General features: G+C 36.5%; 1 protein-coding gene across 1 annotated transcript; it reads left to right on the top strand.

Moving 5' to 3' along the window:
* The first annotated feature begins 43,364 nt into the window (after positions 1 to 43,364).
* Positions 43,365 to 70,767, top strand: eIF1 (eukaryotic translation initiation factor eIF1). Its single transcript, XM_090409708.1, has 3 exons — positions 43,365 to 43,586; positions 67,411 to 67,568; positions 70,381 to 70,767. The coding sequence occupies exons 1-3, from the start codon at positions 43,553 to 43,555 to the stop codon at positions 70,525 to 70,527; spliced, it is 339 nt and encodes a 112-aa protein (XP_090265834.1). The 5' UTR covers positions 43,365 to 43,552; the 3' UTR covers positions 70,528 to 70,767.
* The last annotated feature ends 1,322 nt before the right edge of the window (positions 70,768 to 72,089 follow it).

The following is a 72,089-nucleotide window of genomic DNA, read 5'->3' as shown; positions in this document are numbered from 1 at the left end:
GAACTCACATTATTTTAAACAATAACATAGTGCATTGTTCTTAGAGCCAACAAGTTGACGGTACATGACAGCCATCGCTTAATCTGAATCCACTTATAATTAATGATACTCATGGCCCAGTTATTACTAATTGTCAAAACGTGGAGATTGAACTGCGATTATTTGATTGTCTCCGAAAAATCAGACGCAACTGTGAATTTGAAATTTATAAAGATTTCACAATATCTCATATATAAAAATTTAAATAGTTGCAGTAGACAGAACATGTTTTTCATACAGAAAATGACTATCCTTAAGAAGAAAATAAATATTAAAATTCTTGGTAGAAGCCCAAAAGGAAATCCTTTTGGACTTCTACCAGTATGTGGATAGACTCCAGAGTTATGCCTCTTAGAGACAAGCAAACTAAGCTATTTTACCACTGATTAAATACTTGGCATATCTCACCTATTCTGAAACCAGTCAGCTATACTATTTCCAAAATTGTGGCTCCAGTCAGACTGGCACTTACAGAAAGTCCTTTATCGAACTCTGGCGATCCTTTGTTTTTTCCCTATCATGATCGATACTGTTGATGGTTACTGACCATCAGCTTCCTTAAATAGTTAACTAGATCATTTGGTGATGCACATCACCAAATATTTTGCATATATGTTGCGTAACTGACATTGCACACATTTATATGAGGATTACTAATTCAGTCAGTGGTATGTGAGCTTTACGTTTTGCAACAATAACAACTCCATTCTTCCCAAAGCAACAACATCCGATTCAAATCATCTTATAACAAAAACATGTCAGAATTTCCTGACATTGCCCTTCCTATTACCATCAGCAAACAACTGAATATCTCATTTTGCATCGCGAACTTTATCACTGATATAGAATCTAAACAATAGTGTCAACAAAACAGAATCTTCTGGTACTTCACTCGTCATCTTCTTTTTCGGAACACTTCATCTCTATATGTTAATGATATAAAGAATGATAGGGAAAGTGGTCTGGCGAATGCTGAAGTTCTAAATGATACTGCTACTACGAATCGGAGCTTGAAAGTATTGGCTGATGAAGTGACTGTGGAATGATAGCACAAAAGAAGTGGCGGATGAAATTATAATGAGGAGTGAAATCGCGCGTATACGTTGCGTCTTTCATAGGATAAAACGAGGAATAGAACTAGAGCAGCTGGAGAAACGATTTTCATATATTACAGCAGGAAGTATAATGAAAAAAATGTTAATTCTGAAAGTGTGTAAGCGCAAGAAACTTCAAATTATAATTCTACATTGTATGGAGATTCCCTAATATGAGGTATATTTAATGAATACGTGACAAAAGTATGTTTCTCAGGTGAAATAGATGAGATGATGATTATGATAAAAACAAAGGATTGTAAAGGGTATAAATATACAGTGAGATAAGATATGGAAGAGCTATTGCAAGATGCAAAAATGAAGACTAAGATAGTAAAAATTATGAGTTTGCTGCTTCGGTATCACAGGGTACAGTTGAGAAGGGCGACCTTTGTTCATGAGTCAGTGAGCAGATTTTGAAGGAGGAAAAGTGGTTTGAAGTTTATTGATCGAGTGAATTTGATGGACGAAAGAACTTATATATGCCAGACGAATTGCATTTAAATGGTTTTTGAGTTAGATATTTGGAGAAAGTGCTGTTGAGCGTTTGGAAGTGCAAAATCAGTTAGACTAGAGATATTAGGGAGGGTGCACCTAATCATGTGTCTAGTCACTCCTGTGATAAACGGGTGTGTACAGAAATTGTTCAATTCTGAATGTGATTTCCCCGGTTTCCAATTCGAATGGGTTGATAATGACATTAGACAAAAGAAAAGTGAGTTCAAGTGGATGTTGAAATGGATGTTCGCGCATGACAGAAGTATATCAGGAATAAGAGTGAGGAGTTTTTGGCATTGCTAAGCTTGAAATATAAGCTTGTAATGTAATGGCAAGCTTGGCCAAAAAATTATAGGTATTAGTGAGACCTGGTATAATTACGGGGACAGAATATTAAGGGTATTGCATTTTCAGAGAGGATAGAGGGAATAAGACTGGAGATGATATTGCTGATGATAGCTAAAGAATTGAATGAGAATGTTGAGAAAATGAGGGATACGCCCATAAGGCGGCGTATGGTTGTGGGCCAGTGTTTGGAGAGCTCTGAAAGCTATATTGTTAATATAGTCTTTCTGCAAGGTAAGTTGCGTAGAAGAGCGCATGGTACTGATGCGAAGCATAACAATGGCGTCCAAGGCATCACTGTTTAAAAAATTCAACCAAAGTGTCTTTGTACAGTGCAATATCTGCGATATGTACGCATTACCAGAGGCAAATGGAATTTAATTTCAAAGTGATAGTGTTGAGAAAGTGTGCCGAAAATGCTATGAAAGCAGGGGCGAAAAGTGCGGTGTTATGTCGTGAGATTGAAGCGATGGACGGAACAAAGAATACTCGTGCAAATGTCTGTGAAGATGTATTGAAAACAGGAGTTAAAAGTTATACAGCAGTTGAGAGAGAGAGAGAGAGAGAGAGAGAGAGAGAGAGAGAGAGAGAGAGAGAGAGAGAGAGAGAGAGAGAGTGGTGATCGAAAAACAGTAGTATGATGGATGTAAAGAATAAAGTTTTCGCTGTATTGAGGAGGATAGCTCGGTTATGCAGAAAGATACACTGGGCGAAGCGGGAGCGGCAACGAATGAAAAAACGTCTGGCTCGTGATTCCGTTGACATCAGAACGAAAGAAGTGCGAAATAAGATAAATGAATATTTCACTAGCAGGGAAAGAAATGTCAAGCAGCGAATCTGATATGGCGAGTCAATCATAACAGGTGTGGTTAGCGAGAGATTGACAAAACTGTGTTTCCCGGTTGGAACAATTAACGATGTTCGTAAGGCTATTCGAGCACAAATGAATAAAGTGAAAGAGTTTGTTGTTTTCACTGGAACGAATGATTTGAAAGGAGAAAATTATAGCATAAGGGAGGACATGAAAATATTACTGAAAGTAGTCAAATAAAAGAGTGAGAGTGTTAAGCTAGTGAGTCTGCCACAGTATAACAGAGTAGAGCTGAGAATGAGGGCCATAATTGCGAATGAGTTCGATGTGTAGGTCATGGAGGAGGGATGATGTGGAAATTATGGATGAGTGGGGTGAGTTTGACGGACAAAACACTTGTACAGGAAGAATGGTTTTGCATCCGAATGGATTTAAATTCACGCTAAGTTCACTCTACTTGATAGCAGTGAGGAAAATCAATGTTTAAGATATAGGTTATGGAAGATCATAAATATTGAATCATTTGAATATTACAGTTTATTTCTCCAATGATGAAGTGAACTAGAGTATAGTGTCATCAAAATTAGAGGCTTCTGGATTAGAGTATGAAACTTGGGCTACACCAGCATTGACAAAGAAATACGTATATTCAAAAAGGTTGGTAGAGATTGACTGTAGGGAGATCGATTTGTACAAAATCAGGCATGGTTAATATCACGTTTGGAGCTGCCAGTAGGTAAGAGTTTATATTTAGGTCTCTTCAAGAAAAAGATCACGTGTTGGAAAAATGATGAAGATTATCTAGTATTGTGGCTAGTATGTAATCTATATGAATTAGGTTATGTCTGATAACAAATAATTTGGCTTCCTGCCTGCTAATAAATAAAGTTAGCGACAGTTTATTCTTTAATTGAAATATATGAAATCTCCTATCAAGATAATCTCACAAGTGGGTAAATAAACATTATGATTTTAACGTTTAGAGATATGTAACCCAAGAACGGACCATGGGTGTTTGAATTTGAAGAACAAAAGCAGCAAATGAAAAGATTAGAATGTGAGATTTAAAAAAAAAAAAAAACTTTAACCAGAGCACATCAAAGTATGCGAATTCTAGATAAATGACCTTTTGCAAGGAATGCTGGATGTGACAAAGCGCGCATTCCCCTCCTTTTCACAGAAAGGTATACGTTATTCATGGAATACGTTATTCGGATATAGGTAGAATGCTCTGAAGGAGGCGAGTGATTGGGTTTTGAAGACTAAGTATAGCATTAATATTTCTGTTGACCACCCGGATGCTTAAGAAATGGGTATGGAAGCATATTTATTGGGTTAAAAGTTTAACATTTTTTGCTTTTTTTTTTTTTTCTGGAATACATTTATTTATTTTTTTCCCAATTTTTGTTGATTTTTTCATATTTTTGGATTATTTCTTTTGTGATTGTTTTACGCCCGCGTGGCGACTGGTACATAAGCAGTGCGACGCTGCAGAACCCCCAAGGAAAAAAAAAAAAAAAAAATTTTGTTTGTGTTTATAAATAATAACAATGCTTACAACATTATATAAATGCAGTACATCTTAAAGGTTACAGCTTATGTTTCGACATTGATTGAATAGTTAATACTTAGAATTATTCGATTAACGCTTTAGATTACGAAACAAATGCTCTGTGATCTAACGTAGTGTCGGAATTATCACGTTCGGTCAGTTGCGGCTAGACTCGCTGATATTCGTTTGCACTTGTCACTGTACGTAACAAGTGAATCCGACACTGGTCATGAAAATAATATTAAAATATTATTTTCAAATAATAATTTTAATAAAGCAAATTTTTTAATGTGTAAATTAACTTATTAATAAATTAGTTACCGATTAGGAAAAAAATATTTATTTTTCTTATTTTGTACATGCAGAACCCCCCACTTAAAATTTTCACTGGCCTTCACTGATCCACACTGACACTAGAATGTGTTTGGTTATTTTTCATAGCATTGCACACTCAGGATTCAATATTCGGGTGTGTGTGGGCGGGGGGGAGTTGAGTAGACGATTTGAAAATGCACACTACGCTTCCCATACGACCTATCACTGAGCATCTGCAATGATCGCTAATTCATAAGTAGTATAGAAATAGAAGATACGACACAACATAAATTTAAATATGTATATATATATATTAATTAGGAAAAGATTATTGGAAAATTTTCTAGTTTTTATTTTTTCCTTTTTATTTGCGGGACCATGGTCCCAAGGGCCTCTCTGGGCGCGCCACTGCTTCATGTTAGAGTTCGCGTAGGAACCTAAAAGATGGAAAGTGTGCAACAGAGATGAACGATTTGTGTATATAACTCTTACACAGGGGAGTGCACAAATTCCAGTCACAGAGACTGTCGAAGTAGTATGCTTTTATCCTGTCACTCAATCAAGAACGATCAATGTATACGAAGTGCAGTATTATTTGCCAGCTGAAAATTTGATTGTTTATTTGATTGAAAAGGTTCAATATTAGTCAGATGGCAAAGCTACTTCCATCAGACTCAGTCCCATGTGTTATCTAATTTGCCAGCCTGAGGAATCAATCACTAGAATCCTTAAAAATTATAATAGTACCTACATTCATTCATTTCAAAAAATTATTATCGTGGTTCCCATCTTTTGAAAATAAACGATCCCCTGTTGCCATTCGTGCGTCTTCCAAGTTTCGTATGATTGTTAATTGCTTTCTTCGAACTGGATTTCAATAGGAGGAAAGAATGCAAGAACACCTTACTTACTTTAATAGAAAATCTGAGAAATTTGGGCTTGCACAACATGATTGATATTTATATTGATATCAGAATACCCTAGGTTCTAAAATACGCTTACCCAATCATTGCACACGTTCGATCGTTTAGTAAAAGAAAGCGACGAAGCCTTACTCCACCGTTCGAACCTGAATTGGAATGATTGAGTTTCAGTATTTTAGACATAGACGACTCTTATTCTAATCACAGTTTATTAACATTAAAATTAATAATAACAATGTATCCTCTGTTATTTATTTCGGTTCTGTGTGACTGAGGATGAACTGTAATTTTCAGGTTGAAATATATTGCTGTTAAACATATTATTCTCTAATTTCCTTATGTTACAGTGTTAATTTGAGGAAAGTAATTACTTCTGTACCATCATCTGGAGGAACTCCCTGCATAATTCATTAATAAGAGTGTGTTTAGCAAGGTCATCACAGCACTGGATCGGATAAGAAATGGAAGGACTAACTAGAGATGCTCCTCTAGAGAGGACACATGGCAGTAACTACTTCCTGTCTCTATAAATAGGGAGGTGGTATTTTATTCATTTATTTACCCACACTCATTAAGCTCACCCCACAACATTTTTAGCACCATTGGTACCATGGGCAAATCAATGGGGAATGTCAGTGCTGTCCCGGTGATACTTTGGTTCATCTGCCGACAACGACGTTTATCTTTATTCCCCATTCATCTACCTATAGCAATTTTTATATTTTATGCGTAATCCCCATTCATCTGCCCATACTCATGAATCTAGCCCCACAACAATTTTTATCTTCACGCACTCTCTTATTAGACCTGCCACATGTAAACTGTTCCTTTTGCTAAGTGCTTTGTGAGACGAGAAAAAAATGTTGTTCTTCTCTTACTCCATTCATCATAATACTGAATATGAACTTCACATCAATGGATTCCATCATGGATGACATCCCTTGTCCTGTCCAAACCATCCCCTGCATATACCCAAAAACTTTACTCATAACATTCCAAAGCCATTAATTCCCCCCATCTACACACACTTCCTGCAGATATGAATCGCCTAATTTCCCTGTGGAGTTTTTTCCATGACCAACAAAAAAAATTTGACATCCTGTTACGTGACTCCCTTCCCGATATCTATAAACGGAAATCCCCATTCATCTGCCCACAGCAACTTTTATATTTTATATGTGATCCTCATTCATCTACCAACACTCATTAAGCTCAACCCATGATGTCAATCGCAAAGTACCATACTCGTGGTCGGGCGCATTTTCCCGCCAGTGACCGTATGCCATGTATACAGTATGAATTTGATTTGTACTAATCGCGTTATGATGGTGGTTTTAATTATATCCGTCCTGTTTTATTCAGAGGCACAACAGTGCTCATCTTAAATCTGGCAGTTTCATTAATCATGTGGTGGTTTTATTTATATCCGTCTTGTGTGCTGCTTGTATTCGTTAATTTGTGATGTGTGTTTCTGTACAATCCATAACCATACGGACGTTGTTGTCTGCATGCGACGGATTCGGTGTGCTCGACCGCATATTCTCGCAAGCGACCGTACGAGATACGGAACTTTGCTAAACGGGACGCGGACAGCTATCCTCCTTGCTAGCAGAGCTGAGCCTCACCGTGATGTCACTTTGTGTAACTGCTGTTTCATCCCCGATTTTGTCCGATTTTGGAAATGGATTAATTCCAAAACCAGTAACGAGAATAATCGGAAACTGTAGTCCAAATAAATAATATATAATTATGTTACTACTCACTTTTAATGAGATGGTTCAGATTCTTGGCCTTTGCAGAGTTGCTGGATATCTGGCTCAATATTGGTAAACTTCAGTCGACGATCGGCACACACACGCACGTACACACACACACACACACACACACACACACACACACACACACACACACACACACACACACACACACACACACACACACACACACACACACACACACACACACACACACACACACACACACACACACACACACACACACACACACACACTAAGACGATTTCTGTATTTTGTTTTATTTGAAAGAATGCTGAAAATCCTTTCTCACAAAGATAGGTTGAAGAAAACTGCATGATGATTTTCGATGCTTCTTCAGATAATTCGGGAAATTCACTTCTTCTCACTGAAACTGAGATCCAGAATCGAGACAAATCAAGATCACAGAATTGCATTTCAAGCCCACTGTCACTTGAAAACTCAATTAAATGCTCTTTTTTTCGATAACGAAAGGTGGTTCTCGTGACTATAAGCCAGAAATAGATCTCGAACCGACATAAACTTCTTATACAAGTTATTTGGAAAATATGTTTCAAAATTCTGTTTCAGAGTTTTGAGGTAGTCACAAACCCTTTCCAGAAACTCAAAATCAACAAAAAGATCATTTTCCACTAAAAATGATTCCAATGTCGGAAAAGAAGCAACTTATCTGTCTTTTACGTAACTGATGCACAACACCAGTTTTTTTTTTTTTTTCCTGAATGTTTATTTTGTCGTAGGCATCAAGAAAAGTTAATTTCCCTGAAGGAAGAGAATTAGTTCATTTAATTTCGAAAAAAAATGTCTGAAAGATAGGATAGTGTTGATAACCATGCTTCGTCAACAAGGAGTGATGCAAAATTAGAATTACGTTCATTTACAAACAATAAAACTTCATGTCTTAATTGAAATAAGCTTGTTTATTTTGTACTTCGCCCTGGAAATCCAGCGAATTTCAGAATGACGCAAAAGTTGTATGCTCGTATAAAAAAGTTATATATTCACTGTCCATTTCATCGCAGAATACTGAAAATAACTTGTTATTTAGCGGTAGAGCCTGAATAAAATTAACTAGCTTTACAACGTTGTGTAGCACAGTTTTAAATTCTGGTGGCATTCCTTTGGAGGCCAACCTTTCCCTATGTATGAAACAATATACCCAATTCATATCTGGAGCCACTTCCTTGACCATAGAAATACCCCCCATCTATGCCCGCCTGTAAGAGCTGCGAGCTCCATCCGAACAAAAGCCCATGCATTTTTCTTTTTGGATCCCTTTGTGTATTATGTAATTATTGAGAGTGTAAAATATTTCTTCTCCAATTATTCGGGATGACAAAGTTCTTCAAAACAGAATATCGTCATGAATGTTATTCTCATGCGCATATCTTACGTAGCATATTAACTGCGCATTATCTGTAACATCAGTAGTCTCGTTTATTTGTAACGCATAATAAGGGCTCTTCTTAACTCTTTCGATTAACTGAGATTCTACGTCACCTGCCATATCATTAATTTGAGACCTACAGTGTCATTCAAAGAGGAGTCAAATCAACATCTTTTAGTAACTTGTTGCCAAACATAGTTTTTACCACATCTTTTATTGTTGGAAGTAATAAATTTTCCCTGATAGAACGCGGTTTCCCTGTTTTCACTATGTGCAAACTTAAGAGATAGATGCTTCCAGTGCCTTGCTATTAATCGAAACTATGGCCGAAACTACATCTTTCCCATGATTTAATGTCATTAAGAGTGGCTGAAATTGGTTATTTTTTTTCAATTTGCTTATTTTTTACATCACAATGTTCAGTTTCTAAATGTCGGAGTTTCACTGGTTTCATGCACTCGTTCGACAACACTTCATAACACAAAACACATTGAGGTTTCTGTTCACTTTCATCTCCAAGCCAAGTAAACCCGAATTCCAAAAATAAGAACTGTTATATTTCCTATTAAAAAACGTTTCCGAGAAATATATAAATATATAAATACTGGGGTTAACTCATGACACACTTTGCCCAAGTATCATTTAAGACTTCTGAATGTATACTGAGCCTTGATCGAAGGAGAAAAACCTTCAGTAATAAAAATCAATAAACAACAAGCAATTGGTTGAAATGTGGATAAAACATGTGCACTTCAAATCTGACAAAACAGCAAGGGAAGGCGGAAGCAATAAAACTATTATTCGTCATTGTGCTGCTACATATTATTGTGGTGCCAGAATGACGAGTAATGAAAGAGGGGTGAAGTGAACAACAATATAGTTTTATTGCTTCTGTCTTTAAACATTCTGACGCTATTTGTTGTATTTTTAGTCTCCATTTGATTTCAATAATGTTTACTTGTTTATTCAATTTTAATTTGTTTGGTTAAATATATATATATATATATATAATTAATTAATTTAAGTCTGCCTGCGGACCACCTGTCCCATCGTCGCGGACCACCTCTGGTCCCAGGGACCACAGGTTGAGAAACACTGCTCTAGCGTATACCAAAGGGGGACAGTGGAACAGTAACATTTAGGATAGGTTATAAATAAGGGTTGTGTTAAAATGGCCTGGAATGAGTACAGCTTCTGTTCATTCCACAATTCTTCTATCCAGTGCATCTTAGTATCTAAAAAATGTTTTCTGATTTGTTCTAGATCACTGAATAAATGACAGAATCCTCCTTGTTAAAGCAGCCAGAATTACCAACGTGAATAGATAGTGCGCTAGGTCTTCATCTAAACAGCGCACATTGAATTTGCACCAAAGACGATAAATTTCTGGATACTTTAGGAGTCGTTTTTCAGTTTAGGTGTACCGAGTAATTCATAATTTATAAAGTATAATTTATAAAGAGTAATATAATTTATAAAAAGAGGAAAAGAAGTGCCAGTTTAAAATTCCTTGAGAATTTTAATATGGTAGAGATACCAAGCCTGTTACATCAGTACGGAGAGCAGGTGGATTAAAAAGTAGCTGACGAACTGTCTGTGAAGGATAGCCGTTTTAATGAAATGTTGTAACAAGAAGCTGTAGTTTTTTGATGATCTCTTCTTCTTCAAAGAGGAGGGAGCCAGCATTTTTATGAAAACAAAAATAATGCCAAACTTCTGGGTGCGCATAATGATGAGATTGGCCATGAAGGTATCTGAGAGTATGTGAGGGTTTCTATAAATAGGGATCTTCAGTTATTCTGACACACGAGTGTGTTTTACATTCAAGAAGGCGAGGAGAGAATCGTGAACTGCCAATTCTGATGAAAATTGTATTCTTGGATGCTAACTGTTCAGACAATTATTATTATTATTATTATTATTATTATTATTATTATTATTATTATTATTATTATTACGGGCAACTCCAAGGATTCCTTAGACTCATCAAGGGAGGCCTTAAACATCATATCAAGAACAACTATTCAGCATTCGCACAGTATCTATCATACTTTGCTTTGAGTTCAAAGCAAAGCATGATAGATACTGTCATGCCACCCACATCAAACTCTGGCAGCTTATTCCACTCATTCACCACTCTCCAAGTAAAAAACCTAGTTCTAACACCCTTGCTAACTACACTCTTGCTCAGTTTCCATGGATGACCCCTAATTCTCCCATCAGCAGACCAGTTCTGAAAAAATGTCCTCTGAAAATTAATCTTATAGAAACCCTTCAGTAACTTGAATGTCTCAATAATATCACCCCTTTTCCATCTATCAACCAATTTCTGTAACCCACAAATCTTCAACCTGTTCTTATAAGGTTCATTCCATATACCAGCTATCATCTTGGTCACTCGCCTCTGGATCCTCTCTAACTCCTCCCCACCTGGGGGGGGGGCACAGATCGACACAGTAGTCAAGATGGGTCTTATTAATTCTCGATAAAGAGGAACAATAACTTGCTTATCTCTGCTTGTCAAAGTATTCTTAAGTAACCAAGTGATTTGATGAGCTGATTTTGCCACTTTTTCTATGTGTCCCGCCCCCAAACTTCAACTCCCTATCTACCAACACACCCAAATCTCTGGCTTCGTCAACCTCCTGGAGTACAGTTCCACCAATGTGATATACTGCTGCTAATTTTTTCCCCAAAATGTATAACCTTACATTTTGCCACATTAAATCGACATCCATTCTCATTAGCCCAGATTGCCAATCTATCCAAATCATCCTACAAAAATTTGACATCATGTGCATTCAGTATTAGTCTACCCAACTTTGCATCATCTGCAAATAAATGAACAGTTCCTCTCAGATTCTTTCCTATTTCATTAATGAACAAATTAAACAGCACTGGTCCAAGAATAGAACCCTGCGACACACCACTAGCAACAGTTGGGCTCCACTTCTTTTGGACTCCACTCCTGAATAAAGTACTCTCTGATATCTCTCCATTAACCACCCAACTATATATCTCACCAACCTGATATCCATCCCTATGTGCTGCAGTTTACTGATAAGAATTCCATGTGGTATCCTGTCAAAAGCCTTAGCAAAGTCCAGCAGTATCACTGTAAATCCATTACCCTTATCCAGTTCAGCCGTTACCATATTATAAAACGTGAGCAAGTTAGTGAGGCATGATTTATCCTTTATATAACCATGCTGTCCCATACAGTATCTTATTTTCATCTATCCATTCCTCTTGACTATTTTCTCCAAGACCTTGACAACGATTCCTGATATGCTGATCGGTCGGTAATTTGCAACAACAGTCTTTTAACCTCATTTATGCAATGGAACTATTCCTCCCCCCCTTTCCACCTCATAGGGACTAACTCAGAGCTTAGACTTAAATTAAACAATATGGTCAAGAGAACTGACAATTCCTTTGCCGCTTCACGTAAGACTCGGGCTGGTATACCATCCAATCCCACAGATGTATTTACATTAAGGTTCTGTAATATACTATTCACCTCCATTTCATTCACTTCAATTCCTGTATCAGCCATTCGTTCTCTCATTCTTTCAATATCACAGCCTGAATGATAGACTCTTGCAAAGTGTTAGCTTAGTAATTCTACTATTTCAGCTGATTCATTTACCTCCCTGCCATCGGCATTCTTTAAAATCATTTTGCAGTATACATTTTTTCTTTACTTTAAACATATCGAAAGAACTGTTTCGGATTTACTTTAGCTTGCATTGCTAATTTCCTTTCATAATCTGCTTTTGCTTTTCTTACAACACTAGTTACCCTTCAGCCTGTGCTTTGTGCTGTTCTTGTGCCTGCAGTTCACCTTTCACTTTAAATTTCATCCACAATTGTTTCTTTTTTTTGGAGCTCAAGCTTAATGGTCTTATTCATTCATTTAACTCCCACTTGATTTACTCTCTGGACTCTAGATAGGAAGATAGCCATTACCTCCCTCAAACACTCCTTTATCCTTCCCATGCATTACCAAAATTCAGCCCTTGCAGTTTAACATGCCATGTCACTGATCCAAGCAATCTCCTAAGCTTGTCATACTTACCAGTCCATTAATTCCACATGTACCCGTCTTAATTGAAAATTCCACACATTTAGCCACTTCCCAGGTCAAGACCTTGTGGTCACTCTCACCAACTGGTGGAAATATGGTCATATTCATAATAGTCAATTTCCCATATGCAATTACTAAGTGAAGCACTCTCGAACTCCTAATATATTCCATTATATGCTGTCTCAGATAGTTATCCCTTAGTGACTGCATAAAATTCATTTCCTTCCTCCCATGTGTCCTGTCCTCCCTCCAATGAATGTTACCATAGGTGAAATCCCCCATAATAATTACCTTTCTGCCACTAATCGAGTCTATTTGCCTATGCATACTACTCCATCATCTATTCCATTGCCTGGTCTATAGCAGCGCACAACTGTAAATTTTGTTCTATTGACCTCAATCTCACTCCAGATAGCCTCAAATGTTCTATTTTCACTATCCTGCAGTTGAACTTCTATTCTCTTTGGTTGCAGTTTATCAGCTATCATCAATAACACTCCTTCTCCCATTATTTTCTCCCTCTTTCCTGAACACACTATACTCCTCACATTCTATCCCACTAACTATATCGTTTTAATTAGAATTTTCTTTAGTGAGACATGGCTAACAGAATGCCAATAACCTGTAGCCAGGAAGAACTAATCAAGGCCAAAAATTCCTCCTTCCTATTCTGAATACTCCTGGCATTAGTGTAAATAAAGTGCACAAGTCCCCTATCCCACCCCTATTTTAACGCCTTATACTCCTTCTGGTTCCCATCTACCATACGGCCGCGGGAGGGTAGCTATATGCTACCATTCTAGGGAGAGAGATGATTATGAGCAAGGTGGTTTCCCGTTGCCTTCCTTGTCGTAAGTATTTATGACTGTAACCTGTATGTTACAGTCATAAATACTGTAACGTGAACACACGGGGCCGGTTTGCCTGCTTGCGGGATGAAAAACCCCAGATAAACTGGCGGAAAAAACCCTGCTGCCCACGCCCAAGACCGGCTAACTTGGCTATGGCTGAGGAAGATCCTTAAGCTCCTCACGTCGTGGACGGGAATCGAACCTAGGACACTCCTTCCCCAGGCATATGGTTGCGAAGCTCAAAGCCACTACTAACTTTCCCATTTTGTTTAGTTATCTTTCGTCCTGACTCAGGCATATTATACCCACCCTTACACTCAACCGCCTCACTGATGTCTACATGTCCACTCTACAGAATCACCACCCCTCCCTAAAAGCTCTGTTTTCCCTGATTCTGCACATCTACTTTCACTTTATTCAGCAACAATTTTTCCAGTCTCCAAACACTAAATCCATTCAGATGCAAACCGTCTTCTTGTATAAGTCCTTTCGCCCATCAAACACACCCCACACATCCACAAACTCCACACCACCACTACTCCTGCATAACCTAAGCATAGAGTCATTCGCAGTTATGGCCCTCCTTCTCAACTCTACTCTGTCATGCCGCTGCAAACAGACTAACTATCTTAACTCTCTCACTCTTTCCTTTTGATAGCTCTAGTAATTCTTTCAAGTCCTCTCTCATAGCAAATTTTCTACCTCTTAAATCATTCGTTCCGGCCACTACTATCATTTCTTTCATCCTATGCTTCTGTGCTCTAATAGCCTCACTTATATTATTTATTTTTGCACCCGGAAAGCACGATTTTGTCAAACTCTCATCTATTACACCTTTTACTATTTATATAACACTCGCTCCTTAATTTTTCTTTCACTCCCGATCAATTTCTGATTTATCTTATCACGCACTTGTTAGATTTTTTTTTTCTTTTTGTTAGCTGATCCACACGGTAGACATTTTTGTAATCGCTCCAGCTGCAGCTTGGCCCTATGTATCACTCCGCGCAATCGATCTATCTCCCTCATTGCAGCTAACTCTTCATTTTAACTACTATCGCTCTCAAACCAAAGTCCAGCCGTTCTCGGCAAAGCATACATTCCACAGATCTTACACTGGACGAATTAATTCCCTTTGGTTAAATTCTTCAAACAAATCCGGCGATTTGGACGCCATTGCCTATCTTCGTTTTGGTCCCATGTACTGCGCTGCATATCTACCGTGTCTTATCAAAATACTAAATTAACTCTATTTAAAACAAACTTTTTAAGCTAAACTAATTATCTCCGCAATGCATTCTAATTCTAGTACAATTTTTAAACTAATAACGCTAGTTTTGTAAAAAAAAAAAAAAAACTAAATAACTTAGTGCCTCAGTAGCGCAATTAAAAGAACGACGGTGCGTTGCGCCCTTCAATTGGAAAAGGCCTAAGTTCGAGTCTCGTCATGACAGGAGGAATCTTTATATGTACTTTTTAAATTGAAGGTGAGTTAGCCGATCTCATACGACGGTAGAAGGATTTTTTCTCCCGGAAACTCGGATTTTTCATCCCGCATACAGACAAATCGGCCTTTAGAACAAACGCAATTAAAAAAAAATCTATCTGTGGTGGGCGGTAGATGGCGCTGATGTAGATGATTGCTAGTAGAAGTTCGGTGGAGACGAAGAGCTGTACAATGGGCGTCCTCCCGCGATGAGTCTTCGGACTCCTTGGAGGTGTCGTGATTAATAATAATAATAATAATAATAACTTATCTTTCAGAGCTCTTCAAACGCAGTACTACTATCAATGCACCCTCCCATGTGATCAAATAAGGGGGTATTGAGAGAACACTTCCCCTAGCACTTGAAATATATTTATCAGCTCTTACATGTTGGAACCATGCCATGTCATTTTTCTTTCCTTCCTTAGGAAAGAAACTCCTTTAAAGAATTTCGTCCATGACTCCGAAAGTAAGAAATTAAAAAAACATATATTTTTCATAATTTTGGTTTTAATAGGAAGGAACTCATTGCTTTTTTTTTTTTTTTTTAATTTTACTAAATATAAATTTGCTAAGATAGGAGATAATCGGTTGCTCATAGTTAAACCGAAGGTATGTTTGTAAAAAGTATTTTAAAAATGAAAATGACCAGAATTTACACAGTGGGGCAGGAATGACATAACTTTCTTCTGATAATTGATCTTTTAAAATAAATAAAACTACTTCTTTGGGCATATTAGTAAAGAGGGAAGTAACACCGAAACTTGTCGTAAATTAATTTTTCTTTATGAGCCGCATGTATTTAACAACCGAAGCAAAGTATACTGAATTCTTGTGGAAGGATGTGGTCGAGAATCTTAATCTTTTAAAACTTTGGTGAAATGTTTTGAAAACTTGTGTGTGGGGAAGAATCAATACCTTCTACGATGGGTCTTAGTCTGTGCGAGTATATTATTATTATTATTACATAAACTTCTAGGGAGTCCAAAGACTCATCGAAGGAGGGTGCCTACTTTCTCTCTCTCTCTCTCTCTCTCTCTCTCTCTCTCTCTCTCTCTCTCTCTCTCTCACACACACACACACACACACACACACACACACACACACACACACACACACACACACACACACACACACACACACACACACACACACACACACACACACACACACACACACACACACACACACACACACACACACACACACACACACACACACACACACACACACACACACACACACACACACACACACACACACACACGAGTGAAAGTACACACAAAGGTTTCGATGAAGTCATCAGACGGGTTTAACATCTTTATGAATTTCCATCATTTTTCTCATCCCAGTGGGAGAGAAAGGGAAGAACACTGGCCACAGAAACGGTTTCTGGGTGTCTCTTCAGTGACCCACATATGCCTAATCGGCGGTGTTTAGTCATTTTAACGTTTATTTTGGCCAAAAAGTTTGAGTCAAATCATGACTAATTTCTGGCTTACGTGTGAATGGAAAATGAGAACAAGCTGGCATGCCTTTAGTGACGTTCACTCATCTTCCGCACGAAGGCATGTCTAAAATACGCAAACTCGCTATCTTCACAACTAGAAAGATTTCCCTCATCAACATCAGTAAATTAAGAAGGTATTTGCAAGGTGAGGCTCCAATTTTCTGCATCTCCAGAACTTTTATCTTTTACACCACACTTAGCTTTCTTTTGGGGAACAGACTGCTTACATTTCAATCTGCTTTTTGAATGCGATTTTGGATAGATTAGAAATGCCTCCCTGATCGTCGGAATTTGAATCATCATCGCTAAACAGGCGAGTATCAGGACTTCAAACTGACACTACCACTGCTCTCAGAAATGAATTAAGCCTTCTAGAATTAATACTTCCTTTCTCCTCGACTAACAGGCTGTAAGCTAACGAAAATTATTGAGACAGTGAGGAAAGAACACGTTAACATCTATAAACTACAGTTTAATTTCTGATTAAGAGCCATTCTTGATCCACACTACAATATAGATTTATAATTTAGTGAAGTTAAACAGTAAAATTAGCTATTGATTGAAAAAAAAGTGAAAGAAGTTTTTCGGGGCAACAAATTTTGTTTCTGCATCTTCCAATTCTGTTACAATCTCCAGAAATTCATCGAGAGTTCCAATTGATGGAATGGTGGCGAATCTTGAATTATGGGTTGTCAATGAATCATTGCTGATTGAATAACCTTGAGGTGGGCGGTTCGTTAACAAAGGAAGATCTACCAAACTATTCGTTATTTGGGTCATTTCCTGTACTAATCTCTCAGTACTCTGGCGAACTGCCTCTTCGTGGGTAATTAACATTTGGAGCTCTTTCAAATCCTAAAATAAACAACCAAATTAGAGTAGGTGATCGCAATCAATGTTGCCTTTAATGATTTTACTACGAGTAGACATTATTTTACCGACCAAAGCAACCCTATAACTATTGCACTCATACTGAAAATAAATGAAATAAATATGAACACCCCTTAAGAATTCAAAGAAAATGTGTTTAAATTGCAACCACGAAAAATTCGAAAATTTTTAAGGAAACAAAAGTTATATTTACTTGGACGAGCTTCTTCTGGATGACTAGTAAAGTTCCCAAGGAACCACATACGGCTGTATGCTAAAAAAAAAAAAAAGCTAAGTCGTCGTAATACATTTCATGATAATAAGCAGAAAACGCAAAACGCGTTATCATCAGTTAAGTACTTACGAAATCATTTGTTTGTCGCGCAAATTTCTCTTCCACACATTTCAGTTTGTTTGATAACTGTTGATTCAATACTGCAATAAAAAATTTGGCATCATTAAGAAATTGGCATCACACACACACACACACGCGCACACACACGCACGCACGCACACACACACACACACACACACACACACACACACACACACACACACACACACACACACACACACACACACACACACACACACACACACACACACACACACACACACACACACACACACACACACACACACACACACACACACACACACACACACACACACGCGAGCTTCTCATTATATCTCCATGTAATAATAGATTATTATAAATATGGTGTCAAACGGTCCTCCTGAAATTTCAGACTTCATTAAAGTTTACAATAAAATTTGGCAGACACTCACCTTCTGCCTGTTCTCTTCTTTCTCTTTCAACTTGAAGTTCATATCTCAGGTTGTCTTTCTTTTCTGAAATAAATCATACACGTTGCATGAGAAATTGGAAGAATCCATTAAAAGCGAATTAAATATCACAATTTAATTTAAATGAACCAAGTTTCTTCAAGAATACTAACTTTCGCAATTGACAATATATTCAAGTAGTTTGGCGCCTCTGCTTTTGTTAACTAAAAAAACTGAGTAGTGGCTTCTTTCTACAATGTCTTTGGCGATTTGTTCTGCTTGAACTACATAAGGATCCATTGCACGACCGACCTCCGACCCTGAAGAAAGAGTATATCAATTGTTATACTGTGCGAAATAAAGTATTACACGCAACTCTGTTGAAGCAGGAGGTGTAATTAGACACTGTTAATAATATCTTATTGTGACGTAAACCGCTACTCAATGTTTCGAATTAACAATGGCATTTTCAGTCGATTTTTTTTTTTTTAATACAGCAGTGTTTTAAACTAATTCAGTGTTCTAGCTTGATCTTTAGTAAACCAATACGGCTCTGATTTATTTTTATGTAAATGAAAAAAATAATAAACGATTCAAATTGTTGAATTGAGCGACAAAAAAAAAAACTGCATTTTTGTAATCACATTGTTATAAAATGTTATAAAACGACGAATTGAATATTGTGTGTAAATAAAATTGACATTTATTTTCTTGTATTAATTTGCGTCGATGTTTTCTAATTTTTCTGCCGAAATGACCCGATTTTAAAATCTCTAACTTCTACTACTACACCAACGCCATCTACCTCTCACCACCACTAGTATTTTCACAGAAAATCACAAACATCCATGCCCACGGCGAGATTCGGATCCGCAGCCTTTCGGCTGGAGGCAGATACACTAACCACTCGCGAACCTGGCCGGCATAACTATGTATCTAATATCTCTCTGCTAGGTGGCCAAGGTGTTGTACATGCGTTCATACTGCCCCTGCCTTCTCCCACCTTTCATAAGTTTATCCGCAAGGAATGACTTAGTTTTTTATATAGATATATTCTCCAATCTGAGAGCTGTCCACTCATACTAGTTGTGTACGCGTAAGTGTAGTGATAAGTGATTTATGACAGTTTTCTTCTCCTGGTGCATGAGTTGCTATATATCTTCAACTTCGACGCCATAATTCCTTCTTTGCCACCTGCGCTAGCTGCTTTCCTCACCTGCGGCAATCGCCAGCGAAAGATCACCTGCCATGGCAACCACACATTCCTGTACTACCACTGACTGAGCAAAGCAAGGACTCCCCACGACCTCGGACCCGGAAGAAAGAGCAAAGTTCACGGGAGCTATGGACACAGAAAACAGGTCAGTCAATTCCAAATCTTACGCTAATGTTCTATCAAACGGAAATATCCTATCGTCCCCCAAAACACTGATTTCACACACAAATTCCACATGAGTCAGCAGTAAACCGATTAACACAAAAATAACTACCACTGTTAGCAACATTACTTCTCGAGAAAATTGAATTGTTATCTTTGCAACCAAAGAAAACATCCCACTAGAAGAGTATCTAACAACGATCGCCAAAATTGTACCAGCAAAAAATATTACTGACGCTTTCTGTGTAGCTTGTACTGTGCAGGTATATTTCAGCCACATCTGATGGGCACAAACCGTACTGCAAAAAGGCGTCGATATCGGCGATTATCACTTCGAAGCAGCCTCAATAGCATTGGCTCCGACAAAAGAAACCGTATAAAATGTTCCCCCTGAAATTCCACATCAACTCATCAGATCCATGTTATCAAGATAGGGTTCTGTTAAAGGAAAAATACGCACATTGTCGGCAGCTCTACGAAAAAACCCGAATTCTCCCATGTTAAAAGCTTTCGAAGACAAGCATTAATGCATTTTCCAAACAACGACGCACTACACGACCTACCAAAATTAATCAACACGGACATAAATGGAATAACCGACACTTTCTACTTATCTGTCTTATCACAGTGCTTCTTCTGCATTGAAGAGGGTGACATTAGGAAACAATGGCCCTATATTACCATCAACAAATATCCCAGCCAGAATAGCAAACCAGTCGAACAGAACAACGTCTTACGCGAAGAAAATCCAAGCATAGGAAAAAGTAAACCAAAAATTCTCTCCCCATCAAATTTCAGAGCCAAGAAAATCCCTAACTGGAAATGACAAGGTTCTGTCGAGTAATGAGATCCAAAGCTCTGATAACGAAATCTCACTGCACAAACAGCATGAAAACACAGATCCTACCAACAGAGATGACTCGGATGAAATAATTAAAAGCAATCCCAAGACACAAAACCAGAATCACCAACCCAGCCTTCCACTAATTCAAAACCTCATCTGATAGAAGAAACTCTCAAAGTGGCATTTCATTACCTGCAGCCAGCCAAGGAGAAACAGAGTTCCCAGATGATGAGGAAACTGTACTCCCACATCGCGACTTAGAAGAGGAAGAAGCTGAGGGGTAACTTCCCCACATTGAGGGTCCCCTAACCATGGGAACCTCAGTGTGATGAAGAAGCTGTCATCCTTCATACAGAAAGTGCGAGGCTCCTCTCAAATTAAATATAGCCCTTAAATACACCATAAGAATCGCGGAACTATTATCTCAACTTCAGGATCAACACTCAAAATTAAAATGTAAAAAGGGCAGAGCAGAGGTTAACAGTAGTAAGCGATTAATGGGCTACAAACACAATACCAGGATCAATATTAGATTCAAGTTACAATTAAAGTTTCGTAAAAATAATGTCGTTGAGCCTTTATTCTCTCAATGCAAGAGGATGTGCCTCTGCTTTATGCAATAGAATAGTCCTTGACCAGGTACAAAAACATCATGTAGACCTATTACTTCTGCAAGAAACAAATATCAACTCTTCATCAATTTATCTAGAAGATGGGTAGAGTCGCCTTATGACCTACATCACTCTGCAGCCCAACAACATCATGGAGCAGGAGTTAGCTTAGATGTACATCATAAATTTCCTTAAAAACTAAAAGTTATCTGATATACCATGACACGCCTTGTATGCTCACATAAAAGCACCTAACCAACCCTGCATATGTAAATTACCTACATACCACAGCAGGATGCTATGGCATCACAAATCTTGGATTTCATTCAAAACCATCTTTCCAGTATTGACCAAAAACATATCATAATAGCTGGAGAATTTAATTGCACTCTTGACCAAGAAAAAGACAGACTTCAATGTACTGAACATCATAGCTCATTAATAAACCAACTTCAAATACTGGTATACAATAATGAACTCACTGACATCTTTCGACATCAACATCCAGATAAGAAGTCCTACACATGAAGGTCAGCAATCACAGCAACTAATAGGCCACTCTACCAAGCATGACTGGACATATACTACATTTCCAAACACATTGTTCCTCTAGTTAGAAACATCTCACACATTCCTTCCTACATCTCAGATCATTTCTTCATCAACCTGCAACTTTCATTATCGTTGGAAGCATCCAAATCAGGAAGTGCCTATTGGATCTTCAACAATACCCTCCTGAAAGATCCAGAATACATAACAAACACTCAGGATTTAATAACTAACCTCACTCAATTGAAGGGGAATACAGAACCAATGAAAACAAGGTGGCCCCACCTAAAATCACAAATAAAATCCTTTACGCAAATCTAGAGTCACCAGAAGAATCAATAGAGAAACATTTGCATCAGAAAACTTGAAGAACAGCTCAAGTATCTCCCAGAAGAAAGTCCTGAATATCATTCAGCCCTCGAAGCCATGCAAAGACACTCAGAATTACCTGCAAAACGTGCCCTACTTTGATCGCGGCACATACAAATAAATCTTTCAGATGTCCCCACAAAATATTTTTTCAGTGTGAAAAAAAATACCAGGCAGCAAACTGCATCTTCTCTATTAGACTTCAAGATGGCAGCATCACAGAAAATCCAAGCAAAATCACTTCTGAAATCCTACAACACGACAAGAATGTATATAGCTCTACAGGAACATCCCTTCATGCCATTCACCTCATTGAAAGGAACAAATAAAAATCTCTGCAATAGATCGGAACCACTTAGAAAACCCAATCAGTCTAAATGAACTGAAAACTGCATGTACAACCTTGCCAAAGAACAAATCTCCCGGACTTGACGGTCTCACCACAGAGTTTTTCCAAGTCTTCTGGAATCAACTCGGACTACTTAAAACACTGCAAGAAGCCTACCTCATTGGTCTCCCACAATCCGTCATGACCTCAGTAGCACAATTGATACCAAAGAAGGGAAACCACACAGACATTCGAAACTGGCGTCCTATATCAATAATCAATGCCGACTGCAAAATCATTTCCAAAGTTATAGCAAACCGAATAAAGCCAACACTGCGTGACATTATTGGCTAACCTCAAACCTATTCTGTTTCAGGAAGATCGATACATGATAACCTCCATTTAATAAGGGATCTCATCTACATTGCAAACAGCCACAATTAAAACCTGGCACGCGAAAGCCTTGATCAGAAGTCTTTCGCCAGAGTAGAGCACGAGTACGTTTATGAAGTCCTAAAGGCATTCGGCTATGGTCCTCTCATTATCGAAACAGTGCAATTGCTTTACAGGGATGCATGCTTCTGTTTAAAAATCAACAACAGGCTCACCAGCACTTTGTCATACTCTCGAGGGATCAAGCAATGATGTCCTCTCTCTGGCCAATTATACACACTGGACCATTGAACCCTTCTTAAAAAGAGTGCACGACACCATCATCTCCAAACGAACCAGCATAATTGAATCACATAAAAAAATAACCCTGTCAGCAATTGCCGATGACGTCACTGTAATAGTTCGAAATGAAGAAGAAATGACAGTAACCGAGGAAGCACACGGACTATATGCACAAGCCTCAGGGGCCAAATTAAACTCTGCAAAAACCACTGGCTTGCGTTCAGGCAGATGAAAGTCTAGAGCTGATTCTCCGATCGAATGTACCTGGTCAAATGAAGGACAAACATACTTAGGTGTGTACCTTGGCAATACCAAAATATATAATAACCTGAACTGATCACAGCTGCATAACCGTTTTGAACAAGTGTTAGGAAAATGGAACAGGATTCGTTCAATGTCTTCACTTAGAGGAAGAGTACTAATAGTCAACCAGATGGTTGCGAGTGTACTATGGCATACCCTCAATGTTCTCACCCTCCCTCTGATGACTTTCTCCATCATATTCAAAAGGAAATCACACGTTTCCTTGGGAACAATAATAACTGGACAACATACTCTGAACTCCGCAAGAAACTCAGTAAGGGAGGTCAATGCCTGATTTCCTTTGAAAACAAGATTAAATACTTCAAGATAATCTTTGTCCTAAAGACACTTCAGTCCCATCGCACTTATGTAACCACTTTCGATTACATCATCACATCATCCACCAGAGGACTCACACTTTCCACAATCCTCCAAATGGCCAGATCTGCACCATCACCTCCTAAACTATTTCATTTTTACAGAGAGGCTCGACAGCGGTGGAAAAATACAGAACTTCATCACACACAGACAGGATCAACAGTCAGCTGTCCTTAAAGACCCTCTATTTTCGAACAGAAACATAACAAGTCTCGCAACTGACCAACCCTTGCTTTTCCCTACATGGAACTGGGCAGGAATAAGAGTCATAGGGAACCTCCTGACCCAGACCATAAAGTGGTCTGGGTCAGGAGGTTCCCTATGACTCTTCCGTATAAAGCGACGTGTGCTAAATCAGATTCCGACATACAGTGGAGGATATGGCATAACATCATGCAACCCCTTCTAAGCTCTACAAATTCCAACTTAGAGAAACGGATCTGTGTCTCTTCTGCGAAGTTTCAGGTACCTTGGATCACACATATCTAACCTGTCCTGCTAACAAAGCGATGATCACCTTTGCTTTTAATGCTGACTCTAGCACTTGTAACTATGCACACAGTCAAGAAGGCTACTGGAATTTAGTCCATACAGAAGAAAACAGACACAGAATATGCAATTTCCTCTTCATCTGCGCTAAGGCCATCATCTACAGCTTCTACCTAAAACACATAAGAAATAACCAGCACCCTTCCATCACCGAATTGTCCCAAAACCCTCATATATAGCTAACGTTGGAAACTACAAAGCAGGCTTTCACTTTTTCTTGATTACTAACAAACAAACAAGAACTGTCGCGAAATTCATAGAGGAATGGAATCCAACTATTACCCTGTTCTGGATTGCCGACGACAATATACTTCATCGGAACAATGAATAAAAGTGAAACTGTACTGTAATGTTGATTCATTTATATTCCATTCTCTATTGTATATTCGAAAGGAAAATCTTTCTTTCCACTAAAAAAAAATATATATATATATAAAATAAGTTTAATGACTATTACCGAGAGAAAAGATGGCAAGATATATTTAACAAGATACTACTAGTTTACTAGTTTCGTTACAAGAACATCATCAGGTATCATACTCAAAGAAGTATATAAAAAACTACAGAGACTTAACATTGTACTAACAGAACAAGTGAAATACAGTAGCATGTTTGAAAAAATGCAAGTATGAGTTCCATACAAACGAATACTACGCGCTGTCGCGAGTGCGCCAGTACTGAACAGAAGCAACGTGTGCGTCCGAGAGATTGTAACTTAGGCTGTTGTTGATATGAGAGGAATCTAGAGAAATTTCTCTTGATTCAACAATCTTTCTTTCCAGTTCATCGTAGCACACATGGATATTAGCAGTTTGAGTCCAGTTTACAAGGTGCTGGCGGCCTTCGTCTGAGTTAGCAGAAAAGAGAACGTGGCTAGAGAGAGCGCTAGCTCTAGTCCTGTTATAGGAGATATCTCTACGGTGTTCATCCAAACGTAGAAGGATGGATTTAGCAGTCTGTCCATAATATGGCTTTCCGCAATCACATAAAATCTTGTAGACTCCTGGAAACTGAGTAGGAAGATGTTTCTGTTTATATTTGCAAAGTAATGAACGAAGTTTTGGAAGCGTAGTGTAGCACGTTTTGAAGATAAATTTCTTGAGAATCTTTGCTAGTTTTGGTGAAAGAGAGCTGATGTAAGGCAAGGAGATGAAGGCTCTTGGGGGAGGGGGATCTTCAGCAGTAGTTGAGTGCCTGGGGGAAAGAAATTTGTCAATCTTCTTTGGAGAGAAGCCATTGTTGATAAACGTTTTTTTAAGAAAACTGAGTTCATTTATAATTTCTGTTTCTTCTGTAAGTAATGATTTGGCTCGGTGGGCTAAAGTGGAAATAATACCACATTTTTGTGGGGGATAATGATGGGAGGAAGCATGAAGGTATCTGTCAGTATGAGTAGGCTTTCTAAAAATTGAGATTTTAATGTTCTCAGCACATCTGGTAAGTTTGAGGTCTAAAAAGGGAAGACAGTCATCCGATTCCAGTTCGAGGGTGAAAGAGATTTTTTCGTGGCATTTGTTTAGGTGGTCTAAAAATAAATAGAGGTTATTGACGCCGTCTTCCCAGATGAGGAAAATATCATCAATATATCGGAACCAGACTTTTGGTTTAAAGTGAAAGGAGTTAATAGCTTTTCCTTCAAATTCGTTGAGAAATATATCCGCAAGAATCGGAGAGCGTGGGCTGCCCATAGCCAGATCTGAGTTTGTAAGTAGATCTTGTTGTCATATTTGAAGTATCCTGACTTTATGCAATGGGAGAGAAGAGCAAAGAGTTTTTTTGATAATTTATTCTTGAGAAGATCGAGGACTTCTTGAGCAGGAACATTTGTAAAGAGAGAAACAATATCAAAACTGGCCATTAAATCTGTTTTTTTAAGTTTGATGTCCTTGATTTTAGAAACAAAATCTTCAGAGTTTTTAATATGTGAAGAAGAAATTCCAGAAAGATTTCTTAGAAAACTCGCTAGAAATTTGGAGAGATTATAAGTGGGAGAGTGTATGCCCTCAACTATAGGTCTCAGTGGGCAGTTATTTTTGTGAATCTTGGCGAGACCATACTCTCTCCGATTCTTGCGGATACATTTCTCAACGAATTTGAAGGAAAAGCTATTAACTCCTTTCACTTTAAACCAAAAGTCTGGTTCCGATATATTGATGATATTTTCCTCATCTGGGAAGACGGCGTCAATAACCTCTATTTATTTTTAGACCACCTAAACAAATGCCACGAAAAAATCTCTTTCACCCTCGAACTGGAATCGGATGATTGTCTTCCCTTTTTAGACCTCAAACTTACCAGATGTGCTGAGAACATTAAAATCTCAATTTTTAGAAAGCCTACTCATACTGACAGATACCTTCATGCTTCCTCCCATCATTATCCCCCACAAAAATGTGGTATTATTTCCACTTTAGCCCACCGAGCCAAATCATTACTTACAGAAGAAACAGAAATTATAAATGAACTCAGTTTTCTTAAAAAAACGTTTATCAACAATGGCTTCTCTCCAAAGAAGATTGACAAATTTCTTTCCCCCAGGCACTCAACTACTGCTGAAGATCCCTCTCCCCCAAGAGCCTTCATCTCCTTGCCTTACATCAGCTCTCTTTCACCAAAACTGGCAAAGATTCTCAAGAAATTTAACTTCAAAACGTGCTACACTACGCTTCCAAAACTTCGTTCATTACTTTGCAAATATAAACAGAAACATCTTCCTACTCAGTTTCCAGGAGTCTACAAGATTTTATGTGATTGCGGAAAGCCATATTATGGGCAGACTGCTAAATCCATCCTTCTACGTTTGGATGAACACCGTAGAGATATCTCCTATAACAGGACTAGAGCTAGCGCTCTCTCTAGCCACGTTCTCTTTTCTGCTAACTCAGACGAAGGCCGCCAGCACCTTGTAAACTGGACTCAAACTGCTAATATCCATGTGTGCTACGATGAACTGGAAAGAAAGATTGTTGAATCAAGAGAAATTTCTCTAGATTCCTCTCATATCAACAACAGCCTAAGTTACAATCTCTCGGACGCACACGTTGCTTCTGTTCAGTACTGGCGCACTCGCGACAGCGCGTAGTATTCGTTTGTATGGAACTCATACTTGCATTTTTTCAAACATGCTACTGTTTTTCACTTGTTCTGTTAGTACAATGTTAAGTCTCTGTAGTTTTTTATATACTTCTTTGAGTATGATACCTGATGATGTTCTTGTAACGAAACTAGTAAACTAGTAGTATCTTGTTAAATATATCTTGCCATCTTTTCTCTCGGTAATAGTCATTAAACTTATTTTATAATACCCTGTGTAGCTCAGTCGAAGTGGCATCTCACTCTCCAGCGCTTGACTGCACGAAGAAAGGATTTCGTGATTCAAATCTAGTCACCGACTAGAGGAACTTTTTCTAAGCCGTTTTTCGGCTGGTTCCCGAGTTAGTCGATCTCTGGCATGGGAAAGCTCGGTTTTTTCTCCCGAAAACTCGGCTTTTTCGTCCCCTAAACTCAAGAAAATTGACCGCAGAACCCACACTATTTTCAGACATTAAAAATATTGTGTTAATGTTAGAGACCACGAGATGGCGGCACTAGCTTGCCGCCTTCTTCTCTGCGTACCGATGAGTCAGTGATAGCCTTGGGCCAGCTATCTCTTTGATTGGCTACCAGTGGAGATTGAACTGCCCACTCAGTCTCGAGTATTTAGATAGGGTAAGCGGCCCCGTCTACTCCCTATACGGGAATAACATAGGCGTTAGCTGATTTTTTTTATATAAATTTGATTATATAAATAGATGATGTTGATGGAGATAATTGGTAGTAGAGCTTAGGTGGAGATAGTTGTATAGTAGGTGTTCTCCCACGATAATTCTTCGGACTCCTTGGAGGTGTCACGAATAATAATAATGAGAAGAAGAAGAATATATATCTTCTTCTCTTCTGCTAATGGCAGCTCGTTCCTCAAAGATGAATTTTTGCAATTTCTTTTTGTATGCTGTCTTTTTATGAAGTTCTATTATGGAGTTTAAGTGGGTGCTTTCCTTAATGTTGTCAATCCATTTCTTTCTTGGTCTTCTTCTGCTGGGCTGTCCTTCAGTTCTACCATTTAATAATATGTTTGGTAGTTTTACTGGGTTCATTCTTGAAACATGTCCAAACCAGATTATTTGGCTCTTTTTTAGTGCTGTAATTATTATTTCTTTAAAGTTAAGTCCTTCTCTGACTTTTTCATTTGTTTGTTTTCTGTGCAGTTTGTTCTGTTAATTTTTCTTAGGCATTTCATTTTAAAAGCAATGAGTTTATCTGTTTCTTATTTTCTTAAGATCCAGCATTCGAAGCCATACTCTGTATTACTGTGTGATTATCGTGTGTTTTACACAGTAATGTGAGTACTGTGTGAATTGTCATTGATTTATACATCTTTAATTTGAGTTCTTTGCATAATCTTTTATTATTCCATATTTTTTGTAGTCTGCCCATTCTTATCCATCCATTACTTATTCTGTGTTTGATGGTTTCGAAATAGTCTAGATCTTCAGTGATCATTGATCCTAGGTAATTGAACGGCTTTACTTATTCTATATTATTGTTTCCTATTTTCATTTGGATTGCTTCCATATTTCTTCCAATTACCATTAGTTTTGTTTTACTAAAATTGATTTTCATATCATATTTGTTACTTATTTCATGCAGCTTGCCAGGATATTCTCTAATTTTTCTTGGCTGTCTGCAGTGATAACTATGTCATCAGCTTACTTTAAATGTGTTACATTTCTGCCATTTACAGCAATGCCTTCTCACATCTGTAGTCCTTCGTCTACTATTTCTTTTAGGTACAGGCTCAGTAAATATGGTTACAATGGACAGCCTTGCATAACTCCTTTTTTAATTGCTAGTTTATCTGTTTCTAACTTTTTTGTAATTCACTATTACTTTTGTTTTTGAATAGTAATACTTGATACAGTTTAATAGGTATTTGTCTCAAACCATCTGTTTTCTAGAATTTTAATGAGTTTGCTTCTGTTTATTGCGTCAAAAACTTGTTCGAAGTCGATAAAACAGCACTAGAGTTTTTATTTCATTTTTGTCTCTCATCAGATCAGCTAATCTGTTTAATGGGAAAATTTCATCTAAACATTTCATCAAATTCATATTTCTAAATCCTATTTACTCTTCTTCCATCTGTTCTTCATAAGCATGTTTAACTCTGTTTTGAAGAATCCTGATGAATATTTTATAGCAATGGCTTAGAAGGGTGATAGTATCCAGAGAGAATTCTAAACAGGTCAGAGGTGATGGCAGAATTATAAGGATCCTTTGTTGTACTGGTAAATTGATGGACTCTATTCGGTTATTGCTTATTACAAATAGATTATCACATCTGCTATATAATCATTGGAATTGGGGAATGAAAGCAAATTCAGGTTTCGATGCCGAGAAAAATGATTCACTATACTGGTATTTTGAACTGCTTAGAAGAGAACTTTAGGGATAGATAGATAATGAAAGAAGTAAGTGTCTTTATCGGATCTTGAGGAGCGATAGAGACAAGAAAATTAATGTCACATGATTTGGTAACGAAAGTTTGTTCCACATCATATCAAAGCATTCACAAATGTGCATTTTCGATTTCGGTAGATGCGGTGTGTTTCTTTTGAGATAACCAGATTAGATTATGATATAAATAATAAGTCTGCATTGGATGCGTGCAGTTGGACCTAGATATCTTTTATATTCTAGGATACTTTTTTATGATCTGGGATTAAACAGTGTATTTTTGAGTTGTACTCCATTATATGTAGAGAGAGAGAGAGATTGCAATAATAGTTAAAGAAATTTGCAAACATACTGCAGACAGAGCACGAACCTAATCTCCTGTGTATACGGATTTTCCATAGTTTTCACTCCCACAAAAGCGTAGTTGGACTTCTCCAGCACAAATTGACAGACGAAATGGCAGAAAGATTTATCACTAAGTAATCGGACAGTCACCGGATTAGTTACTGTAAGATTAGTTCCCCTATACTACCTGGCGACAGGACTATGGAAACATTTTGCTGATGTATACTCAAAAAAAAAAAAAAAAAACAGAAGGATATCCTTCTGTTTTGCAGGCATTCCCAAAGTGGTAGGTAACGACCCCCGGGAGTATTTGCCAAGTTTGGGGTATCTAATTTCTAATAACGTTTGTAGGGATTGAAAAGTTTATTTTAAGGGTCTTTAAGAAAAATATTTCCTCACAAAGATAATTCTAGTAATCTAGAATTAGTATACGACAGCAAAGTAGCTTCCCCTTATGCATCTGGCAGCACATCACCTGTCTACTGTCCGTGTGGTTAGCCTAGTGGCTATGCGCTTCACAACCATATGCCTGGGAAAGGAGCGTTCTAGTTCGATTCCCGTCGACGACGTGAGGAGCTTAATGATCTTCCTCAGCCATAGCCAAGTTAACCGGTCTTTGGCATACACAGCAGGGTTTTCCCCCAGTTTATCTCGGGATTTTCATCCCACAAGTAGGCAAACCGGCCCCGTGAACACACACGGATACAGTCAGGAATACTTAAGACAATTCCTCCAGCCATAGGTCTGAATTGTCAGCTATGCCGGTCCCGAGCCCAGATAAAAATAGGGGAGGGGGGGAGTGCGGTGGTGCTGTACATTCCCGTAAAAAGGGGGCCAAGGCCGTTTAATCACCATGCAAAAAATGAATGAACCAGTCTATTCTTGAAAACATAAATAAATTGTTTTTATTAATGACCCAGCCAATTTTCTTTCCAGTGCTCGTGCTCCTCAGTTTTCTTTTACTGCCGTTGCTCGGCAAAGTTCAGTGCTACTTCTATTATCACTAGCTATTATTGTTCTTTAGCGTATAACAGTTTATTAAAATAAATATTTTAGAATAATTGGATATATTTTCTAAAAGAAATTTTAATAAAATATATTAACTTGAAGCTTATTGCTGTTGAGTCTATGTAATTACTGAATTTGTATTTAAACGGTCTCTAACCAAAAGGTTTAGGAAACTACACCCTCCAGTGTCAATTAAGAAGGGAAGATACTTAATATGTCAGAGGTGATGGCAGAATTATGAGGATTCTTTGGTGTTCTGGTATTCTGGTAATTAGATAAATTTACAATAGGTTTGAAATTGTGTTTATTTTTTAAAATAATTTCTTGCATGTGTGTAGGCTGTTCAACATAATAGATAACATAGTATTAATCAAATAATGCCTTTTATTCCCTTATAGGGAGTAGGCAAGGCCTTTTAACCTTATCTAGCTTTTGGAGATTAAATGGGCATTTCAGTCTCCACCGGGCGATTCAGAGAGAGGGGCATGAATATCACTCATTATATGCGGCAACCTATGGAGAGACGGGCAAACAAGTTCTGGCTTTTAATGATACCTAACAGAAAGTGTTACTGTCTGAAATAATATGGATTCCACGGTCGTTATTTATGAGTTTACCAGAAGAACAAAACCTAGTTTCCGAGAAATAAAAATCCACTTGTCTGTGCGAGAGTCTGACTAACTCGAAAGGCGGTCGAAGAATGGCTTAGAAACAGTTCCTTCAGTTGGCGATTGGACTTGAACTTAAGTCTATCTTCCTGTGGTCAAGCGCAACCAGTGCAAGTGTCTCTTTCACTGAGCTACACAGGCAATTGGTTGAAATCTGTTAAATAATGACCTGCTTTAGAGGTGTCTGGTCTGTTTGGGAGAAGTCCAATAATTCCTTTCCCCTGGGACTGTGGTGAAATTTTTGGAACAGATTAAACAACTTAAGAAATAAATATATTGAAACGTATCAGAAATTTCTTGAATAGTGTGACCTTCAATGTCCTCACAGTACAGTGCCACACGTTACAACATATACTGATCACTTTAGTTTGATTGGGATGAATGTTCAGAAGCTTGGTTAGAACTTAAGTAATAAGAGGAATTTTACTACAGTTTCATCGAAATCTCTTGAGTGATGTAACCAATAGAGTTCTTGGCAAAGGAATGTACACTCACACCCAATGGTATTCTCATTTTTCAGTGATGCACAATATACAAATCATGGAATTGTTAAAATCGGAAAAATAATATATTGCATTTACTCTCAATATCGAGGAGGATTCCAGAACTCAATGCCAAGAAGCCCCTAATCCCCATTCAATTATGTTATTCCAGCTGAAATCCTAAAGTACATTTATATCATTGTATGGAATTTGTATAATTTTATTATTTATTCTTCAGAGGTAAATTCCTTTTGAATTGAGACAAAACTGCAGTAGAAATGAATCTACAATGTAGTGAGGAAATTTTAGAGAAATGGCAGAGATAATGAGAATAGAATATACCTGCAGAGTTCTCTTTTGGGTAGGCAATTACAAACACTGTATTTCAATATTACAACGCATATACATTCAAAAGAAGAAAAATAAAATAACTCAACTCTGTGAAATAAAAGCCATTAGTAGATATAATCAATGCTGTAATGTGTTTATTCCCCAAAGTGAGTAGGTGAGGTGAAGTATACTCAAATGAAATTACATGTCTTTAAACATGGAAAAAAGGCGCCTGTCTAGCCGACGGAAGTGACATGAACCTTCCACAGCGGTTGATCGTCCAATGAAAGAGTGTCATTAGTTCATTCCTAGTCGAAGACTATAAGCCTTTTTTCGACCGTTTTTCGAGGTTATTGATCTCTAGCACGAGCAAACCGTCCCAGAAACTAGTTTTTTTTTTTGTCCCGAAACTTAACGGATTGCAGAACCCACACTATTTTCAGACCTCAAAACATAGTGTTCTGATTAGGTATAACGAGATGGCGGCACTTATCAGTCGCATCTCTTTACCAGTGCCTTGTATAGTTAGTGATAGTCTTTAGCCAGCTATCTCTGATTTGCTATTGGTGGAGACTGAACCCAAACGTTAGACAAGACTAAAACAGCCTAAAAGTGTTAGCTGATTTTTTTAATATATGGTAGCAGGTATCTAACATATATGTGAATTCATCATCATCAGCAGCCGTTTCCTCTCCACTTGGAGTAAGGCCCAAAGTTCTACATTCAGTTCCATTTTGAGTAACTTTATGCTATTGAAGGGGAGTTTCAGCCAGCTCCTTAATCTCATCATTACACCCTTCACTTTGGTCTTCCTGTTGCTTTCTTTCCATCTCTGGTATATCATTCAGACATCAACGTTTTCCATTTTTTAGTGTTACTTCTTGAAATATGACCTACGTTTGCCATTTGGATTTTTTAATGGCTGTTAGAAGGTTTCCTACTTTGGTCAGAGATCTGACTGAAGTATTTCCTTTTGTATCTTGAATGTAATATCAACTGCATTTGGTCAATCCATCCCCATTTTCATCTAACAATGTCATTGATGGATACATAGATTTGCGACTAGTAAAATCATTAATAAGGAGAAATGCATTGGGTTTATTTAGCTGTATCAATATAGTGATACAGCCAAATATAGATATAAGGGAGGGTTTACAGGATTGATATGGACGAAGTATTTCAGTACATGAATAATGTGAGAAAAATTACAGGTGATCCATGTAATTTAAGTAGGAGGGTGGTCAGCAATCTTTACATTTTCGGCTGGTTAGTTTTCATCATGTTGTTTAATGTCTTTATGGAACGTCCACGTTTCACTTCTATATGTCATGGGTGAAAGGAAAAATACAACTGTCAAATATTTTTCTTTTAAGATAGATTGGAATGTGTCATTTGAGTGCTTAACGGTATTTACAAAGTCTACATACCCAAGTTGTATTCCTTCTATAATTTCTTCTTCAAAGCCTCCGTCTATGTTTAATAACAAATTTTAAATATTTGTATTAAAAAAATACAAGAACAAGATACAAAAATATGATACAAAAGTTTTCATCAAATTTGCAGATGGAACATTATCAGAACCTATAACTATAAATAAATTAGTAAGACAAGGCTCTGATTTATCCCAAATCTTATTCAACATTTATATAAACAGAATCCTAAAAGAATGGAAAACAACCGTCAAAGATGAAATTAGACTAATAAATAATTAACAACTAAATACAGTACTACTTTATGCAGATGATCAAGTACTAATTTCAAATTCAGAAGATAAACTCCAAATTGCAACTAATCTAAATCAGCGATTTTCAACCGTTGTGCCACGAGAGGTCGTCAGGTGTTACGCGAGATTTATGAAAACAAATTAATTGAAAGAAATAATGTCGTAATTTGCTCATTTATTATTAGTGTCTGGTCTTTCATCTTCTTGTGTGTGTAAAGCAATCAAAATTATGCCTATTTTTTTAAGATCATCAAAAAAAAATTAAAATAATATATTTTTAGTGTCCCGCATAATTTTAATAATTATTCTAGGTGTGCTATGTTATGGAAAAGGTTGAAAATCACTGATCTATATGAAATAGCAAAAACATTTTAAATGAAAATCAGCTCAGCTATCAGCTAACGCCTTTTTATTCCAGTATACGGGAGTAGGCGAGGCCATTCCTTATCTCTGAAACAAAAACAAAAGTTATGACAATGCATGGAAACACAATTCAAAAAGTCAAAATCTTGCTTAACAATTAAATAATAGCAGAAGTTACGGAATTCAAATACTTAGGAAATATAATCTCTCAATACAAGGCTGATTCACAATTGGAAGCAAGACTACAAATTTACAATAGAATGAATGGCATAATTAAAATAAATTTTGGAAATCAAATGACTATAAAAAAAAGTAAATAACTAATCCCTCGTAGGGAGTAGGCGAGGCCTTTATACCCTATCTAGCTTTTGGAAACTGAGTGGGCAGTTCAGTCTCCACTGGTAGCCAATCAGAGATAGCTAGCCCATGTCTATCACTAATTAAAGCAGCTACCGATGAAGAGGCTGGCAAACAAGTGCTGCCATCTGTTGATACCTAGCCCTAATAAGATATTTTACTATTTGAATTAATGTGCGTACTACGGTCGAGATTTTCTTGAGTTTACGGGATAAAAAACCCGAGTTTCCAGGAAGAAAAACGCGCTTGCCTGTGCCAGAGATCGACTAACTCGGGAATTGGTCGCAGAAAGGCTTAGGAAAAGTTCCTCCAGTCGGCGACTAGACTTGAACTTAAGTCTGACTTCAAGTGCAGAGGATGCAGGTGCCATTTCCACTGAGCTACACAGGCCTTATTCTTCTTACTACTTACTACTACTACTACTACTACTATGGGAAACTCCAATGGTCCTTAGACTCATCGAGGGAGGTCCTAAACATCATGTCTACAACTATTCGGCTTCCACACAGTATCTATCATACCTTGCCTTAAACGCACTCACAGTCATGGAACTCACAACAGATTCTGGCAACTTATTCCACTCATTCACCATTCTCCATGCAAAAAACTTAGTTCTATCACCTTAGCGAACCACACTCTTGCCCAGTTTCCATGGATGGCCCATAGTCCTCCACCACCAGACCTGTTCTGAAAAATATCCTCTGAATTAATCTTATAGATACCCTTCAGTAATTTGAATGTATCAATCATATTACCCCTCTTCCACCTATCAACCAATGTCTGCAACCCACAAATCTTCAACCTGTTCTGATAAGGTTATTATTATTATTATTATTATTTTAATGGTGTCTCCATGGAGTCATGGAGTTAAAAGACTCATCGCGGGAGATCCGACATTGACACACTAACCATTATTTACACAATACCTGTCATACCTCTCCTTAAATTCATTCACAGTTGAAGCATTCACAACCAGTTCTGGGAAAGCATTCCACCCATTCACAACCCTCCAAGTAAAAAATCTAATCCTAACACCCTTGTTAACCACACTCTTACACAATGTCCAGGGATAGCCCCTCGTTCTCTCACATCCTGCATTGGTCTTAAGAATATCATCAGTATCAATCCTGTAAAATCCCTTTAACAATTTAAATACCTCTATCATATCTCCTCTACTACGTCTATCAGCTAGTTTTTGGAGCCCACAGATCATCAATCTATCCTCATAGGGAACATCCCACAGACCTGCAACAATCTTTGTAACCCGCCTCTGAATCCTCTCTACCACTTCCGCATCACCAAGAAATCCTGGCGACCAGATCTGTGCACAATAGTCCAAATGCAGCCTTATTAATGCCTTATAGAGTGGAATAATAACTTCCCTATCCCTGCTTGTTAGTGTGTTCCTCAACAACCATGTAATTTGATGTGATGTTTTGGCAATCTTAGCAATAGGCCCTTTAAACTTAAGTTCTCTGTCCACAATAACTCCCAAGTCTCTTGTCTCATCAACTTCCTGCAGTTCAGTTCCGTTAATATAGTAAACAGCATGCGATGTCATCCTCCCGAAGTGCATCACCTTACACTTAGCCACGTTGAACTGACAGCCATTTACCTCAGTCCATAGCGTCAGCCTATTTAAGTCATCCTGTAAAATATTCATATCCCAATTTTGCATCATCAGCAAACAAGTGGATGTTTCCATTCAAGGTATTTCCAATATCATTGATGTACAAATTAAACAGGTTCATTACATACATCTTGGTCACTCGCCTCTGGAACTTCTCTACCTCCTCCCCATAAAGATGTAACCCTGACGCCCAGATCAGGGCACAGTAGTCAAGATGGGGTTTTATCAAGGCTCGATACAGAGCAATATAAGATATTAGAATACTTTGTTCTTCCTGAGAGGAAGAATACAAAGTATTCTTCAGTAACCAAGTGATTTGATGAGTTCATTTAGCCACTTTTGCAATCCTCCCCCTAAACTACAACTCCCTATTGTTGTAGTTTAGGGGGTCACATTGATTAGGGAGCATTAGGAAGTCTGAATCCTCTGTAGGAGTGACTTGTGTGAAAACTTTTTCTTTAAAGAAAAATTTCTCAGAGCAGCCTTTGTTGGATTCTGAATGAGGGGAATTCAAAATTATTTATACTTCATTCAGAGTCAAACATAATCTGCCATTCCCTAAGCCAAATTTGCTCAGCAGACTAATAATCTCTTATTAATAGTATGCTGTTTTTATGGTTACTTTCAAGTTATGTATATTAATATTTATCAAAAAAAAATCAGCTAATGCCTTTTTATTCCTGTATCTATAGGGAGTAGGCGAGGCTGTTTCTAGCCCTATCTAACTTTTGGAGATTGAGTGGGCAGTTCAATCTCCACTGGTATCCAATCAGAGATAGCTGGCCCAAGGCTATCACTAATTCAGTGATAGCCTTGACTGGACTCCAAATCAAGTCTTCCTTCGTGCCGCCAAGCGCCTTGGTATGTAGATGCTACATCCACTGAGCTACCCAAGCTCGCCTTTTTATGTATTTATGTGTTAAAGCATTAAATATTTTTATTTGAGTTGAATCTTGTGTTTGCCTGATTTCTTTCATTGCACCGCTCATTAAAATATTTCGAATCTTAGCGGGAACCCTATATATATAAAAAAGGAGAATCTCGGCCTGAAATAAGTTGATAACAATATGTGCTAACTGATGGTTGATTTCACAACGTTGCTTATGCAAATTAGCACATTGAGTTGCGCAGTTAAAAATAAATATTGTCTGTGTTCGAATTTGCATAAGCAACGTTGTGAAATCAACCATCAGTTAGCACAAATTGTTATCAACTTAATTCAGGCCGAAATTCTCCTTTATATATAGGGTTCCCGCGAAGATTCGAAGTATTTTAAAAGAGCAGTGGAATGAAAGAAATCAGGCAAACACATGATTCAACTCAAATAAAAATATTTAATGCTTTAACACATAAATTTACATTAAAACAAGGATTTCTAGTAGGGATAATACAATTAAGAATGAATAAGTTCTCATTAAGACATTAGTAAATTAGTTAGCTGAGTATACCATTTACGATTAGAATTTATGCATATAAATCCCTCTCTTCTTATCATGAAGATTCCAAACACAATTTCACTCTGAACAAAGTTATCATTCAATGCACTTAAATATTTACTCAGCTTAACTATTCAGAACAATCACAAAGTACAAGTCATCAGCCATTCCTTTAAAAACTTTAAAGTTTATCAATTTAACATAATAGTTCTCAGAAAAATCAGTTTCAATTTTACATTACGTTCTCATGTAACAGGCTTCACTATATCACACATTCAAATATGAATTATTAATCCAGAGATACTTCTTATATTACATTTACGAGGAAATGTTTCACTATATCATACATTCAATCTTGACTGTTAATTTCAGCAATATGAGCTATATCATGTTGTCCAGAAACAAGCTTCGCTAATTCACACGAGGCATAGAAAAGATATCCTGACCGGTATAAACAGTATGGCTTCCTCATTATCGAGAATCCTAGAAACACTCCTTGGTTCTTGAATACTTTCGCTTTGAGTGCACACATATATTATAGAATCCTGGGTTTCAGTAACTGATTAGTTAACTCGGGAGAATTTATCTTCTTGCTCATAATTGCCTAACTTTCAATATTTTTTACTCATTTTTATTATCCTTTCGTCAAAGCTATCCTTCTGGGAGGCGATAGGAATTCATAAAACAATAAGAGCTCGAAGAAAGATAAAGAACGGTTCCCATTCGTTCCTACTCCGTTCAACCCCAGGCTATTTCTCTCCCCATTTCTGTTTTTCTACTCTTCTTTTTTCATGTACTGCTTATGACATCCTACTCTACTTTCCCTCCAAAATCTGGTTCTAACTGGTTTTGTTGATACCGAACTGGCTTCTTGCATACTGTACAGTAATTCACTTTAAGGCACGCGCTGGCTAAAAATAACATAATTTCTCACAATAACCAATAAAGTCTTATTTTGAAGAATTTCTTGGATACATCACATTTTAATAATAACAAATATTACACATTTTACAAATTTTATCTCTGGATCAGTAACATTAATCTCATAATAATAAGCGATATAGTTTTTACAACTTTACTTTATATAAAAATAATAAATGAACAAATAAATATTAATAAACATAACTTGAAATAATTCATGTTAATAACATACTACTAATAAGTAAATAAAATACTATTAATAACAGATTATTAGTCTGATGAGAAAATTTGGCTTAAGGAATGGCAGATTATGTTGGACTCTAAATGAAGTATTAATAATTTCTTCAGAATTCAACACTATCCACCAACACCTCAAAACCCCTGGCTCCATCAATCTCCTGGGGTAAAGTTCCACCAATGTGGTATACGGCAGCTAATCCTTTCACCCCAAATTGCATTAGCTCACACTTTACCACATTAAATTGACATCCATTCTCCTTAGCCCAGTCCCCCAATCTATCCAAATCATCTTGCAAAATGTTGACATCACGTGCATTCACTATTGCTCTACCCAACTTTGCATCATCAGCAAACAAATGAATAGTTCCTTTCAGATCCTTTCCGATATCATTAATGAACAAATTATATAGTAGTGGTCCAAGAACAGAACTCTGCAGTACACCAATAGTCACAGGCCGTCCTTTGGACTCTACTCCTGAATAAACTACTCTCTGATCTCTCTCTCTCTTGCTCTCTCTCCATCAACTACCCTCCTATCCATCTCACCAACCCTATATCCATCCCCATATGCTGAAGTTTGCTGATTAGAATTCCATGTGGTATCCTGCAAAGGCCTTATCAAGGTCCGTTTACAGTATGACTGTAAAACCATTACCCTTGTCCAGCTCAGCAGTCAGTGTGTTATAAAACGTGAGCAAGTTAGTGAGGCATGATCTACCCTTCACAAAACCATGTTGTCCCCCCATACAGTATCCCGTTATCATCTATCCATTCCTGTATTCTTCTCTTGACTACTTTCTCCAAAACGTTGACAACGACTCCTGACATGCTGATCGGTCGATAATTTGCAAAAGCAGTCTTGGAACCTCCCTTATGCAGTGGTACTATTTCTCCCTCTTTCCACTCCCTTGGGACTAACCCAGTTTCGAGACTCAAATTAAACAAAATGGTCAAGGGCACTGACAATTCTTTTGCCACTTCACGTAATACCCGAGCTGGTATACCCTCCAAACTCACAGCTGTATTCACATTCAGGTTTTGTAATATACTATTCACCTTACATAATCAATTCCCGTATAACCTGTTGGATCTTTCATTCCTGCAATATCACCACCTGAATGATATACTCTTGCAAAGTACTCGCTCAGTAATTCCAGTATATTAACGAATTCAGTTACCTCCCAATCATCTGCATTCCTTCTGCCATATACATTTTTTCTTTTACTTGCAGCATATCAAAAAAACTGTTTGGGATTCTCTTTAGCTTGCGTGGCTAATTCCTTACATAATCAGCTTTTGCTTTCCTTATCACACTCGTTACCTTTCTGGCCTGTGCTTTATACAGTTCGTGTGCCTGCAGGTTACCTTTCTCCACAGTTGTTTCTTTTTTTGCAGCTCAAGCTTAATGCTGTTATTTATCTAGTTAATCCCTACTTGATTTACTATCCGGACTCTAGGTATACAGTCAGCCATTATCTCCTTCAAACACTCCTTTACCACTTCCCATGCACTATCAACTTCCAGCCCTTACAGTTTTACATGCCATGGCACTGAACCAAGCAATCTCCTGAGCTTGTCATACTCACCAGCCTGGTACTTCCACATGTACCCTTTCTAAATTGAAAATTCCACACATTTAGCCACCTCCCAGGTCAAGACCCTATGGTCATTCTCACTAATTGGTGGTAATGTGGTCATATTCATTACAGTCAAATTATCTGATCCAATTACTAGGTCAAGCACTCTCGCACCTGTAGTATATTCCATTACATGATGTCTCAGGTAGTTATCCCTTAATAACTGCATAAAATCCAATTCCTTCCTCCCGTCTGTCCTCTCCTCCTTCCAATCAATGTTACCGTAGTTGAAATCCCCCATAATAATTACCCTCCTTCCACTAATTGCATTTATTTTTCTATGCATACTATCTCCACCATCTATTTCATCACCTAGTCTATAGCAGCACCCAAATGTATATTTTGTTCTGCCTGTCTCTATCTCACACCAAATAGCCTCAAATGTGCTCTCTTCACTATCCTGCAGTTCAACTTCAATTCTCCTTGGCTGCTGTTCATCAGCTATCATCAGTAACACTCCTCCCGCCATTTGTTTCTCTCTTTCCCTCCTGAACACACTATACCTTTCAAATTTCATCCCACAAGCTATATCATGTTCTGTCAGCCATTTCTCACTATTGCCAATAACCTGTGGCCAGGAAGAGCCAAACAAGGCCAAAAATTCTTCCTTCTTGTCACTAATACTACTGGCATTAGTATACATGAAATGCAGAAACCTGTTAGTTCCACCCCTATCTTGATGCCCTATACTAGATGTCCCATTCTGATTTGTTGTCCTTCGTACTAGCTCAGGCATATTTATTCACATTCTTACACTCAACTGCCTCACGGATGTGTGTATATGCACTCCCCCACCCCTTAACAGCTCTAGCTTCACTGATTCTGCGCATCCACTTTCACTTCATTCAGCAAGCCTTTTCCAGTCTCTGCACACCAAATCCATTCAGATACAATCCATCCTTCTTATATAAGTCCTTTCTCCCATCAAACGCACTCCACACGTCCACAAACTCCACACCACTCCTCATACATGACCTGCACATAAAGTCGTTTGAAATTATGGCCCTTCTTCTGAACTCTTCTCTGTCATACCTTCGCAACAGACTCACTATCTTAACTCTCTCACTCTTTCTTTTGCTACCTCTAGTAATTCCTTCAAGTCTTCTCTTATAGCAAATTTATCTCCTTTGAAATTATTCGTTCCTGCCACTACTATGACTTCTTTCACCCTCAGCTTTTGTACTCTAATAGCCTCAATCATATGGTAATTAATACACATGTTAAGTGCTAGAGTTAGAATTGAGACTTCTGTTTTGATGATTGACAACGGCAGATCTTGGACTCACTGGTCGATGACTACAGTGAGGTGAGTTTGACTTATTTCTTTTCATATTTGTCGTACATGTGTTAAGTTAATGATAATAAGGTAGTATTATCGTAAAATGCCCTTAATAGAATGAAACAAAAGCAAATAAAAATTTAGTACTTTTTTTTTCAGATCTAGTATTTTTTTCCTGCCTAAAGATTTTGAAGTATGCCGGCCAGGTTGGCCGAGTGGTTAGGTATTCGCTCTGCAGCCAAAATGTTGCAGGTTCGAATCTCACCGTTGACATGGATGTTTGTGAGTGTCAAAATATTAGTGATGATGATGGCTGGTGGTAGATGTAGTTGATGTGAATGGTGATAGTAGTTGAGATTCGTTGGTGGATTGATTGCTGGAGACAGTGTTGGAGAGCAGGTGCCCTCCCTCGATGAGCCTTTGGACTCCCTACAGGTGCATATAATAATAAGTTAGTACAAAATATTTTTGCTGGGTGGTCACCCTGATTGTGCATGCGCGCCTGTGCTTAAAACAGCCTCTCTGTATCAAATTATTTCTGTATAAATTTTAGCAATGTTGTTATTTCGAACAAGATTTATTCTTCAAGTACTAAAATATTATGCACACACACACACACGCCAATTTAATACTCGAATAATCAATCTAGCTCGAAATAACAAATTTTTTAATAATTTATGTAGAAATAATTTGATGTAGAAATTTATGTAGAAATAATTTGCAAAACAAATCTCAGAGAGATTTGTTTTGCAATAATAATAATAATAATAATAATAATAATTTTAAATATTTATTTACTAGATTTTTGATATATTTTTCGTATATATCTAAAATGTATACGAAAAATATACAGCAGAATGATTTCTCAACGTCTATTCTTCCCTGTGTCATTCTGTTTTTGGTTTCAAAATTTACTCTCGATACCAATTACGCCTAAAAGACTGCATTAAAAAATATATAATTATCGTGAATTAATGATTATATATGAAACTTTTTGAGGAAGGAAGGCTTTAAATTATTTGCAAAATCGAAGTAGAAATTTAAAAATACATTACATTTAATTTGTGTTCTCCACAGCCACAAAATCTGTCCTTCATCCGGGTTTGTGTCGTGAACTCTTAATTCAGTTCAATGACGTCATCTGACTTCCACAAGGTCCACTACGCAGTTCGGAAAGTGGTAGTCCTTCTTTTGTTCTGGTCATCTGGTTCTTGGAATTTGTTTTGTGATTTAGTAATCCGTTCAGAACGTTTATTTTATCTTTGATTGTATTTCTGCGTTGCAGCAGAGACATTTCAAGCCGTTGGAACACCTAAATAATTGCTGTATGTCTACCAGTATTCAGAACCTTAAGACTTTTGGTAAGTTGATTATTTTTATTTATTTATTTATAAGTATAGGTATATAAATGTGTGTGTTGAGGAACTTTATTCAGTCTCACATCAATATGGTTTGCTACTGATTTCGTAGCTGAATCATTTGGTAATTGTGAAGGAAAAACTTCTTTTTTTTTTTTTGGTGGGTTGGGGTGGGGAGGTTAGTGCTTTGTACATTTTTTTTAAGAACTTGTATTACATGGAACGTTCTTTGATCATTTCTATGTGAAATGGTATTAATTTATTTGAAAGTTACGTAAATTTTTGACCTTTAGAAATCAAATTTTGAATTTGTAATAACATTTCTAATATTAACATGTACAACATTGTTAATTTCGTCGGAATCCAATGGTTTAGAATGAGCACATTTTTATGAAAATGACATTTTGTTTTGTCAAAATTGTTATCCGTTATTGTTTTAAATAAGTATATTGAAGTAATTCTTAGCTTTTTCTTTCAACTGCATTCCTATTTCCTGTATCATTGTGGATAACGACATAGAAAAGTGCTGTCATGGTGGGATCTCCTTAAATTTAAACACATGTAATGCATCTCATTGTGCTCATACCTAATGTATTTATCGAATATTTCTAGGTCTTAGTATTTTCCAATTTTGAGGTATTAACAATATTTTTGATGAAAATAAAACAGTTGACAAAAACTTTTGAAGTATAAAGAGGAAGAAAATACCATGATTATTTCAGTTATATGATGTGCAATCTTATCGATTACATTACAAATTAGAAATAAACTGGTTCAAATCAAAGCATTATTACTATATTATTATTCGTCTATATTAATACTGTATGTAATAATATAGACGAATGTAAGCATATTAGCTGAACTCCACATAATAAAGGCTCTATCTTCATCATTCTGAGGGACAGTATTGCTATGCCATTAACTGTGAACTGTTCTCTGGTTTACCATCCAATAATACATTTCAAGTGCTTAAATTCTTTTTTCCATTCTTCTGCTTCACAACCATATAAAAATACACTGAATACAAATATTTGTATAAATCCTCTTTCTTATGTCTTTATAATTTTTTATTTTTTTTTAAATTTGTTCTAGCAATTCTATGAATTCTGATTTACATCCATACTAGTTAATCCAAGGTTTAATTTTACTCATGTGATCTCTTTCTGTCATAATTGACTGCATTATCTTTTGTTCTTGTTGCCATTATTCTGCATTTTATTTATATTGTATATACAAGCACCTCCATTGAGTCTGTAAATTCATTGTGGGAGGTCCAATTTAATACAATTGATCAACAGTTGTCAATATACCTCTACAGTATCTGTCATATTTTGCTTTGAAATCATTCACTACTTTTCAAACAAAAAATCTACTCTCTTGCTGACCACCCTGTTGCTCAGTTTACATGGATCACGTAGTTTTCCTCACATTATTCATTACTGAAATATTTTGTCCACATAAATCCTGTAAACCCTCTCGTGTCTGTATTTGGCTGTATCACTATATTGATATAACCAAATAAACCCAATTCATTTTTCCTTATACTTGATTTTATTGGTCACAAGTCTGCATAATCAGTGACATTGTTAAATGAAAATGGGGATGGATTGACCAAATGTGGATGAGTTAGTAGAGGATTGATTAGGGGATTGACCAAATGTGGATGTTTAATGATCACTATTTCATCCTGGAATTTGCTTATTCTTCTTCGTTCCATTGCGAACATAGGGCATTAACCAGGGATTGCCATTTTGTGCATCTCTTCAAGTCCTTTTCAGACCTCATGTGGATTAATTTGCTGATATCTGGTCACCAGGATTTGAAGAATATAAATTAAACTGTGTCTTTCTGGAAACTGACATCTCCATTTTTATTCGTAATCTTAGTTCACAGATTGCGTGAACACTTTTATGAATTTACTTTATAATGAATCATACATAAATCTTGAATCATATCATGTAATGTATAACATATACAGTTTATTCAAAAAGTGTATAGGCACATGCATCAAAATGAAATAAAATTTCATTTTGATACATATTTCATTAAAAAATTGAATGTAATTGTATCAGATAACTTAATATTAAATACAATATTAATGATGGTAAAACTCGCGTAAAAAGTTTATTTAATAGTATAATTTTCGCCTGTGTGTCACAGGCATCTTCAGTACAAATTAAACAATAACTATCAATTCCAAAAAGCACCACGAAGGTGATAAAATTTCCTAACAAAATACAATAAAAAGTTAGGAAAGATTAGCTGATTTATAAAGTACTATCTCCCATAAAGAGGATAGACGTAAACCATCGAATCTGTTTAAGTTAGGAGAGTGAAGTAAAGTTTCACGTTTCTTTATAAAGCAGTTCCATGAGGAACCGACTTTTGTGAAGGACTCGTCTTTTTCCAATGAACTATGTCTAGTGCTGATGGCATGTTCTGCAAGTCCAGACTGTTCGGGTTCAAGGTATTTAATATAAGATTGGTGTTCTTCTAGCCGAATAGAGGCAGATCTTCTGGTTTGTCCGAAATAAGACAATCCACAAGAGCAAGGAATCTGGTAGACATCTGGATAATTAAGATGTGGAAGCTTTTCCTTAGAAAAAGTGAGAAAGGTGGAGATTTTTCTGAAAGGTCAAAAGGCAACAAAAATATTCAGTGGTTTTAAAACTTTTGCTATATTCACTATAATGGCCTGTATGAGTCTTCTTTGTATAGACTGAGAAATGTAGGTTACCATCTGATTGGCAAAGAATTAAAAGATCTAAAAAGGCTAACTGCTTATTTGATTATACTTCTAGGGTAAACTGGATCCTTGGATGAAGTGCGTTTAACTTAGTGAGAAACTGTTGAACTTCATCAAAAGAGCCATTCCATATAGCAAAAATATCATCCACATATCTGAACCAATGAGTAGGTCTGGGGGAATCAAATAAGCAGTTAGCTAGCCTTTTTAGATCTTTTAATTCTTTGCCAACCAGATGGTAACCTACATTTCTGTCTATAGAAAGACTTATACAGGCCAGTATATTCATGCTGAATCTCATTACCATCCCAGTCAAAAGGCAGGAACTATTAAAACACTGATTCATCAGGCCCACTCCTTTTGTTCTTCAGACGATCTATTACAGAAAGAACTGCAATTTATTACTACTTCTTTTCTATCTAATGGCTATAAGAATTCCTTCATCAAAAGAGCTTTGAATAGTTTAATTTCTTCCTCTTCAAATACAGAAGAAATAACACTCATTCCTATCCCTTAGGTACAAGGCATTAGTGAACGTATAGCAAAAGTTTTAAAACCACTGAATATTTTGGTTGCCTTTTGACCATTCAGAAAAATCTCCACCTTTCTCACTTCTAAGGACAAGCTTCCACATCTTAATTATCTAGATGTCTACCGGATTCCTTGCTCTTGTGGATTGTCTTATTTTGGAGAAACCGGATGATCTGCCTCTATTCGGCTAGAAGAACACCAATCTTATATTAAATACCTTGAACCCGAACAGTCTGGACTTGCAGAACATGCCATCATCACTAGACATAGAGTTCATTGGAAAAAGACGAGTCCTTCACAAAAGTCGGTTCCTCATGGAACTGCTTTATAAAGAAACATGTTAAACTTTACTTCACTCTCCTAACTTAAACAGATCCAATGGTTTACATCTATCCCTGGGAGATAGTACTTTATAAATCAGCTAATCTTTCCTAACTTTTTATTGTATATATAATTTTTTTTTTTTTTTTTTTTTTTTTTTTTTTGTTAGGAACTTTTATGACCTTTTTAGTTATCTTACACTAGCTACTTAGGTGTCACTTTTTGGAATTGACAGTTATTGTTTAATTTGTACTGAAGATGCCTGTGACACAGGCAAAAATTATACTATTAAATAATATTTTTACATGAGTTTTTCCATCATTAATATTGTATTTATATGTCTGCTAACGGTATTCCTTTATTAAAACTTATAACTAAATATTCTGATATCGAAATTAAATTGATTATTATAAATTAGCATATTTTGTATACGTTCTAATTTATATTATTTCAAGATAATTATAAATCATTAAATTATGTAATATTGGGGAAATTAATTTTTAAAAAAAGCGTCATCCTGCAAAAGCAATAATGTCTACTGGATGTGTTCTTTCCTCACTTTCTCTGCAATTTTCGTTAGCTTACAGCTTGTTACTCGAGCAGAAAGGAATATTAGCAAGCAATAATGTCTACTGGATGTGTTCTTTCCTCACTTTCTCTGCAATTTTCGTTAGCTTATAGCTTGTTACTCGAGCAGAAAGGAATATTAGCAAGTATATCTAAGACAATTCATTTTTTAGATGGCAAGTAGTAGCGTCAGTTTTGAAGTACTCATACTTTCCTTGTTTAGTGACACTCGCCCATCTTCTGTATGAAAACATGTCTATACTACACACAAAATTGCCATCTTCATAGCTAGAAATATTTCCCTCATCAACGTCAGTAGAGTAAAAGCCACTTGAAAGGTGAAGGCTCGAACTTTTTGTTTTTTATCCCATACAAACCAAATTCATGTATAAGTGCTGTACTGCACTTTATGCCATTGAAAAGCAGATTGAAATGTAAGCAATATATTCTCCAAAAGAAGCAAAGTATGGGGTAAAAAAAATAAGTTTTGAAGATGCAGAAAATTGGAGCCTTTACCTTTCAAATAGCCCTTACTCTTGATGTTGATGAGGGAAATTTTTCTAGCTGTGAAGAGCAATTTTGCGTGTAATTTAGCCATGCCTTCGTGCAGAAGATGGGTGATCGTCACTAAAAGCATGTCAGCTTGTCCACAGTTTCCATTCATAGTTAAGCCAGGAGCCACTGAAGATTTTGACACAGCAACGTTTTAGATGTCTTCTGTTTATTTCTAGACTATGTTTTCCTTCATAGTGGAAGACTTACCTTTTTATTCTTGCCAACATCTTCGGTAAGTTGAGTACAGTCTGCATTCTCCCAGTGCACTCTGTAGCCCAATAGATACCAACATACCACTTACCCACTCTCGAAATGTATTTCTACATATATGGTGCATATGGATTTTGGACATGTCAATATTTCGTGATGTTATAACTGAAAAACAATTCAGTCTCATTGTGAAGTATTTGCATTTACAGAATAATGAGGAATATGATCAGAAAATCAAAAACTAATGATTTTCTGATGAAAATTTGTCAAAATTAGATCACTAAAAATTCCTGAGAGAAGTGAATTTCAATGAAACCCTTATGCCATTCAAAGTCAAATCAAAATGTAATCAGTATGTTCCCTAAAAGAGCAAAATATATGGAAAAATTGTGTTTTAGGATTTCAAACCTTATAGGGGGAAGCAGACTGTACTTGAACATAATAAATATTCGGATCGTCCCTTGTTGATGCTGTAGTAATGGGTAACTACTATGTGTCCTGAACTTGCTGATTTGCATTTACAGCATCGTACGGATTGTTAGTGTACCTAAATGCAAAAAAAGCGAGAGATCCTCAGGACTTGGCATCAGGAAAACTGCTGAAGGTTGAAATCCGAGCTTAGTAGTGAGGGAAATTCTTTGCATTGGAAAGACAAAAAACATGTTTTTATGCTCTCTTCTCTGCACAACCCATTAGTGAAATCTGTGGAGAAGTATGGGTTTCAGAAAAGAGAAACTCATTGTATGTGTGCATATACTAACACTGGGAGGAGCTATGGTACAATCAGTAGCTATCATTTTACTGTGTAATGAGGAAACAGCTTAAATAATATTACAAAAAAGTGTTTGGACATATATTGGCTTTTATTTGGAACAGTTTCCTTCTGTACAAGAAAAAATGTCTACCATAACATCTAGATTATAGAGTAGAAATCACCAAAGCATCGCTACTAGATTATGGTCCTTCAGCAATCAAGAAAACAGGCATTCCTCAGACTTTTCTTTTCACAGTCCTTTTCTGGATTACACATATTGATAGAGAAATTACTGAATGCAATGATTCAGGTAAGTTGTTTTTATAACACAATATATTGTTCCTCGTGAAGTGGCTAATAGTACCTTTTTTTGAGGGAATAAAATAAAAATCGGGAGGATCGTCAGGACACATGCCCTTTAGGTGCAAACATTCTTTTTTATGTCAACGACCACAAAAGTTTGGAAATCTATAACAAGGTTGGTCGATTGGTATAGCCTAATGGCTCAGCAAAAAGTTAAGCAAGTTTGAGCACAGTTAGTAGTTGGAAGGATCAATCGTTCCATGCTGTTGGCACACTCCCTCGATGAGGCTTTGGACTACCTGGAGGTGTCACATAATAATGTAATTAACATCAAAATAAGACTAGAAGTTTTTTTTTTTTTTTTCAAGCTTCTAATAAACTGGGTCTTGCAGTAAGCTATTTACAGAACCAAATTCATCTACTCACCTAAATATTTTCATAAGCATTCGTGCCAGTATTGAAGATAGTAATCTGCATCGCTTACTAAAAAAAAAAGCAGTGGTCCTCTCCAGTTGGTTACCCAAGCTTAGGCTTCTCAATTAGGAATATAATTCAGTAGACTAAGGCCATGATTTTGTTTAGATTGGAATTATGGCAGAAGCAACTATGAGGCAAGTACATTGTGTGTTTATTTTTCAGTGCTTTGCCTTTTTGCTGAAAAACATGATTTCCTAGTAAAGAAAAACAATCATCTCAGTATGAGACTAACTTATTTTCAGTTGTAAAGCCCTGATGAAGTTTCTCATAGTACTACGTAGGTTTCAAACCCAGGTTTTCTAACTGAAGAAAACTGTTGCACTCTCCTCACATCTGCTTTAGCAGCATATACTATGGACGACATATCTGGGAAATGGATGTTCAATGGCAATTTGTTTTTTTTGCATTGAGAGGATCCAGTATTTCTAAAAAGGAATGCAACTGGGATAATTTTTCCTATTCTTTCAGACTGAGCAACGTTTTCTGGTTGAGCTATGAAATCCTGTTTTCCACAACTAGCAAATGCAAAAGTATACTATTATTATTCAGGCCTCCATGGAGTCAAGACTCATCGAGGGGAGGTTCCCCCCTAAGAAACACAAAGTCTATCATACCACTCCTTAAACTAATTGACCGTTCTCGCTCTCACCACTCCATCAGGCAATGCATTCCACGGTTCAACCACCCTCCACGCAAAGAAACCAATCCTCACCCTCTTGCTCACAGTTTCCTTTCGTAACTTCCAGGGATGGCCTCTTCTCATCACTCCTTCCCACTGTTCAACCAAGCGAAAGAACTCCCCAGTGTCAATCCTGTAACCACCTCTCTGCAGTCCACATTCCCTCAGCTGATCCTCATAACTATCCTTGTACAGTCCTGAAACCGTCTTTGTATCCTTTCCGCAGTTAATTTATCCCCTTCAAATCCTGGGGACCAAATCTGAGAACAATAGTCTAAGTGTGATCTGATCAGAGACTTATACAACGGGATGATAACCCTCTTATCTCTGCAGGTCAGTGTCCTTCTCATAATTGCAGGAATCCTGTGTTACCCTCACCACCTTTCCAATATGTCCCCTAAACTTCAGGTCTCTATCAATTATCAACCCCAGATCTCTTGTCTCCCCTACTTCCTCCAGTATAAATCCTCCCATAGAGTATGCAGCATCCCATCGATGTTTCCCAAACCTCAAGACCTTACATTTTGCTGCATTAAACTGACACCCCCATTCATTTGCCCATCTATCTAGCTTATTCAAATCCTCTTGCAGGGCTACCACATCTGCACTATTACTAATAATCCTTCCCAGCTTCGCATCATCCGCAAACAACTGAATATCCTCTTGCAATCCACTGGCAATGTCATTGATATAAAGGTTAAACAATATAGGTCCTAGTACTTAGCCCTGTGGAACCCCACTTGTAACTCTGTCTCCTTGAAACTGCTCTACCATACACAACTCTCTGATACCTATCAGACAGCAATCCTGAATCCAGTTGATGTATGGTAGACCCATGTGCTGCAACTTAAATATCAGCTTATCATGTGGCACCCTGTCAAATGCCTTTGCTAAGTCTAAGAAAATTGCAGTATATGCCTTTCTCTCACCTAAACACTTTAAGAGTTTTCACTGTTCCACCAGACTTCCAATTTTACATTACTTGAAAGGGAAAACAAGAAATATGGCTACTTTCAGAACATAGAAAATAGCATTATTGTTGTTGTTAGTGGTAGTAATATTTTACTAAACATTCGATAAAGGGACTTTCCATGTGTTATCAATTTATATCAGAACTTATTGTGCTATCATAATGGAAACTGTATTCTTTAATAACAGCATAGTAATAATAATATAGTATTTTATTATTCTCATTCACTCAGGGAGAATGAATAAAATAAGATTAACTATTACTATTATTATCACATTTTTATTTTTAATGGGAAAGAAAGAAAAACAATTACTATTAGAATATGCAATTTTCCGAATACATACAGAGTAATCGTCAACAGAAGTGCTCATGTTATCTCATAATACTCAAATTCTGTTTTTTGTGAAATATCAATTTTTATTAATCTGGAAAACATGATATAATTGAAAAGTAAATTATTTCACTAAAAAATAAAATATATAAATACTAATGTTGAACATTTGTCCTTTGCCAACACACAGCATGGATGTGATATAGGTTCCAAATTTCTTGTGACAGATATATATGATATGTTAATTATATTCGAACTACTTCTAAATAGTAGGCTAAATCATTCTCTGAGATGTTTTATTTTTTAATTTTTGAAACATTGTGTACAACAATCCTGCCTAATGTCACTGTTTTTGAGATTTGCCTATTATAAGATTGTTTTTAGTAAATAAGAATACAGTTTGCCAAAAGTGAAACTTTGTCTAATGAATTTTCATAGCAGTGAGTGCCACAGATTAGAAATTTTCAAAGTAGCACTAATATTTTTTATAACAAAACTGCAAAGTTTTAGGGGTTAAAGCTGTTATAACTGAAATGAGACCTCAATATAGCCTTTAAAGGAATGCAGAGAACCGACCAGAGCCTCTGACCTAATGTCCAATCCTCAACTTCTCGTGGTGCACCCTGTTAGGTATCTACCTGGATAATGAACAAATGTTCATTATCCAGGTAGATGGGCTGGCAATTTGGGATTTAGCCAATCAAATTGTATTCATATTGGCTTAAACCAAATTATAAAATGATGGTACAACGTGCTGGCTGGGGTATTGCCCAGTTAAACAAGACTCCCCGTTGTTTTTGCCAGGGCGAACAGCAAAAAGTCAGCTACTGGAACAAATCCTAAAACACATCCTAACTCAACATCACCTGAGTTCAAGATTGGTATTATCAACATAAGCCTGAATGGCAAAGAAATGGAGCTAGCTGAGGAATTGGATAAGTACCAAAACAAAAAAGACAATCTGGTGAGATTTTTCTCAGCAATAAATACAATGTTATATTCAGGCAATAACAATCAGGGAAAAGGAGTAACCATAGTATTCAACACTAAATACGATGCTAATCTTCTTGAATGGCAGGCAGTCTCAAGTAGAGTGATGTGGACAAATATCAGAATGGGGAACTGGACAATGAGACTTATTTGTGCCTATGGTCCCACAGAAGGTTCTACTAAAGTAGAAGTGGAGGAATTTTTTGATGCTTTAGAAAAAGCAACTGACACAATGAAAAAGGAAAAATTGGTCCTTGTTGTGGATCTAAATAGCACAGTAGGAAATGATTGTCAGGCATACAAAAATGTTTTAGGCAAAATTGGAGAAAAGAGCAAAACTAATAATAATGGCAAATTGGATTTCTTTTCAGGACATGGACTGATTATTACTAACATAATGTGCACAAATTCACATGGAGAGAAGAGGCAAGGAATAAGAAATGTCTCATTGACTGTGTTATTGTTAATAGTGGTTTTCTCACTGCTGCTGGACACTAGGGTGTACAGAGGATTTGAAATTGGAAGTGATCACCATTTAGTCTTGAGCAGGATAAAATTGAATTTCATACTGAGAAGAAGAACACGTAAGAAAGTTAAAGTGAATAGAAGTCTAGCAGTTCTCAGGTGTGAACTGCAGACTAAAATACACAAAACATTATTCAATAAAAAATGAAAGTTGGTGAACAGGCTCCAGACCTTGGAGATTCAGTGGCAATCTCTGAAAAAAACATTGATGATCGATTCAGCCAGAGAGGCATTTGAAGTTGTCTGCAAGAATAGTAAAATCAGAACTCTATGATGGACACAGGAAGTTTAAAGAAAAAGAAGAAAGCATATTGAAAGTCACAAGCAAGTAAGTCAGCTTGTGCTGTAAGAGAATACAGAGACAAATGTAAGAAAGCTAAACAAAAGTCGCAGAAAGACTGGTACGAACATAGAAAATAAATATCAAGAAGGTGACAAAATATTCTGGAGGTTGTTGAAGAAGCTCAGAAATAGAGGAAAGAGTGCTGTAAAAGAAATTAGAGACAATAAAGGTGACATGAAAACTGGAGAAAAAGTTATCCTTAAAGTATGGAGTAATTACTTTCAAAAATTTTTAAATTAAACTATTGATGACAACACAGCAATTTAAAAAAAAAAAAAAAAACTTTTTCTACTTCATGATCCATACATGAAGTAGAAAAAGCCATCAAAGGACTGAAATGTGGAAAGGCTGCAGGAGATGATATTCGACCGGAAATGCTCAAGCATGGAGGTTTACATCTTATACTGCATAGTTCAGAGGGACGAATTCCAGATGATTAGAGTAGAGCTCTCATAGTACCCATATATAAAAAAGGAAATAAAACTGAATGTTAGAATTAGAGGTATTTCTCTAAAAGGATTGTGGAAGAGAAGCTTGGAAAAGAACGAGCTGGATTCAGGCCAAATAGAGGCTGTCAGGATCAGATTTTCACATTTTGACAAATAGTTGAGAAATAATGGGAATATAACAAACATTTGTATTTGAGTTTTGTAGATCTGGAAAAGCATATGACAGGGTTCCAAGAGAGAGAGAAGCTATTCAAAACGCTACAGTGTATGGTGTCAGTTTGGCATTATATCTAGCGATATTTAGTGTTTGAGTTGTAAGACAGAATTGAAGGAAGTACATGAAGATGGTTTAATGTTAAATCTGGTGTCAGACAAGGATGAACATTATCCCCTCTGTTATTCATTATCTATATGGATCACATTATGAAAGAAAGTGCAATTAAATCTGATATCAAAATTGGAGATGTCATCAGCTCTTTGCTTTATGCGGATGATGTTAAACTAATAAATCCACTACAAGTCTGCAAGATTCCCTGACTAAATTGAATAACTTGAAATAGATATGGTATAAAGGACAGCAATAACAAGACAATGAAAATAGTCAGAAGGAGTGAAAATATAAACTGCATTGTGAATGGAGAACCTATAGAACAAGTGACAGTGTTCAAACTAGTTCTAAATTATGGATCTGAGAGCTGGGTTAGAAGTAAAACACTTTACCAAAGACTAGACACAGCAGATATGAGAGTCCTGAGAAAGATTAGGGGTGTGAACAGATGGCATCAATGTCAGTATCATATTAAAAATGGGGATATTAGGAAAGAACTTGACATTGCTAGCATCCAGGAATGTGTTAGCAGAGCTAATTTCAGGTGGTATGGTCACTTAAAAAGAATGGGAGAGGAAAAATTAACAAAACAAGTGTTCTCTGTCAGGTTGAAAGGGAAAAGACCCAGAGGAAGATCAAGGTATGGTGGATTGATACAGTAAAAAGTACCTTAGAAGAGAGAGATATGAGAGCTGATAATGCTGGAGTCTTGACAGGTAACAGATTGATTTGTTTACATTTAGTTTAATCCTTTATCCAAGTCCAAGTGGAAGCAAACAAAGTTTGCACCTGAAGTATCTTCAGGACTGAGGCAACTCGTGGTAAAGGTGGACCAAGCTCTCATCACTCCTTCTCTCAGATCTCCCATAATGCAAAGCACATCTCTTTGCAGACATGCATAATACTATGCATTAAGGGAAGGGCCACTACTCAGACCGGTTTCGACCTTTATCGAGGTCTCGTCAGTGGGAGCCAGACACAGAAGTGGTGATACTAAGGCAGGAGCAATGGAGAAGTCATATTTACCTATATGAGTTGTCAAAAGGTGTACCACCTTATTATTAAATTATGGATTTCAAGAAAGAAGGAAGTTTTTTCCCATCCTTGGTTAGACTATAATAAATTTAGTTTAATCCTTTATCCAAGTGCAAGCAAACAAAGTTTACACCTGAAGTATCTTCAGGACTGATCAAAAGGTGTACCACCTTATTATTAAATTACTCTGGATTTAGAGAAAGATGTTGGAAGTTTTTTCCACTTGGTTAGACTATAATAAATTTAGTTTAATCCTTTATCCAAGCGTAAGCAAACAAAGTTTGAACCAGAAGTATCTTCAGGACTGATAACTTTGGCAACTCATATAGGTAAATATGACTTCTCCATTGCTTCTGCCTCAGTATCACCACTTCTGGGTCTGGCTACCACTGACGAGATCTCAATAAAGGTCAACCGGTCTGGGTAGTGGCCCTTCCTTAATGCATAGCATTATACATCTCTGCAAGGAGATGTGCTTTGCATTATGGGAGATACTGAGACAAGAAGTGATGTGAGCTTGGTCCACCTTTATCACGAGTTGCCTCAGTCCTGAAGATACTTAAGGTGCAAATTTGGTTTGCTTATACTTGGATAAAGGATTAAACTAAATTTATTATAGTCGAACCAAGTGGGGAAAAACTTTCAACAGATTGATTTGGAGGAAAATTGTAGATAGGAAGTTAGTAATGATGTAAATTTTTCATGCAGTACTATCATATCCTGTACATCCCTTGAGGGCACATATCAGGAATTTGATGTTGATGATGAGAAAAGTTATTTAAATCACTACAGCTATCAATGGGGCATTACATCAAGCAATTCCTATCGGTAATCCTAACAGCCCCTTCAGTGCCCATAACCTTCCCAAGTATTCTTGGACTTCACAACCATAACTTCAGGATGTTTGAGGGCATGAATTTGGAAGACTCCTTGAACAATCTGTCAAAGTAATTTTCTTTTAAGTAAGAGATGGATGATGCTTTCTGATTTACTGTGTGACATTCTTTGAGAATATGTGCTGAAGTCCATTTTTCCCCCATTTTGTTTTCAATATTTATATTATGAATTTTGAGACATCTTCCAGTTAAATCTACGTACATCTGTCCTCAAGAACACGAATCTTGTGGTCCACGTGGTTAGACTAGTGGCTTTGCGCTTCGCAACCATATGCCTGCGGAAGGAGTGGCCTAGGTTTGTTTCTTGTGGACAACATGGGGAGCTTAAGGATCTTCCTCAGCCATAGCCAAGTTAGCTGATCTTGGGCATGGAGAGCAGGGTTTTTTCTGCCAGTTTATCTGGGGTTTTTGTCCCGCAAGCAGGCAAACCTTCCCTGTGGACACACACACATGGATTACAGTAAGGAACACTGACCCAGCCCAGCTATGCCGGGATAAAATAAAATGTTGGAAACTTCAACTCCCATGAGTGACCTAAGGATTAAATCATCCAAATACCCTTCTCAAGAGACCAAATGTAGACCTGTTTCCAATAATCCTGAAGTGGAGAGTGAAATTCATTTCTTCTATACATTCATAAACATACATATTCATGGTTGGATTAAAAACAATATTCTATTCATGTGTATATGCTATCCACTTCACAGCTAAGATGGTAAATATAGGTGCTTTTTGTCAGTTGGTCATTAGTCAACTTTGCATTCTCATAATGATGTGGCTCCTTTTCATGAGGTCCTGGTTAATTCAGATTTTTCTGCTTCAAAGATAGTTTCAAAGAAACTTGCATTTGAGACTGAAGCAGTGCAGGTTGCGAATTAGTAGAAAGAATGGAACTTGATGGCTCAGAAGGTTCATAAGATGCTCGCTGATTCTGTTGCCTTATACATTGCCAGGTTGTGCTGAGAGTAGAGTCTGAGTGCTATATAGGGGAGACACAGACCTTATAGCAAAGAGACATTCTGTATGAGTTACATAAATTTTGCTCAAAATATAACTGAAAATATGATTATCAGAGACTTCTAGTGAGTCAAGAACTTATTGAGATAAGGCCATACATTACCTACACCAGTTCTCAAACCTTCTCTTAAACTCGCTCACTGTTCTGTGGAAGAAAAATCTGGCTCACTCATTTCTTAATAGTGCAGGAACTTAACTTCCATGAGCCCTTGCTTCTGTGTGTGTGTCAGTAAAAGTCACAATTATATAATAAAAAATTTACAATAATATTAATAATCAGAAACTTGCATAAAAATATGTAATATTTCCAATAAAGGGGATAACTGAAGGCATCAGATCTATTAGGAATCTACTTCCATGTAAAAGCTTGGTTTTCTTCCAGTAAATCTGTTTGGTCAAGATGGCATGTTCTGCTTAGCCAGTCTGTTCCTTTTCATAGTAAAGGATGTAAGATTTATGTTTCTCATGATGGATAGCCTCAGATCTGCCAGACTGTCCAAAGTAAGACAAACCACGGGAGCATTGGATCTGGGAAACTTCTTGAATATTGTGGAGAAAGCTTTTCTTTACATTAAGAAAAGAAGGTAGAAATCTTCCTGACAGGACAAAAGATAACTATTTAAAGCTGTTATATCATCAGAGGTGTAGTCCTAAAAGAAATAGTGCCAGGGCTCTACCTTGGAAACAAAAATCCAAAGCACGAAGTGTGGCCTTATTATTATTATTATTATTGCGATATGCGACGGCCATATAGCAGAGAGACTGTCTTGCTTTCTGAAACGAAAATGACAAGAGTGCAAGCTGCTATTTTTTGACTGAAAGCTGGAAATGCATTATAAGTCTCATTATTATAATTCTTAAAATTTATAAATAAATAAAATTTAGAATAAATGATTTTAAAAATTTTGATAGTTTTAAAAAAGTACCAGGGTGCCTCCTGGCCCGACGAGACCCCTGTGTATCATGTCATAATCTCTTCCACTGAAGACCTTTTTATATCAAGAATTATATCAAATCTGATTTTTGTGAAAAATGGCTTTAATCTTTTTTAATTAAGAAAGCCTTTAGACAACAGGTCTCTAGACCTGAAAATATCCCTTGGATATCTTATATTAAAAGGATTTCTGAACGTATAGTTCTAAAACACTTAATATTATAGTGCCTTTTGTCCTGAGATTTCTACCTTTCTTTAAAAGACAAGTTTTTCCACTCATTCTTCCAGGTGTCTAATAGATCCAACTGTGGTTTGTTTTACTTTGGGCAGTCTGGCAGATCTGCAGCTATCTATCTTGAGGAACATAAATCTTACTTCCTTTACCAAACTGGAACAGTCTGGCTTAGCAAAACATGCCATCTCGACCAGTCTTTTGGAAGAAAGCTAAGCTTTTACATAGAAATACTCCCACCAGAGGTCAGGCTAGAATAAATGATTAACAAGCATTTAGATTTATCTTTGTGTGGTTTCCTGTACATACGTATGTTTTCCTGATGATGATCTCAATACAGAGGTGGTTGAGAAGTTGAATATTTTCTTAATTATAAGTAATTATTCCATGTGTTTTTGTCTATAAATTTTTCACTATGAATGTTGACTACCTTGTAACCTTGAAAGAGAATTTTACATAGAAATAGATTCCTCGTAGAGTGCTTATATGAAAAGTACCAGTATAACATTCTATTAACCACCTTACCTACCATTGTGGATCAAATTCGCATCCTCATATGTTTCGTATCCATCGTATTTCAGTGTAATATCAATGGTGTTACAATTTTAATATGCACTTCGCATTCACGATAACCTTGACTTCTAGACTTGGCCGGTAGCATGGGTAATGTTATACTGGTGCATACTGAAAATGATTCTTTAATAGTAATTTCATGCTGTGTTCCATTTTCAATGTACTGAGGATGCCTATGATATATAGGCAAAAATTTTACAACTTCAATTTATTTCACATAGTCTCATTCACCCTTCGTGCCATAACCACTTTCTGATACCTGTCCATCAGCCATCCACTTATCCAAGTTGATGAATAAAATATCCATATTCTCCAGTTTATTCAACAGCCTTTCATGTGGTATCCTATCAAATGCTTTAGTAAAGTCCATTAGTATCATAGTGTATCCATTCCATTTATCTAACTTGGCAGTAACATTATAAAATTCAAGGAGATTGCTCAAACAAGATGTCTCTTTAGTAAACTCATGCTGTTTGTAAAATATTGCTTGTCCACCAAGCCATTTTGTATCCTTTCCAACTTCTCTATGTTCACTACCACTCCAGAGATACTAATATTTTGGTAGTTGCACATAAATTTTTTTTTGCACCACTTCTATAATTGAACTATTATGTGTTCATTCCATTCATGTGGGATCATCAATTGAGACTCAAGTTATACAAGGATTTCAAGGTCCTGGGCAATTACCTGAACAACCTTTGCGCATACATGCTAATATTCTATTTTTCCCTGTTGCCAAATTCTCATCCGGGCTATGCAACTGATCTGAATCTCTTCATACACTACTCTTCATCTAGTGCAGCAGTCGGCAACCTTTTTGAAGTGAAGAGCCATTTTTTAAATTATATCTGTTAAAAAAAAAAAAAAATTAGGGGCTGCACGCAGTGGTGAGCAAACAAATGGTCCGCAGGCTGCATGCGACTCAGGTTTTTGTGCAGTCCACGGCATTAGTTTTGTATGGCAGAATTAGTATATTTTAATTAAAAATCTATTTTATGAATGTTGATTTTTACATGTGGATTTATTTGTACAGGTTAAAAAATTAAAATATACCTGAATAATGGAAAATAAATTAATACTTATCAAAGAAAAAGGAAATATTCTTTATGCGGATCGAACCAAGTATTTGGTTTACTATTTAATTGTTCATCACTGCTTTAAATTTGGAAACTACATTGAAAAATATAATTAAATTATTTATTCAGTTCTTTTTTTTTTTTTTTTTTTTACACTAACACGTTATCATACTTAAGACACAGGTGGCATATCACACAAAATTATGATATTTTTAAATAATAAAACAAAGATTTCCTTCTCCTTACAAAAACATATAAAATCCAATAACATACCTATTTCTTTAATTTTTTTTAAATTTAAAATATCTTCTTAGTGTGACTTTTGCTGTTGAAATTCTTGGGATAGTTTCCCAATATGCGCCGAATATGCTGTAATTTTCATTTTCAAACATGACGAAAGACTTGCATTGTTTAGTTGGTTTCTCAACTTACTATTAACAAAATTCATATTAGAAAATATTTGAATCAAATCAGGAAAAATTTTTTCTTTTCATTCCCGAAGACAAAACTTCTCTCACATAACATTTTATCTTCGACAAAATGTTTTCTACGGGATTTCTAAGCATGTACGAATATGGTAAAAGTAATTTTAATTGCGTGAATAATTAAAACAAATATTTGACAAATCAGTGGGTTTATGATTCTTGCATTATCCATAATAATCCAAGACGAATGCATATGATTTCAAAGAATTCAAACATGAAAGTATTAAATTTTTCAGCATCGCATGTAATATTTTCAATTGTAAAATATCCCTGGCTTAATTTATTGCAAATGCTATATTTAGGGTTTTTAGTTTCTAATTTAATAAATAATATTCCTTTTGCATTATTCAAAAATAGATCGTTTATTAACGAAAAGAGCTGCAGGTTGTCGACCCCTGATCTAGTGCATTGGTAGCTCTGTGCATCATGTTGCATGTACCAATTGGATAGATCTTAGCAAAGTGAGCACTCATTATTTGAACAATCATCTGTTACTGACACAAGGGTCTTCATTCACTAAAGTCATTCTTTCTTTTACTTGCAGCATAACAATAAAATTATTTGACATTGCTTTTAGTCCACACAGCCAGTTTCTTTTCATACTCTAACTTTCCATACAGTACTTGTAACTTTTCTGGCTTGATCTTTATAAATTTCATAACTCTTCTCATCCTTATTTCACAATATTCTAAGGATCTGTTGCATATCCATTTCACTATTATTCAAGAACATATTGTTCACCTGAGTTTTTCATTTTTTTGGCATATAACCAGTGCTCAAGAAATACCACTCAAATCTGCTAGCCACCAAAAAAATTGTGTGTGTGTAAACAGGGCTCCAGAAATTCACTCACCACTCATATCTAACAACTTGCTTGTGGTGAGTGGATTTCTACAACCTTGTATATAGCTACTTCCTGAATAACTTTTAGCAAAACAGTTGCATACCTAAGACCCCTTTCTGATGCCACAATCAAATCTAACACTGATCTTAACTTCTTTTACATTTGAGAATGTTGTCTTGCAACATCTCAATAAATTCTGCATTCTTGTTAGTTTTCTTTGCTACACAATGTTAAGATAATTTCTGTTACCTGCAGTTGCTTGTTTTATACTCATCAGGGTAATTTTGGTGATGCACTTTGTCTACCCCTTCTCAGTGGCGTATTTAGGTTTGTGCCAGCCCTCATATTTAACGAACATGTTAATTTACATATCGTAAATTTGTAATATATATATATTATGACTCACCCAAAATGTCCTAAAATATTCTATGTCTTGCCGCTCGCCATTATCCTTGCAGACTCAACTTACAATGAGGAAAAGAAAAATATTTCTCTACTTGTGAGTTACATGTTATAATTACAAAAATGAGAACCTGAAAATTTCTGCCCCTCCCCTCAAAATTTGCCCAGATCTATACCTGAATATGCCACTGCCTCTTCTCCATATTCATATCATTAACACATTTGTGTATGTTGGCCGAGCTTAACACATGTTCTCACTGTTCCTTCCTATAATGATCTAGTTTTCCTGATTGTATTAGGTCTCACCTTAGTAATTTCTTCAGGCTCTTGATGCTAAATCCATTCAAGTGCATGCCAGCTCTTGTGCTTTTTTTCCCATCAAACTCAATCCACACATTAAAAAAAAACTCTCATTTCTTCTACATAACCTGCACATCGAACAAACAACAATTTTCACTAACCTCCCTTTTCTTGCTTTTTCCAGCAATCATTTCATACCCTTTCACACTGTATTTATCACTACTTAAATAATTCCTACAAACACTACCATCTCTTTTACTTTGTTATATATTCATTGGTAGAAATATACTTTAACAGTGCCCACATTATCATATGGCAGTGAAATTTGGGCAATAAACAAACAAGATAAATAAAGAATAAAAACAAGTGAAATGAGATTTATGAGAACTGCAAAATACACATTAGACCAGAAAAGTAATGAAGACATTTTCAAAGAACTAAAAACAAAATTAATAGAAGAAATAAAACTAAACAATTATAAACAAAAATGGATAGAACATGTAAATCGAATGGCCAATATCCTAAACAAATACTAAAATATAAGCCAATTGGAAAGAGAAGGCAGGGTAGACCTGAAAAAAGGATATTTAGACTGGAACAGACCAATACTATACCTGTAATTAGCACTATGATAGAAATATAGAAAAATCTCACCATGCAAGATCTGACATTTTATTTCTTTTCCTGAAGCCTGTCTAAATAGTAGGCATTTTACTAGGTAAATTGTTCTGTAGTCTTCTGAAGATTGAAATCTTTAAGAGATGCAAAAGTGCCTTATCTGAGTTGTGTTCCAACCCAGTTATATATATATATATATATGTATATTTATTTGTATATTTATTTTTCGCATAGCTTGGAAACTCTTCTTTAGAGAACTGCATGTTTTTTTTAGGCCATGTCAAACTTCGAATAAGTGGAGAGGTGGTCTCACATCAGGATCAGGATTTGAATTAGTCTTTTGGTTGGAGAGTAGGTAGATATGCTAACACTTGGTGAACCAGGCCAGTATAGTTTGCTGATAATCTATCTATTATAGATTGTCTACCAGACCATAATATCAGATAGCCTTCTCTTTCTCTCTCTACATTTTTTTCAAGCTAGTTATCCTCCTGCTATACTGCAGAGATCACCTTTTCATCTTTTGCAAGTTTGCTTTTCAGTCATTTGCTGCCTAAGGTTTTTGGACCCACAGCACGAATTGGGATCATTGCATAATCTTTATTTTAGTGAAACAGGCCATGTAGTTGAAAATTCTGATCCAGCAGACCATGCTCTGGATACTAAACATACATTCATTCTTCAGTGGAGTGAGGATAACTAACACACAGTCCTGCAATAATAATAATAATAACCTAACCCTATTTATCTTCTAGGGCAAACATCACTCTTTTTATTTTTTGGGACCATACATAAGAGGTTGGTTTATCAACCTATAGTACCATATATAGGTAGTGTGTTGGGAAAGAGCATGGGAACTTGTTTACATTTGATTTACCCCCCCCCCCCCCAACCGACCATGATGTCTATAGACACTCAGCTAAATCTGGATATGAAGCTCCAACACCCATTGAATAACATGGATAAGAAGTGCAATTTGGTGTCACTATTTCATCCACATCGGCCGATGGGGAGGTTAAAGGTCTGTATATTGTATTCCTTGGGAAACCCAGCAGGGGGAAGACTTCCACAATACAGCAGTTGCAGGGATGAAGGAGGAGGAAAAGAAACTTGTTCTTTGGGTTTCAAGGTGCACTGTGAAGAGATTTCGAGCAGCAGCTGCACATGTTCCAACAAGCTTTGTACTAACTGGGGAAATTATTGATACTATTTCAGATGAATATTTTCATGGGAAACCAAACCATCTGCAAAAGTGGGGGGGGGGGGAGTGAGCTGATAAGAGATGGATCATTAATAAGTAATTGCTCTCTCTTCTGTATTAAGGCAAACATTTTGATCGAGCTTTTAGGGTGCCCACCCCCATATGTAAGGTGGGCAGATTTGTGATTTGTATCACAAAAAGTTAACAGCTGTTTGGGATGAAGTAATGTCTTGAGCGAAAGAAAGAGAAATCCTAGATTTTTAGAAGCTGAGGATGCAATGGTTGTGATGTGTTTATGTCGGATAATTCCAAGAAGAGAAAGCTCAAATTGTCTGGAAATTTGCGTGTTGTCAAAGATAATACTGGGAGTAAATGGTTCTTTTTTATGAGAGATAAGACAGAACTGGGTTTTATTACCATTGAAATTGACTCTGAACTCCATTGGAGGATGACTTAGAGATCAGAATTGAGGTAGGTGGTGGCTAATGTTCTGTAGGTTGATGTGAGTTGTGTAGAGTAAGGTTTATCAAATGAAAGGGAGATGTGCAATGTGCTGGCATCTGCAAAACTATAGGGTTGGAGGTCAGTGACATTGTCAATGGATTACAGGGTATATATTCAATTGTTTGCAGATATAAGCCTTCAAGAGGATTTGAATAAACTGGACAGATGGTCAAATGAATGGGGTGGCAGTTTAATTAATCTAATTGTCTTGAAGTTTGGAATACATTCGGAGGCACTCTCTGCAGGAATTGAGTAAGGAAAAAAAAATCTGAGGGTGATTATTGATAGAAACCTGAAATTCAGGGAACATATTGCAAAAGTGCTGAAGGTAACCCAGAGGATTGTTGTAATACTGAGGAGAGAATAGTTGTAATAAGAGTTGTCATTCTAAAAGCCCTGGACTGTTGTGCTCATATTTGTTCCCAAGTATTTGAAGGGGGTAAATTTACTGTGGAAAGAGTGTAGAGGTGGATAACAAAGATATCAGGACTGTACAATGTTAGTTATGAGGATAGGCTGAGGGAATTTTATATTTACAGTTCCATAGTTTTCATTATGATCTTGCATCTCTATGAACATTTCAATTATTATTCATCCAATCATACCTCTTGAGTTCATTCATTGACAAAGCACTCCTGTCCACCACTGACTGCATTCTTAATGTAAACACTCCACAATTTTCAGGCATGATTAATTGCACTCTCCTTGTCATGTACTAAATTATTTCCTTTGTGTAAGTCCTATAAAACTCCCTTACTGACTTATCATATCCCACTTTTCTTACCTATTAACTAATGTAATAAATATAGTTTAATCCTTTATCCAAGTGTGAGCAAACAAAGTTTGCGCCTGAAAGTATCTTTAAGACTGCGGTAAGGTGGTACAACACCGGATAACTCGTTGCAAAGGTGGAACAAGCTAACATCACTCCTATCTCAGTATCTCCCATAATGCAAAACACATCTCCTTGCAGATATGTATGATGTTATGCATTAAGGGAAGGGCCACTACCCAGACTAGTTTCAACCTTTATTGTGGTCTCTTCAGTGGGAGCCAGGTTCAAGTGGAGATACCAGGCAGAAGCATTAGCAAGGACATCTCCACCTATAGGTGTTGTACCATTTTACCGCAGTCCTGAAGATACTTTCAGGTGCAAACTTTGTTTGCTCGCACTTGGATAAAGGATTAAACTAAATTTATTATAGTCTAACCAAGTGAAAAATAAACTTTCAACATCTTTCTCTAAATCCAGAGTAATTTAATAAAAAGGTGGCACACACCATTTGGCAACTCCTATAGGTGGAGATGACCTAGCTAATGCTTCTGCCTGGTATCTCCACTTGGGCCTGGCTCCCACTGAAGAGACCTCAATAAAGGTAGAAACTAGTCTGGATAGTGGCCCTTCCCTTAATGCATAACATTATACATATCTGCAAGGTGGTGTGTTTTGCATTATGGGAGATACTGAGATAGGAGTGATGTTAGCTTGCTCCACCTTTGCAACGACTTCACCGGTGTTGTACCACCTTACCACAGTCCTGAAGATACTTTCAGGCGCAAACTTTGTTTGCTCACACTTGGACAAAGGATTAAACTAAATTTATTATAGTCTAACCATGTGAAAAATAAACTTTTAATATCAACAAATGTAACCACAAATCTTCAGTTTATCTTCATAAAGAGTTCTACAGAGCATCTCCATTTTTGTCTGTTATCTCTGGATCCTCTCTACTTTGATATTACGCATGATCCTTTGTGCTATTTTCTCCATTTTTTTTTATATCCCCTTAAACTGTAACACAACTGGAAACCATTGGTGACAGTCAGTTGTTTACCACCTCCTGAGTTTTTCCATATTTAATTATTGCTTTATTCAGTTTGCATCCTCATCATATAACATCGTTTCAAATCATTTCTTATTAATATACTAATGTACAAATTAAGTAACAATGGATCCAAATATGCAGCCTTGCATTATACTGCTAGTCTACTGCATGTTGAAGTTGAGATGATTAGAGAGTTGCCAAGGAAGATTTAGTCTTCAGCTGAATGTGAGTTACTAGTCTTGTGTGGAAGTTGCAGAACTTTGATCCGATTGCATATTCCTGTGAAGTGCTCAGTCTTCCCGCTCCTGTTTGGTGCTGAACACTACCAGTTTCTTGAAATTGCTTTAACCAGTGTTGGACAGCATTATCTGAAGGTGGATGTTTTCCATACTGAGTTCTGTAACAACATTGCATTGTGATAATGGACTTTGTTTCAAAAAACCAAAAGTATGCACAATGCTTTCTCTTGAACAGTCGTCATTTGGAGGTTTCCCATGATGAGTAAATCTTCTGACTCCACTGAGACAGTTATAAAAATGTTATCACCCAGATGTCAATGTGGTGAGTACAGTGCTGACATAAGTTTTTGAGCTACAATTTCATATTCTGTAAGCAGCTTTATTTTGTTGTTTCCTGTTTGAAAATTATAGGCCACATAAACCCTGACAATAATTTTGAATCATCCTGTATATTTTGGACTACGTGTGCTTGATTATGATTTGCAGTTTGTCATTGTTTAAATGTAATTACATGATTCCTTATTTTCAGATAAGATCCAAGCGAAAATTTTTTTTTATTATTATAGACCCTTTTGCTGATGCCATTAGGGCTGATGAACAAGGGGGCCAGGACGGATTAATCCACGTCAGAATACAGCAACGTAACGGCCGCAAGACCCTCACAACTGTGCAGGGGATTTCTGACGACTACGACAAAAAGAAGATTGTTAAAGCATGCAAGAAGGTAAACTTTTTAATTTTGTGAATGTGTCATGAAGTATATAAGAATTCCAGGTGAAATTTCCATCTAGTTAATCAGGGTGTGGCTGACATTTTGTATTTAATTGAAACCTAAGGTTTCAGTTAAAAGTATGATCATTTGGCCACATTTCTGGCCTATTCAAGTGCTGTATATCAGTAGCATCCCTGATTGCTCTGACTTCTGCACCGACTGAGCATGTCATGTTAGGTTCTTCTTCTTAATCCTTCCTCTTCATCTTTTAAGGTTTGAGATTTTTTTTTTTTATTCTTGCAACCGCGGATAAGATGGTTGACCTTATGCCTCCCGGTGTATCCTATGTCTGTAAATGCATGTTTTCACAATACTGGTTTGCCTGTTCTGGGGAATGAAAAACCTGAGTTTCCAGGTGGAAAAAACCCTCTATCCCCATATGAGACTAGGCAAAGGTTCATGTCGCTGATGGAAATCAAACCCAGGTCTTTCTGACCAAGGGGCTTCATCTATAATGACTGAGCTACAGAGGCTCTCCTTTCCAACATCATTATTATATAGTTTGAACAACAATGATCCAAGGAGACTGACCCCTGTGGTGCACGTAAGGCAGATTTCTTCCCCCCCCCCCCACTACCAAATATTGCTTTCATATATGTTCTCCAACTTTGATATTCTGTAAGTAGTAGCTTAAAATAAACATAGCTGTTTTAAGGTGAGCACCTCGGTTTTACATAATTGTGCATGTACTGCTGCACCACTGGTCATTTTGAATCTGGCAGATTCACACACTATCATTTTCTGGTACCTGTTCATCATGCACTCACTTATCCACATCATTAGTTTATGTTCTGACCTAATATCCTCAAATTTATGCAGTAGTCTTATGCCTTAGCAGTCCCAACAGTAAGTGGATCCAACTTAGCTGCAGAAATGTGTGAAATCTAAACACAATGTAGACATCTCTATTAACATATATTCCTTGTAAGGTTTAGCATGTCTGTCAAAGAATTTTTGTGAGATCGTCCATATTCTAAAATCTTCACCACTACATTAGATACTTATGGTCAGTAGTTAGATATGTCAGTGGGACTAATCCATTTAGCTGAACATAGATCAGCTGACAGGTTAATATATACCATCTGTCCATATTACCTAATTATTCAGGTTATGCAACTGCTCTAGAACCTCCACCTCGTGCACTTGTCTTTGTTCAATGTAGTGGTAGTTGCATATGCCTGATTGATCATATTCCGTGTTTTCATTCTTTTATTTGCAGCCTAATGATAAAATTCTTTGGTTGACTTTAGTCTGCATAGCAGGTTTTTTTTCATTCTGCAAACTTTTCGTCCCTGCTCATAACTTTTGTGGCATGTGCTTTTTATATATTTCATAATTATTGATATTCCTTTCTGCTCAGAGGTATTCTACAAAATCTCCATATGGAAATATTGAAGAATACCTCTGAGCAGGAGTTGGATATTGATGCTTCTGGAACAAGCTCCAACTCAACATCTATATCGAAGAAGAAAAATAAACACTATATCAGAAAAACTGAAGATAGGAACCACCAGTATAAGGAGATCAAAAGTTAATGGAAAGGAAATCGAACCTGCAGAAAAATTGGAAAACTGAGACAAAGAAGACAAAAACAGGTGAGGTCTTACTAAATAATAATTATAGAATGTTATTTTACGGTAATAATGATCAAGGAAAGGAAGGAGTGGCATTAGCATTCAACACCAAAAATGAAGATTAGAACTTCTTGATTAGAAGGCAGTTTCAAGTAGTTATGTGGGCAAACTTATTTGTCCTATGGTCCCACAGAAGATTCTAAGGAAGAAGTGGAGGATTTTTTTTTTTTTTTTTTTTTTTTTGTCATTAGAACAGGCATCTGACATAAACAAAATGTAAAATGTGGTTCATTCTTATTGGAGATCTGAACAGTAAAGTAGGAAATGATTCCCAATGGGCTTACAGGAACATTTTTGGAGAAAAGAGCAAAGCTAATCCTGCTCAGGACATGGACTAGTCATTACTGATACCATCTTTCAACATAAAGATGTGCACAGGTTCACATGGAAAGAAGACACAAGAAAAGCTTCATTGACTACATCATGGTTGATAGTTCAACATCATACTCGTTCAGGATGTACAGATGATTTGAAATTGGAAATCATGGTCAGGCCATCCTCTGCTTACATCCATTGGTCACTGTTCTGTCTCTTGTATGGATGTCTAAAGCAAATTGTCTTTTGCCATGCAAAATGTGCACCATATGACTCATAAAGACATCAGAAAGATACTTTTATGATGACCCCACACATGAAAGGTCACAAGACCTATAACAGGACAATTAAATGCATTTCTTTTGTACTTTAATATGGATTATTTAATATTTGATGAAAACTAGGATAAGAGGAAATGTTTTATTCAGTTTCTGAATAAAATTGTGTTGCCATGTGTGAGCAAATGATTAAAGGAGAAAGAGGTGGCCTAGTGATATAAGAATACAATTTGGTCAGCTAAATCCCAAATTGCCAGCCCATCCTCGTTCATTCAGTATCCAGGTAGTACCTAACAGGATGCACAATGAGAAGGTGAGGATTGGACATTAAGTCAGAAGTCCTGATCAGTTTTCTGCATTCCTTTAAAGGCTATGTGGAAGTTTCCTCTCAGTTATATAGCTTAAGCACAAATTCATATGCTTGAAATACAGAATATTTTTATATAGCACATGTTGAATCAGTTTTAAATTCTTTATTTTTAGTAATAGGTTTTTTTCTGTGTCCTAATTTTTATTTATTTTTTCATTTCATGTTAGGAGTTTGCCTGTAATGGAACTGTAGTGGAACACCCAGAATATGGTGAGGTAATTCAGCTTCAAGGAGACCAGCGTAACAATATCTGCCAGTTTCTTACAAAAGTGGGTATTGCAAAGCCAGAGCAACTTAAAGTTCACGGCTTTTGATGCACGAGTTCTGTATTTTCTCCCATTTTGAACCTATGAGTTTGTAAAATTGACTTCAGTTATCAGTACAAATAAACATTGTGTTGACTAAATGTACTTTGTAGTATAGTAGTAACCTAAATTGTTTATGTGATGACTGTCTCTTGACTGTTTCCTGCTTTTTATATCACCATTGTGATTTTTATATTACATTTCTTGGGTACATTATGACTTAAGAGTGAATAAATGTCAAAATTTTGATTTTGATTTATTGATATAGACAATAGTTAAGCATTCTTCATAGTCTTCTGGTGTATCTCACTGCATGACAATTAAATACAGAAATGAACTTTAATTAATGCATTTCTTTTGCACTTTAATGTGGATTATTTAATATTTGATGAAAACTAGGATAAGAGGAAATGTTTTATTCAGTTTCTGTATAAATACAACTCCATTTCAAATACACACAAACTATGAAGTATGAGTTTTTTTTTTTTCAGGTTTCTAGATTTGGAAGTAAAATTAGTATTTCCATAAATTACTAGAAGTTGAACAACAGGCTGAAATGTTTTTTTTTTTTTTATTATTATTATAATAAAAGATGATTGATTCCCTTAAAGGAATAAATAGCTGTTAATTTTTCCAAGAGTTAAATTGCTTCTTTAGTATATCCTCCATTCCAAACAAACTTACATACACAAACTTAATTTGTCAGATTTGTTACTTAACTAAAAATGAAAATCTTTAAAACCAAATATACAAAACAATGCTTGATGCTTTTGTAAATGTTTCAGTTTGGTTCAAATGAATATTAATTGTATATGAACTAACCTTTCATAATTACCAGTTTTTTGCTTTGGTTTTGATTGTTATATGGGGATGCGGGTGAAATAACCTTGTTTCATTTGATGGATTAGAGCCAGCTTTCAAAGAAAGTAATTTAGTGATGTAATTTATCAGTACATATAATTCCTGTGAATTATTTATCTAGTTCACTTGAGAAAAAACAGTTCATAGTTATGTTTCATCCATAACTGTAGCCAACCAAATTATTTTTTTATATAAATGAGGTATGCGTGATTCAAGAGATTAAGCTAGAAGCAATTCTAATATGTGCGAGAAATAATTCACTTGAAACTCAACTCCTAATGTATCCTCTGAAGAGGTGTACAGATTTCTTGAAAGTCCTTATGTATTTAAGTTTACTGCGTTTCTCCTACTACAGATCTCCAGTTTTGTATGATCATACATTTATCTTCTTATATCTTAAAAAGATGTACAAGATACTGAAACATGAGTAAATTTGCATTATTACTGGCTTATTTCGACAACTTTTATTCAAATTGTATTTTCTGGGTTTCTATTGAATTTGAGGTTTCAGTGGCTGTCATTTAAGGTGCTATAATAAGTATTGCAAAAAAAAGGGGGGGCTCTAATTGTCTTTAATGGCAATGTCCTGCTTGACATGGATCATTCTTTAGTCATGCTTACTAAACTAAAGCATTTGCTGACCAGTTTATTTTTGTTTATGAAGTTTTATGTGTTCGTTATTTAAAATGTACTGCGTGCCAAGTTTTAAC

Source organism: Typopeltis vanoorti, chromosome 2 (genome assembly GCF_054136105.1).
Source record: "Typopeltis vanoorti isolate ZY-2024b chromosome 2, IOZ_Tvanoo_1.0, whole genome shotgun sequence".
Lineage (NCBI taxonomy): Eukaryota > Metazoa > Arthropoda > Arachnida > Uropygi > Thelyphonidae > Typopeltis > Typopeltis vanoorti.
The sequence above is the reverse complement of the archived record's forward strand: the minus strand, read 5'-3'. Positions and strand labels throughout refer to the sequence as shown.

What these genes read in the sequence shown, in the direction of transcription:
- eIF1 (XM_090409708.1), top strand. Translation starts at nt 43,553, where the DNA reads ATGTCTACCAGTATTCAGAACCTTAAGACTTTTG. An exon ending in TCAGAACCTTAAGACTTTTG is followed by an intron (nt 43,587 to 67,410) that starts GTAAGTTGATTA and finishes TTATTATTATAG; the next exon opens with ACCCTTTTGCTGATGCCATT. An exon ending in TTGTTAAAGCATGCAAGAAG is followed by an intron (nt 67,569 to 70,380) that starts GTAAACTTTTTA and finishes ATTTCATGTTAG; the next exon opens with GAGTTTGCCTGTAATGGAAC.